The following is a 70,684-nucleotide window of genomic DNA, read 5'->3' on the forward strand; positions in this document are numbered from 1 at the left end:
CGTACTAATCTGTGTACCAATACTAATTTATTCATACTTAAAATTTAAATTAACACTGTTTTTAATAAAATCTATTTTTTGACCAATCACATTACATTGATGTACAGATTAATGCACAATTGTACTTGCAACTATATTTTTCCAAATTTAAATATATCGTGCTTCATTTGTTTTCCAAGAAGTGTTTTTGGTAGTAGTGCATGTATTAGAGCACTCACATTGTGTTATGTAAAATGCATATATATTTTCTTCTAAAAGTGTTAATATTTGTCCAAAATGAATGTCCAACGGACTATGTATCCCATATGTATCTCCCATTTGTGTAAAGTAAACTTGCTACATGTAGTGATACTGTTCATCATCTTTTTCTTTTTTTAAATTATTATTTCTCTTTCTATTCTCATTTGCCTTTATTCTATCCTGTTTTCACTTCATACCCTAGTTTCTCATTGTATAACCAAGAATCTATTAAGAATATTCTCATAATATATTCATATATTTTTTCATCTTTTGATTTTATTTATAGTTTTTGTTTGGCTTATATTATTTTGCATGTATAGGATGAAATTATATCATTTTGTATATGAGGAGATATTGCAAATATCAAAATATAGAAAGATATTGAAAACTCATTAATAGTTAGAGGAAATATTTGAAAGAAAAAAAAAATTAAAAAAAAATATTTATATGATATAAAGGAAAAATAGATAAGTTAATGTATGGTTATTATAAAAATCAATATATAAAATTGAAAAATTGAGTTTGTGTGATGTATTTTAAAGGAGAAATGTTATTATGCCTCCTGAAGTATACCGCTAGACACAACAAGAAAAACGGATATTTGTAACTAATTTTTTTAAAACGAAATGGACTCTTTGAGACAAAAATTGACTTATTTTAGTTGGATATAATCATTTGATTGGATATAACTGGTCGCAAATAAGCAGTTTTCTTATAGTGAGAGTTGCCCCATTGATATGTCACCATCATGTAGTACCACGTGACTTATTGAAAAAATAAAAATAAAAACAAAAAAATTGTAGACAGAATTTAAGATTTCAAACTTTCAGCCTTCATTTTTTTGTGTTTTCAAACTCTATTTTGTTTTGAATATATATATATATATATATATTTTTTAATAAGCCATGGGGTACCAAGTGATCATTCTACCACATCAATGGGGCAACTCCAGCTATATACTTTAAGCGGAAAAATAGCAATACTCATCTTAAAGTACAAGATATAAAAGAAACGAGTGGAAGTGTTCTAAAAACACTCTCAATCGATTAGTCAAATGTTAAATCCATCTCCTATTTAGCTATAAGATCCCAAAATACTGTTACAATGGATTAGTCTGAATCCAAATATTTTGACTTTAGCTACAATAAATATCAAAATTATTTCCAAATTTTAACTTCATCAAATGTTTATTTTATCAATTATTTCTCTTTCTTTATCTTTCACTTGATCCTTCTACTCAACTTCAATCATTGTTTTCATGGAAAATTCACCGCATATAACTCAAATAAAATAAATTATAAAATGGTAAAAAGTGATAAAATAAAACAATATATAGTTAAAAAATATTAAATATTTTATTATTATATCATGAATAAATAGATATATAAATCTCATGAATAAGTGTTGTAAGATGCTTTTATATTGTAGCAAGGAGTGTTTGGTAATTTTATTGGAAAAGTTCTTTGGTGGGAAAAAATGAAAATAAATAATTAAACTTTGAACCAAAAAATGGGGATTGTTGATGCTCGGTGGTCGGAGACTACCCGGCCTCCACAATGGGCATGGCGGTGCGACACAAAAGGGAGGCCGGGTTTGAAATTTTTTCAGTTCCATTTTAGCTGACATGGTGCATGCCATTCAAGATGGGGGGAGTAATCCAAAAGCTATTGAAACACGACCCTCGGTGGCAAAAGCTAGACAATACAACAAGAAAAAGTTTAATTGTAAGCACACTTGTGCGTTAATATATGCACTAATTATTGTGATTGATCAAAAAGTAGATTTTATTAAAAACAGTACTAATTTAATTTTTAAGTATAGAAGAATCAGTATTGATACGTAGATTAGTACGCGACTTTACTTGCAAATAGTAAAACTCATACAACAATAAATGGAGCATGCATGACATGATTTTTTTTTTTATTATGACATTATCTATTAAAATAGCTCATGCGCTATAAGAAAATGCTTCTCTTTTTACTAGTTATTTATTATTAAAATTATTGGATTTTTTTTTTTTTTAGGTTAAGATGAGCCTCTTATCGTAGCAAATAACTCATCATAAATACTTATTTTTTTTACTATATTATGATATAAAAATGATTTACGTAACATTACATTAATCAACTTAAAATAAAGATGTGTTACCGCTACGAATGGCATTTCACGCGCACACATAAAGAGAGTACAAAAACAAAACAAAGAAATCTACGTGGGAAAGGAATGGGATGTAATTTTCAGCTTTAGGACGAATGGAATTTCTAGTGGGTAGTCAAGACAACGCGGACCTTTATGAAAAAGCAATGCCAAAAAGTTGACAAAACCATCAAGTTTAGAACCAGTAAATCACATTCTTTTCTGTTTTTATATACATAATCTTCTATGTTAGCTTGAGTTGCTTGCACACGCGAGACCTAATTTATTATTAACTCCTTTTTTTAATAGAGTTTAATTATTTATTTACCTTTGCTTAGCAAGCATGGCTAGCTACCACATTGCATCCATGATTTCCACCCAATTATTCCTTAAAGATCATAGATCAAGTGAATAAAGTAACAAAGAATAAAGCAATAAAGAAAAGAAGGAAACCCTAAACAACCCCCATTAATTTGTTTGTCTTGACCCTTCCACTTTGATTTTTATTTTTATAAGGGTTGGGGTTCGAACGTAGATTTTTTATTTAGAGAACCGTGTAAAATTGTTAAAAGCTACAAATTGAAAACAGAAAATTTAGAAGAGATAATTGAATAATTCTCATTATGATAAGAAAATTCGTATTTCAATACACTATACAATCATTGTATTTATGACATAAAGACTATACAATAGCTACTACCTTGCCAGTTATTTATATCTATTCATCTCATTCTTTAACTAATTTAACTATTGACCAGTTATAGATGAAACCCCTTGTTTGGCTTCTCGGGATTTTAACTTCAATCTCTCTATATGGCTTTGTATATTCCAACAAACCGGATTATATGCCATCATATAATAGACATAGCTATGACCTCTATTCCAATCAGGGTTATAAAAAAGAAACCATGTTGTTTCTTGGTGAGCTTGGACTCAACTTTAAACCTTAATTACTTCACAATTTAAGTCTTGGTTATTCTCGCGACTACATAACTATTTAACAACCATATCTGATCAAGTTAAATTTAAAAAATAAATAAATTATTTTGTACATATTCTTAAATGAAAAATCTTATTCAATTTAAATAACTTAGATTCTCTCATGACTTCACGCTGCTACATTGATTTACTAGCATTTTGATATTTTGATCATTACATTTCAATGTCAATGACGATAACTATGGTACTAGGGAATGACTATCATTTAAGAGTGATTTGGTTTCAATGTTGATATAAAGTGGTCTATGAAGTTGGCTCGAAAAAGTGCCATATGCCCTAAAAAGAGACCTTTCATCGTGTTTTGCTTAAGGGAGGGAAAGTATGGTCTGCTTTAGAAATAAGAAGTGTTTTATTTCATTTCATCTTATTATTATAATTTTTTTAAATTCTCACACAAAATATAATAAACAATTTAATTTTTTTAATTACTAAAAAAATTTTAACTTTTATCCAATTCATTTCACCTCAACTCACTATCTAAACTGCACCTAAGAAGAATAAATGTTATTATTTAGGGTTAAATGTTAAAATAGTTCTTCTAATTTGTCTTGTTAGTAAATTAATCCTCAAACTCTAATTTAAGTTTTTTACTCATTGTATTTTTAATACTTTGATTACATTATTTGTTAGGAAAAATATAGTTGCAAGCACAATTGTTAACTAATTTGCGCACCAATGTGATGTGATTGGTCAAAAAGTAGATTTTATTGAAAACAGTATTAATTTAAATTTTAAGTATGAATAAATCAGTATTGATACACAAATTAGTGCGCGACTGTGCTTGTATGTAACAAAACTTTATTTGTTAAGTATCACCACATCAACGTCAATAACTGAGTGTCGGGTAACATTTAAAAAAGCAAAAAATTCCACAAATAAAGAAAAAGAAAGACTATAGCAGCGTTTGGGAACACAAACTATTTTATCTAATCGCAAATTCTTTTTTATAATTTTCTTCTTAAATATCACTTAAATATAAAATATTTTTCAATTTTAAAATTTCAATCTTTTCATCTAATCATTATTTAATTATTATAATTTTTTCAAACTTCTAACAAAATACAAAAAAAAAAATCAAATTGCAAAACAATAATAATATTAAAAAATAATATTTAAATAGTTTTTTAACTTTATAATATTTTTATTTTTCAAAATTTAATAAAATATCTTAATTCAAATTATTTTATTATTATTCACAGAATTCTTATCTATTCTCATTATCTAAATGCTGTCGTAAGCGTCTACTAAGATCTACTAGGATCATATGATTTAAGTCATGCTTGGGACAATTCAAGTAGTCAATAATGCCATAAATACCATCCTAACTCGAGTCCTACAACTCACACCTTTGTGGCTAACCAAATATATTTTCCATATATCGTCTCAATTCAAAAGCGCTTGATTTAGCATAAATCATATGCAAATCATGGAAATATACAAATAAATAAAATAAATAAAAAAGTCCTACCCCATAATTTGAATTGGACCCATTACATATTTATCTTTTTTTTTTTTTATAAATTATTGGATAGTTTGTAGATATAGGCCTCGTTTAGATGTTGAGATGATTTCAGATGATCTGAATTAATATCTAAATAGTAATATTTTGTAGATCTTATTAAAATGAAAAATTCTAAACATAAACCCATACACCATACACCACCCATTTTTTTTATTTTTTTATTTTTTCCTTTTATCAAATGTTTGGTATATGAATAAAGAATAGAAAAATTGAATTATTTTAAAAAGAAGAAATCCATAAAAAAAAATTTAAAAATTTTAAAAAATAAAAAAAGTGAGGTGTGTGGTGTATGAGGTTTATGAGTAGCAAAGCTTGTCTAAAATCTAAATAGGTTGAGCTTGACTCTTGAATATATAAAATGGATTGATATGCATTTAACATTATTTTTATATGAAATTGAAAGAAGAATATGATTTCAAGCTCCCAACATACCTTAATATTTTCCCAACAAAAAAGAAAAAAACATTATAGTTTTTCTCGCTTTAAACAACTCCCTTACCTCAAAATACACGAGTCCAATAACGGGATGTTTTATATTTTGAACAAATCCCAGTCGTCCATCTTCATCTAATTCACACCGTAGCCAATGAAACCACGCCACGTATTCTCTCACCTCATACACGCCATTCGATCCCCTTCCATTGGACATGTGGACCCTAACTGTCGTCCGAGCTTGGGACCAACTGTTCAACTTCTTGTCCCTCTTAACGGCCTCGCATTGATGGACACTGTTTTCCCGTTATGTTAACGGCAAAATCAGACGTCGTCTAGTCGCCTCTGTATAAATATCCGAGCCCCCGTGTTCTCCCCCTCTCTCGTCTGTCGAACCGAAACGAAATGTCCGAGAGCTACTAGCTCCCCTGTCCGAGACTTTCCCTTCTTGAACATTTGGGATTTCAACCCGATTTATCGCCGGCGTTTTGTCCCGGCGAAGATTTAGCAGATCGGAGTGGGGATTCTTTTCTCTTTGATTCGATTTTTTTTTTTTTTTGGTTTTTGAGTTGAGATTCTTCAGCGAAATTTCGGGGAATCTGATAGCAGCGAAAGGAAGGAGAGATTGAGAGTTTTTAGTAACTCTTTTCTCTTTTTTTTTTTTTTTTCCTTCTCTTATGTGGCGTTTGGAGCCAGAGAGAATCAAAACAAGCCTACAAAAGTGATAATTCTATCGGTTCGTATCGCGAAGAGCATCACTAGGTAAGACAGCTCAGATTTTCCTTTTTTTATATTCTTTTTGTCAAACTTTTCTCAGCAACCAAGCAGAATGTTACTTTTTGAGGATTTCTGATTTGCTTGTTCTTTATACCACTAGCATCCTTCATCCATTCAATCATGGTTTGCATTTCCATGTTGTAAGTTTGAACTCTGTTTTGCAGGAGAGAGAGAGAGAGAGAGAGAGAGAGAGAGAGAGAGAGAGAGAGAGAGAGAGAGAGAGAGAGAGAGAGAGAGAGAGAGAGAGAGAGAGATTGATTTGGAAGGGCTTACTGGTGATTGAGACTTGGAGGTGGAGGGCGCTGAAGGGAAAGAGAGAAAAGAGGAGAAACAGTAGTTTGGTTGGCTTTGGGTAAGTGAAGTCGTTTTCGTATGGTAATGGTGCAATTTAATACAATGGACAAATTGTCCGCTAACGTGATCCTTAGTTTCTCATGTCTCTTTGTCCTCTCATCCTTAGCTTTCATTCCTCGACCACCCCAGAAAGTGAGAAAAAAAACACAAACACAAACAGAGTCTAGAGTGATGCGAGAACCTCTGTTTTCTTTTTTCTGAATACATTCGTTTCTAAGTTACTTTTGTTTTGGGGGAAGAGACGCCCCGGGGGGGGCCGGCGGGGGGTGATTCTTGAAGAACGAGGAGGATGGATGTGATTTACAAGAACGAAAGAAAAGAAAGAAATAAAAAAAAAAAAAAAATTGGGTTTTGTCAGAAATTACGGCTTGCAAAATCTTTGATTCTTTTCATTCGGGGGCTGTTGTGCATTAAAGCATGCACATAAACCAGAGTTGGTCGCTATAATGAGATCACTTTCAAAATGGCTTATGCCCACAATTGTTTCTTTCTTGTTCAATTATTGACTCATAACTCACTTTCTTGGTCTTCTCTGATCCCGAGCCTCTCTTTTCTTTTGCTTCGCTTTACTCTTCCCCTCCGGGACCAACCTGTTTTCTTGAAAATCCAACGGAGAAACGAGGAAAAAGAAGAAAAAGAACACTTCTGTTCTCTCTGTAGAGAAGACATCACCACTTTCTATCGGTTTGCATTGTTTTAAGCTTGATGTTTGGCTGATAAGCAGCACAGTGGTTTTAGCACGACAATTGGTTTGGCTTCCTACAGCAATCAGAGGAGAGGTCGTGGGTGAAATTCAACCCCGGAAAAATTAGACCCAACATGGGCAACACAGTGATTTAAAATAAAGATAACTTTATTTAATTTCCCATGAAAGAGAAACGGTCCAAATTTGACCAGATATTATAATAAAGTCATGATTTGTTCACTCTGCTCCTATTAAGCCATATTCACTCTCACGTTTGACTACCACTATTTCATTTATATACTCTCTCTCTGTTTTGTTTTTAATGCAGTACTTGAATGTTCTGTGTTTGCGCAGGGGTGAGGAGGTAAAGAGGAGGGAGAGGGGAGAAAATGTTTACATGCATAGCGTGCACGAAGCCGGAAGATGGCGAGGAAGAAAGCGGAGGAGCGCGCGGCAGTGGCACGCCAAGTACGAAAGAAGCCGTCAAAAGCCTGACTGCGCAGGTTCCTAATCCCACACCCTCACTCACTCACTCACTCATTCACTGATCACTCTCTTTTCTCTCGTGGATTAACGTTTCTTTCTACCTCTGTGTCGCTGTTTTGCTTCGTCCTCAATCTATCTTTGCTTTTTCAGTGTCTTTTTCCATATTTGTGAAAACAAACAAAATCATGCATCGTGGGGACCATTGTTTGGCATCTTTCACGCCTACACACTTACGGGAAGACAGAGAGAGCGAGAGAGAGAGAGAGAGAGAGTTGTACAAACGTACTGTTGTTGTTTTGCTCTTAACAATTTTATATTTTAGCTGCTACGCTTGCGTGAGAATGCACTGTAGAATCTGCTTTGTCCAGCTTTTATTCGATTTCCGTCACGTGCGACAGTCCCTTTTTTTTTTTTTTTTCCTTTTGGGTTTTGCTTCGGATATTATCAAGTTCATTCAATCTTAATTCGATCCCTTTTCTTTTTGGTTTTCCAATGAATGAGTTTCATGGAATTGGTAGTCGTCTCTTATTCATGAACCGCACCATTTTTGGTCTAGGGGAGGTTAGAATGGCCACGTTTGTACGTGACCCACCTTATATTCTTATAGAATAAGAAAAGACAGTATATGAACAGAATCCCCTTATTCAGGGGTCGCTTAGGTGAGGTCCTGAGGATACCCACATGTGCTTACTTTTGGTAACTTCTGTGGTGATCTTATGTTAGTGGATTCTCAATTCATTCCTTCTTCCCCTTATCTTTTCTTTTTATTTTCCCCGTTAGGAGACATGGGTGTTCCTTATTGTTTGATTTCATTTTATGTTGTCCTCACTTCAGTTTTAGAAATCGTCATACTAACCAAGAATGAAGATGCACTAACAAGTTTTGGACCCTAGAAAAGCTTTGTGCAGTGGATAAAATGGCACTGTTTAGCTTAAGTATGTGAGCCTAAATATGTAGAAGGACAGGATTAGTTGGGGGCTAGCTGTTTTTGTCTGGGAGCACTTTCTATTAATTAATACGAGGGTTTTGTTTTGTTTGTTTTTCCTTTGCTTGCTTGACCTCGATTTCAACCTCCAAGTAACCGTAGTTGTGCCGGCTGGAAGATATACCATTCGGTTCAAAAACATTGACTTTTACACATAAATATGAGACTAGCCTTCGGTTTTCGTTTTGTTGGAGACTTCCTTCATTCCTTCCTGACTGTGGGTAATTGCAGAGAGAGAGAGATAGTGACTATTACAAGATTATAGATGGACCAGTCTTGGGGAAGGGGGGATCTGAGAAAAGACAAGTCACACATCAAGAAAAGACTGCCCAAAATATAAGTATCCTTTTTGTGTGACCCACCATAAAATTCTTTGTCGTTTCCACTGCATTTTAGAACTATAACTAGCCAATGACAGAAAAAAGGGCAACCATCTTAAAGAGAAATGTGAGTGACAACCCGACCAAGGCTCAGAGGCCTATCAGAAAAAAAGTGCATATTCATTTCAGATTGTGTTTAGACTATCATCAGCTTTGACCCTCTTCGCGCACTGGCCACGTTTGCTGACCAGCCGAGTCCCGTATATACAGACAACTGAGACAAGTTGCCATCGAATTATTTTCAGTTTCTACTTTCTTGATATTGTGGCGTTTACTTCTAGCAGGTTTACAATAGATACTAGAGAATGTTATCGTTGATTTAAATGTATGATTACATATAATTATAATTTTATTTTCTATTTTATTTATAATACTTATTTTGTTATTTTCTTTTAATTTAAATTTTAAATTTTAAATTTTAAATTTCATAATTTTCTGTATATCAATAATTAACATGTAGAGAAATAAGTTATTTTATAAATTTTTCTTAAATACATTTAGTATTTTTTTAATTATTTATATTATATTCTTAACACTCTCTCCTCAATAAATTGGTGCAATATGTAAAATATTTAATTAAATATAATAGAGTGTAGATTCAAAGTTCGAACTTAGAATCTCTATTATGATGTAATGGAAAATCACCACTTAATCCAATAACTTAAACTCATTAGAAGAAGTAAATTATTTGTATTATATTTTTAATATTTGGCCTTAAGACTTTTAGATTAATGGTTAAGTTTTTACCGATTGGTATCAGCTTATAAGACTATATCATTATTTATTTTGAGATTTTATAAAACAGTTAAAAATCATATATCTAAACTCGACTAAATTAACATTTGGTCTTAGGACTTTTAGATTTTAATAATCAAGTTTTTACCGGTTGGTATCAGCTCATAAGACTATATGATTATTTATTTTGTGATTTTATCAACAGTTAAAAATTAAATATATATTCAGATTAATAGATATGGTGATTTTTACAAGCATATATATATATAATGTGTTAATAAACTAATTTGTAATTAATTTTCAAAAGCACAATATACTGAAAGCTTGACTGCTACAAGTGGACAAGAGTTACAATGATATTCAGTATTAAAAAAATAGAAGTGTGATAGATTTTATAAAAGCAAACACACAAACTGACATGTTGGAAGACAAAAATTACTGCATATAGAATAAAAGCTGCATGAAATCACTCATGCTGACTGTAAAATCTTTTCCTGGCACTATTTTGTAGGCTGAATTTTGCTCTTTCATTGAATAGAACACGTCTAGCTTAGCACCCAGAGTAGAAGCCATGGCTTTTGTTTCTTATGTTTGCATGCATACCATTATATTCTTAATTTTTATCTTTCTATCGAAGTATGGCCCCATGAAAAACCATAAGGAAATAAAGAAATAGCATTGAGGTTAAACAATTAAAAGGAGCCGGTGTTGTTGGCCCGACTGGCATTTATCATCATTATTATGAGGGAAAGGGACAGGGTTTCCATCCCGTTTAATGGGGTACATGTGAGGGGAGAAGATGATTACTGCCAAGTTACTTTAATGCATGGACAACTGGCTTCACATTTATGGATCTTTTTGCCTGAACCATGTACGTCACAATAGCTTTAGAAGTAACACTTTGCAGTACTCTCAGTTCTAGGCTGGATCCCTTGTAGATTCGTAAAACATTTTACTTGTACAGGGGTTCGTTTCTATACCAGATATCTAGAATCTGATAGTGGATAAAGGGCCATTTCTTTTGTTTTTATTTTCTGGGTGCGTGGATAAAGGATCGTTTCAATAGCATTAATTCATCTTGCAAGGTTCAAAATCTTTCCAGCCAGTGTTGTCTATTGATTGAACTTTGCTACTTGCATGAAACCTCTATTTTAGCACGACTCTAAATATTCAAGTTAAAGGAATTATGTGATCTTATTTATTACTTCTTGTCAATGATATATGTTATTCTTTATCATAGATTTTGTTAATCTCTAATCATATCGGCCCATATGACTCATTATGAGTTATTTTTCATGTAAGTGGTTGATCTAGAAACCATTTATAATGCGGCACATAAATAGTTGTGATTAAGGATGGAAAATTCAATACTGAGTAGCATTGTTATTTTCAAAACTTACCTGTATGACTTATATTTTCTAATCCTTGATTTCCTAGTTTTTTTTCAAATAAAAACTGTCCACGTTGGAAGACCAAGCCCATAAATTGAGATTTCATTCTATCCTAGCCTCTAGGCTTTTATTTTTATCAAGAAATTATTTGTGTGAGGATCGTAATCATAGTCTTTCCTATTCTTCTATATACATGAACATCCAAATGATGCAGGCTTGCATTATTGTATTTACGCCACATTTAGTGTAAGTAGTCTACTTCATAATTATATCTCAGAAGTCTGTTATCAGTCTTAAAGGAAAGCTTAGCTCGTTTGGGTCATGATACATGCTTTTAAGTTTTTTCTCCATCTACTAATGCCGTTCCTCACCATGTGGAATCTTTTTCAAGAATGGCTTAAGTATTTGTAGAGTTGAGTGAATTTATTCTGAACGTAGTATAAATATCTGCAACTTGAATTTCCATTTCACGGAATTGTATTATATTCTTTTGGCATGTGCAATTTATAATTCTTATCTGATCCAATGCTCAGCATTTATTACTTTTGAGTTTTAATTATGTGATAATCAAGTTTTCCAATTCCTGCTAAGCACTTCATTAACCATGGATTTCATTAATGCGCAGATCAAGGATATGGCATTGAAATTTTCTGGTGCTTACCGGCAATGCAAGCCCTGCACAGGCTCCAGCAGCTACAAGAAAGGCCAGCGGCATTACCCAGACTTTGATACCATTTCAGAAGGGGTTCCATACCCCTACCTTGGAGGTGCAAGTGCAAGTTCAACACCCGCATGGGACTTCACAAGTCACCACCATAATACAAGATCTGATTCAAGATTTACTGGGGCATTGAGAGGTGACCAGACTCCTGGAGGAATGTCAGTATCCGCTCAGTCTTGTGATGTGGTGCTAGAGGATGAAGATGAGCCCAAGGAGTGGATGGCACAGGTGGAACCGGGTGTTCACATTACTTTCGTGTCCCTTCCTAATGGCGGAAATGATCTTAAACGAATACGCTTCAGGTATGATGAAGGTTACTTCCAGCATCAGCAATTTAATCCTAGTTGAGTTCCAGGAAAAAAAATTAAAAAAAAGAAAAAAAAAAGGACAAGACAGAGAGAAGGCCAAATTCTATTTTCTTATCTTTTCCCCCCTTGATTTGAGTTGAAAATTGTTCATGCCTTGAGATGTCTAAAGATGCCTTGGAAATCAACCTCTAAAGGACATAAACATTGACTTATTTTTCAGCCTTAACATGCCCTGCCAGCAAAGGTCCAAAGTCTTGTAGCTTTCATAGGTTGGATCTAGTTGTCGCATTGATTAGTCATGTCTCCATGCTGTATGATGTATGAGGTAGTTTGCCTGATCACTGGGGCCACTTTGAAGCCATTATTAATATAACAGGAAGTGGACCTTTAGGACCCTAAGTTTCTTCAAATAGCTTCAGATTTTGGTCACTGGAACTTGATTACTTTGCACGGTCAGAAATTGATTCCTTGGCATTTAATTTTCAAGCCGAGAGATGTTCAATAAATGGCAAGCTCAAAGATGGTGGGGAGAGAATTATGACCGGATCATGGAGCTCTACAACGTCCAGAGATTCAACAGACAAGCTCTTCACACTCCCCCTAGGTCTGAGGATGAGGTAAAAACTTCTTATGTCAGCACTTCTCTTGTCTTTTTACTTGATGAGCATATTGGAATTAACCAGCGGGCTACTAACTTCTAAATCTAGACTTGTCCAGTCATGTCGGTTCCATCATCCAGAGTGAAAAACATTTATTTTCCTCTATTCATGAAAAAACCTTAAATATGCAAACATTATTTCTCCTTAATTGGGAACGTAGACGATCCTCTAGCTAGGACAAATACATCAATTCGTGGATATATGACAAGAATGTTATGGTTCGGGCACATAACCTTCTGTAGCCCATTTGATTCAATGAGATCCTTGCAAACCTTAAAAAAAAATAGATGATTTGATTCAAACGAAATCCTCGATTGGTGCCAGAGGTTTTGTTTGTGTTCATTCTCATTTACAACACATGGAAAGATACATGCAAACTTGGGACCTTTCAAAGTGTTTGTGTTGATGATGCAATTTTAAACTCGTAAAGATCATCTTATGTCTCTTTTTCTTTTTCACTGTTTCTAATGACACGATCAAAATGAAGCATTTGGGTGTACACATTATTTGTTTTCCTTAACAAACTCAAGAAATAGTGACCTCGACACAACTTTATTATTATCATTTTTCGTTTTGTTTGTCTAGCCTTGGATTTGCTTGAAATAAGCTGAAAAAATTGGGCACAATGTCTTGAAACATATGTATCTCTATCCGTGTTCAAGATAAATAATGAGTTCACATTCTCCAATTTATTAAAATGTTTGTTTCTCCAGTTGTACTCATGATAGCTGATTTGTACTCATTGCTAACGGATTCTTTTACTCTTAAGCAGCAGAGGGATTCTTCATTCACAAGGATTGGATCAGCCAGGGAAAGCCCTATGGCTTCATCGTTGAACAGGGAGTGGACACCAAGGAGCCACTATAGACCCTCTGGCAAAGGTTATTACCCCTCTGACCCTATGGATCAAGGTGGTGGCCACCATTACAATGTAGGGTCATCCATGGAAGCATCACGGATGACAACCTCATCTAGGGACGAGGCTTCAGTTTCAATAAGCAATGCCAGTGAACTGGAGACAGAATGGGTAGAGGAAGATGACCCTGGGGTGTACATTACCATCAGACAGTCAGCTGATGGCACTAGGGAGCTGCGGCGTGTCAGGTTCAGGTAAACAAGTTAATTTTGCATCTACATCGTATTCCTTGTTGGGGTTGCACCATTAGGTGGCAAACAAACCGGAGGAAGGAAAGGGTTATGAACTTAAGGGACTCGGGGAGCTTTAACTGTTAAGCTCCAAATCTAACTTCTTTTTCTTATATTCCTAATTTGTCTAAAACAGCATTTTTAACAATTTTCAGAAACCACTTGAAATGGTATTTGAATGAGTAGATTTTTCATGATTTTAAAACAATATTCTTAGGATTTAAAAAATGGATTTGATTTTGTTTCTTGGGTTTGGAATTTCGAATGTCGCCGGATGTGAGCTTTTTAAGTCAAGATTTTGACAAATTTCATTTGTATTTGCACAGCCGAGAAAGGTTTGGGGAGGATCACGCAAAGCTGTGGTGGGAAGAGAACAAAGACAGAATACAAGCTCAGTACCTTTAAAGAATTGATTTAAACGACATACATTAATTACCACAGATAAGATACAAGAAGTTAGGGTGCATATGGATGTCTCAAACAGGTGGAATCATCAAACTTTATTTCTTAGAAAATATCAGTCTGAATCTACACGTTGTAATGGAGCCTTTATAACGAATCGGAGTTAGCCACCACAAGTGATGGTTATAAACTGAATTACTGTTACTTCATCACACAAAAGGTTTGTGCTCTATCATTAGCTTGTGGTGATGGCTCTGTCTTGAGTAAAGGCTCGTTCCAGTGAGATGTCCAGATGGATCCTTTTTTGCCCTTGTCTTTGTTTTTATGATTATTATCACTATTTATTTAGTGAAATTTTTTTGGGCCTCTTTTTCCCCGTTTAAGACTTTGTTTTTAAGTCTTTGGGCATCATGGGATTATCCGGCTCCCCCACTTACATACTAGAGTTTGCTATTTGTTACTAATGTTCTACAAATGGAATTGAAATCATTCCCTGTCATACATGGAGCTGGTTTTTTCAGCTGATTCTATTCTTTTGGAAGATGCTTTTTATTCAACTAGCTTGGGGATAGATTGTTGGGGCTTTTTATTCTTTTGGGTGGCAAACCTTGGTTCTGTATATCTTCTGGCACTTTAGCTAGGTGTTGGAAGTGGGGCTCAGGTTGGTATTTGATATTGTCTGCAAAAAGTCAGCTTTGATTTATGTATTTACAGATTCAAAACCCATCAAATTTACTTCATGGTTTGAATGAAAATAATAATGATGATAATGATGACAGGAAGAAGAGGAGGGGGCAGCGTAAATTAAGGAGAGAGAGTGAGAGATAAATACTCTAGTTTTTCCCAGATCTACCCCAAAGTGACTGCCAAAAAACAGGCCAGTTCTTCTGAGCCTCATTCCAACCCAAGAGTGAACCTTCCCTCATTGGATCCCAACTGGAGGATACAATCCCATAACTCACCCCTAAAAGAGCAGACCCAAAGAAGAAGAATGACACGATGAAGGGTACCCATGTGGGCACATCAATCTCGAGTCCAACTTTAAGATGGTAAAAGAATGGGAAGAATAGAAGCCCTATGAAAAGTGGTATCCCTACTGAGAAACCCATCCTACTGATCGTTCTGTTGGTCACTACCTCTGGTATTACCCCTTGATCTTCATCTTCCTCGTCCTATTCTTCTCCCTTGTTTTCGTTGTCTTTGTTTGGCTTCTTGGCCTTCTTGGTTTTCCTTGGAGATGGTCCAAAGCCTCGGGGACCTCTCAAGGTTGAAGACAGTAATGTAGGCTGAGGTAAGTGAGTATGGTTTTGGTATAGTTTTGTTGCAGAAATTGGGAATTGCGTCTTAACATGTCTTTCCAAACAGTATATGTTCATGGGGAGGGTGCAAAACTTTCGATCAATCTGCAAGCCAACTCGTATAAGAACTGAACTCATGGTTGAGAAATTCTATGCCAAAGAGGTTTTTGTTTTACCAAAAGGAATTAGATTTAACAGATTATCATACTCTTGCCTAGAAACCGATCCTATCTAAAGTAGATAATTTCTGTATCTTATGCATCCAATATACAATTAAGGAAGACCCTATTAATTTCCATTTACCAGTTGAGACTCATTGAGAGAGAGAGAGAGAGAGAGAGAGAGAGAGAGAGAGAGAGATTATACCTTTTGGGATGATATTGGATTGGCCGAGGGAGTTAAAGACAGCTTGAATGGCGATGGAGTAGCCCCTTTTTTCAGCCATTCGCTCTGTCTCTCTCTCTCTTATATCTTTGTTTCCTGTGCTCTTGACGGGAGATTTCCAAAAACGAAATAATGGAAAGAGAAGGAGCTCAACGAGAGATATTTCAGTGTCGATTCTTTAACAAAGTGCTCTTAATTTAATTTGCATGAGACAAGGCGTTAAAATATTATTTGAAAAATACGAAGCATGCAAAGAATGTCGAGCACACGTAATAGTGTTACCTCTGACTTTGTGTTACACGTATGTTAAGGATTATCATACCTATGTGTGATAGCAATTCTCTCTCTTTTTTTATTTATTTTTTATTTTTTTATTATATATATTTAATACAAGGTGAGAGTCGAATCGAAGTTTTTTATTTGGAAAAGTGAGTCATATGTGATCACTCGATTAAACTCTTGGCATAGCGATTCTTATTTGATAGCATATTTGAATGCCTTTACATTATTAACATATTTGAACTAGGGTTGTACATCAAACCGAAAAATCGGCCTACACGGACGGAGACCGACCGTTGGAGGTCGGAACTGGCCGAAATCGACGAAGAACTGGTCGGCGGTCGAGTTAAATGTATTGGAACCGACGTCGACCGGTTCGGTTGGCGGTTCGACTCAAGGAAAACTGTTGAACCGGTCGATGTCTGTTATAACCTTTATTTATTTTTTTACCTATAAAGAAACGACGTCATTTTCACTTTAATGAATGAAACGACGTCGTTTAAGACCCTTGAATGAAAAAAAATTTTAGTGGAACGGTGCCGTTTGGCTTAAGCCAAACGATATCATTCCAAAATGGCATTATATGACCTCACCCCCTTCCTTCTTCTCCGTCTTCTTCTTCAAGCTCCGGTTTCTTCTGTTTCAGACCTTCGTAGCACACCCATGGCAAAATCGCTGACGCTGCTCTTCCGTCCCAGACGATGCCGATGGCAGACCGAAGACCGCGCGACGCTAGTCAAGACCAATGGAATCGGTTTTCTCTCCCACAGTCGATCGATTTCTGCCGATTGTACGGGACGTTCTCCCACGTCGGTGGGGTTTCGGTTTGGCGCCGAAACTGACGCCGACGCATCGGTTTACACCCCTAATTTGAACGCCTTTATAACATATTATTGAATCCAAGATTTCAAATTTTGTGTAACTATATATCTACACATGAATTTTAATGATAACAAATGAATTCAAAGAATAAATGAGTCTCATCAAAGAATAAAAGAGTCTCAAACTTAAGTTGTATACACAATAGAGTCAATCACATCAAGAAAATAAGTATGAGCAAGAAGGAAACAAGTTCACATTAAAGTCAGAGTAATGTTGTAAATCTCTTAAAAATTCAAAATTAGGATTAAGGCTCAAAATTAATATTTTATCATAAAACATTAAAATACATTTTTCACATGTGCATGAATATTTTGAAAATTAAATTTAAAAATTTTTAAAAATGATTGATTGTCATATTTCATATGTGCATTACATGATTAAAGGTTTGAATTTTGAAAATATTAAAAATAATTGATTGTCATCTTTTACATGTGCATGTTTTATTTGAATATTTTCAAAAGTGATTGATGTTTTTTTTGACTTATGCAAAAGATAGATGATTTTGTTTGAAAAAATTTAAAAATAAAGTGTACTCCTTTTGTCATATGCAAAAAGTAAAAAGATTAGATTTGAAAATTTTAAAAAGTAAAGTGTGCTCATTTTCTCATATGCAAAAAATAAAAGATTAGGTTTGAAATATTTGAAAAGTAAAGTGTGCTCCTTTTGTCATATGCCAAAATTAAAAGATTAGATTTGAAGTTTTTGAAAAATGAATGATGTTGTCTTTGACAATTGAAAAAAAAGAACATTTTATTTGAATTTTTTGAAAAAGTGAATAATGTTGTTTTTGACATGTGAATCTTTTTAAATTTGAATATGAAGTCACATACGCCTATAAATAGATCATTTGAGAGTTTCACATTTACAACACCAAGAGCATACAACATTCATTCAAAATTTTCATTCTCTCTTCTCTAAGCATTGAGCCTTAATCCTTATTCATTTTTAAAGATATAGTTTGTGCTGTATTGTTCTTATTTTACTCATTGAAAAGTGTTTTCTGATAACCTACCCACTATCAGCTCTTGTATCAGTAAAATGGTGTGTATAACCTTTGTGTGTATAGAAAGTGTTCTACACATGAAATAGTTGAATCATCACGTGTAAGGTAATTGCAAGTATAGAGGGTGTTCTACATGGATCTTTTGTAGCGGTGTTGTTCAAATATGTAATAGGTTTCTATCTCCACCTGAAGGAAGTTGAATAATGAATTTGGGAATTCTCAAGAGGTAACTTGAGGCGAGGACATAGACAGTGTAGCCGAACCTGGTTAAGATATTGAATTTGCTTCTCTCTTACCCTTACTCTTTATATTTATTGATATTTCGTATTTTGTTTATATTTTATATTGTATATTTGATTTATAATTGTTATTTTTTTAATACAACTCAATTCACCCTCCTCTTGTGTTAGTCATCTGGGTAACACATATATCGTATGATTTGATTTGAAAGATAAATAAAAAGTTTGAATCTTATAAATCAAATAATATCATATGGATGATGTATGGTATAAAGACCTCTAAATACACCACTCTTTTATAAAAAAGAAATACTACTTATCATTCACACACCACACACACATTTTTACACATCAATTTGTGTGAAATGTGTGTGGTGTAAATACCTCTAAATAACTACTCTTTTGTGGTGATAACATATTGATGTGTAAGTATGTGTTTTAAAATAGAATGATGTTGGTGTTTGGTATGAGAATAATAAATAGCATTTCTCTTTTATAAAATAATAGTGTTATTTAGAGGTATTTACACCGCATTATTTATATGATATGATTTAATTTGTAAGATTCAAACTTTTAAAATTTATCTTCTAAATTAAATCAAGCAACATGGATGGTATATTTTATTGTAAAGACCTTCAAATATAATTATTCTTTAAAAAACCCATAAATTGACCTACTTTTAGATGTAACTTTATATCTACTTTACAATAAAAACATATTTACAGTATAATGTACCACATTAAGTATCGTTAATGTGATCCCTTTGTGATTAAAACATATTTATCTTAACAAATATGCTTTACACACCTAGAATCCTTTTTCCCTCTTTTGAATAAACTAGTAAGGGCACGTGGTGCCTAGTTGATATTTTTCCTACTTCTCATCACTCTAACATTCTCGAGTTTAGCAATGAACATACAAAATTTCATCTCTATTTTAACACTTTCTTCATGTTTAGAAAAAAACATTACACATTATCTACAAAATATCCATAACTATAACATAGAACTTCCACAAACATATTTAGAACTACATATAAATATTTGTACTTATATATTACAATAACATAAGCTTCTAGAAAAAGGTCTAAAACAATCATTCTACTTTTTCTAACACGACGTTGACAAATAATATATTAAGCTTATTTTGGCACAACTTACCAGATTCATTCATGTGCGTGTCCAAAATTATCATTCATTTATTGTCCCAGATTTTCAAAACTATCATCCATTTATTGTCCCAGATTTTGTTCATGAAATGATAAAAATATATAAAGAGGTAATATATTAAATTTTTTAATCGTATTTAAATTTATAGATTTTACTAAATATATGGTATATAAATTATGAGTAGAATAATCCAATTAATTTAAAAAGAATCAAAATAAATAGAGATAATTATAATGTGTAATATGTGAAGATAATATTTATAAGCATAAATTTTATAAAAACAAATTATAAAATGATTAGTTTGATTTGATTCAATATATTTATTTTATAATAACAAGTGTTTTAGAATTTGATATATCAGATAAATTTATTGCAGTTTGTAAGTTTTGTTTTATAAGATATCCATGTAGATTCAATATTTCTCTTTTATTTTTATTAGTATTGGATATTTGGAAATAAAATTTTAACTTAATTTGAAAATGCAATGATATTCTATAAGGAACTTTTCCTAAAAAAAGCAACGAATTGGATCAAGTCGGTGGGTTTGGTCCAGTTCTAAACCAGTTGATACCCATTTTATTTTTAATAAAATTCGTCAAAATCAATTTGATTCTGATTTTTCTTTTCTAACACTAAACCAACTTGTTTATATATATTTTAAGAATAATGCTACTCATCATCCCAACTCTTATCATCATCTTATCATTTCATAATATCACATTAGATAATTAGAGACTATTTATTATATTTTATTTATGAACTTATCATCTAATGTCATATCATGAGATTATAAGAAGATGACTAGAATTGAGATGTTGAATAGATTTTTTCATATTTTAATTTTTTACATTATATAAAATATTTTTTATATGATTTTTTTTTATATTATATATAATTTTTTAGAGGATATAATTTATATATATAAAATAATTTTGTATTATATACTAAATTATTTATTAATATAATATTAAATTTTAAAATCTTTGATAATCTATAATATTAGTAGTTATATTCCTTTCAAAAAAAAAATATTAGTAGTTATATTAATCAAATCGCTTAGATCTATTCATTACGTTGGAAAAAGTTAAATATCTACGTCCACTAAAATATAATGGAAAATGGAAATCGTGTTTGCCATTCGGTCCAAACGCAACTAAAGACGTTCATTCACTGCACATGACTCTCTCTTTCTAATTTCCTTCCTTTTTTTTTTATTTTTTATCCTTTTCTCTTGAAAATCAAGAACATTCTAGCTACCCTGTTAAGGTGACTACGATTTTAAAAACCTAAACAATAGGGGCAAATATAGAAAGTAAAAAAATGAAAGGCTATTTTGGAAAAAGAAATAAATTTACAAATATATACAGTCACGGTGGAAACAAAACAATTAGACTATTTGATAATAAATAATGTTATATACAATCGTAGAATATGTAAATATCGTACAATATTTTGAAAAAAGAGTGAAATTTACAATTAAAAAGTTAGATATTATTTTCTCGCCTAGAGATTTTCATGTTAAAGAACAGAATTTATTGCGGTTCAGCTTATAGAATTACTATTTTTTTTAACTGGATATTTAAAAAATGTGCAATATTTAAATTTAAATTAAAAATACATATACTTATTGCATGACCTTTGACCCTTATCAAATTTCTAAACTAAGTTAGACCTTATTTATTTTAAATAATGCTTTTATTTTATCTTAATTCTTTGGTATTTTCAGTCACGTGACATATTTTAAGTAATTGCTATTATGTAATTGATAACATAAGTCATGTGAAATATACGCAACATTGCAAAATATAATAAATTTAAAATTTAAAAGTAACATTTTTATTTATTTATGAGAAGTGTTACGTATATATAAATATGTATATAAAAATAAATTTATAAATTGATTTATTAATTTTATTGTATAATAAAAATAATTTTAAGACTATACGAAAAATGCCAAATTAAAAAGTAATAGAAAATTGAACAATCCGCATGCGTGACACCTAATGCCGGCGCCGCCACCTGTGTGAGTGCTAATCCAAACACCTGAAGGCGGTCAGCACCCACCCAATTTATATTCTTTCTTTATTTTTTCCACGAATACTATTTCTGTCCTGATCTGTTTTAAGTAATTTAATTAAAGCCTATGAGGATTGGAGGGTATACGATGCCACCTACCCACCCACCAACCGACCGAATCAAAATCACACATTATTTTCTCCTCCCAATTCTTTATTTTGTTAATTTTTCATTCAATTACATAATTTTTTTAATAATTCATTTTTAATTGAATTATATCACTCTATTAAAAATACCTTTTATTTAATATAAATTTACAAAATAATTGTAAGTAAGTCATTCTCCATCTATTATATATTGGTCATTGACAAAATCTTAAGGATAACACAAAAACAAGAATTACCCTTTTTTAATTATTTTTGTGAATTTGTGATTAAATAAATAAAGAAACAGGATGAGGTATGGGAAGATGATAAATAAATAAACCTGCAACGGGTGACAAACAAGCGGGCGGGGCATCTTGACCGTTGGAAGAAAGAGAGAAAAATAAATCTGACCGTAGAAAATCGAAGCCAGGAGAGCTATAAAAGTTAGGTATAACGAAGCGTGATATTTATATCTTCGTGGGCACGAAAGTCGGAGGCAAGGAAGGCGCATAACACTCTTTGGGGTAGAGATAGAGAGACAGAGAGAGAGACGGAAGCTCTGGATTCAAATTCTTCTCCTCCCTGGCGACGGTGCTTTTGCCGCTTGGCTTTCAGGTGCGTTGTGGTCGGATCGAATCGAATCAAATCGAATCTGATGTATTTGGTTGATTTTAATTTGGGAGGAAAATAGGGAGCTTTTCGATTTGGGGTTTCTTTGGGTTGTCCCGAATTCTTATGCTTGTATTGTGGTTTATTTGTTTGCTTTGTTGGTAAGTTCCGAATTGGGTTTAATCCATAGAGATTTGTGCGAATTAAATTGAGAGTTTGGTGTTTTGTGGCATTTTTTTTTATGTGGCTGAAACGGATAGCTTTCCGTTGTTACAACTTTAATTTCATCAAATTTAGAAATTTCGTGGTTTTCACCGCTGAGGGTTACGGTTTCCTTGCGGTATTTTATCAAGGATTTTGGATTTGTTTCGGATCTGGATTTAGGGTTTATTCACTTGATTTTAACTTGTTGGTAATCGAGATTTTTTGTGATAAGTATGTAATTGAGATTTTTACCGCGATTGATAGTTTTATTGTCTTTATTGGTTGTACAAAGAAATCGTCAGTACATTTTTATTTTTGTCGTTATACCATTAGCTGCGATTGCTAATTTGATATGCATGATGTTTATCAATTCTTCTCTCTCGTGGGTTAAGAACTTTGAGGGATGTGCTTCATTTTTTTAGCATTTCGTATTTTGGATTTATTTGTCCACATTGGGTCGTATTTCCTTACTATTTTCTCGTCCATGTTTAAGCCCTTGTTTAATCTTTTGAAGAATTTCACTTGTGGTTTTCTATAAAATTTGTGTTTGAAGTATTTGTTTTAATCCTTTTATTATTGCACTGTGTTAGATCCCCGGTATTTTTGTTTTCTTTCACGTGCCATGTTCAGAATATATTTCGATGGGTCAGTTGTAAGAGTGAACAACAGATAAACTATCATTACTTTAAAAAGCATGATGGTGGGTTAACGTGTTTGGTAGATACTATAGCTTTGAACAAATAAATATACTTCTCTTGTTTTACCTGAATATATGACTAGTTTAGATTTAGAACTTGCTCTCCCGTATCTTCTGAGAGACTGTTCACCTGCTGATATTAATTAGGTTAATACATTTCTGGATGATTATTTGCGCTGAGCTTGATACTTATAAAAATAAAATAAAAATTGTGCTGACCTTGAATGCTGCAATTTTTTTTCAGGTTCTGCCAGGCTCGGGTTCAAAGGGCTTTATTATCTTTCCTAAGATATGGAGCAAGTGTGCTTCTGGTCAAAATGCTACCAGTTTAGGGTGTTCTCATTCCAGGAAGTGCTTGACTGGAGGTTTTTTGTCGTTGGAGATTTTCTTCTGGTTTCCTTTGTTAATTGCACTTAGTGGTCTACTCGTAAATGATCATTTCAGAAGGCGTAATGCAAGTATTTTTGGAGATAGATGTTGGACCTTTAGTGCAATTGTATAAGTAAGATCTCTCTCTCTCTCTCTCTCTCTCTCTCTCTCTCTCTCTCTCTCTCCTGGCTGAATTCTTGATCTATTTTCTAATAAATAATTTTGTTTCTAGTGCATTTCTGATACAACATCCAGTCAAAAGTTTTGGGAAAACATCGTCAGGGGTACGACATTTTGTCAGTTATCTTTCTGTGATTACATTTATTTATACTCTAAGCCATTTTACTATTTCTAACTGTGCTCCTCCTCTATTTAAACAGGGCTGAACTCTGCCTATAACACTTTGGAGGTTGCTTACCATAGTTGACATTTAGATGAGCATTTCTGTTGACTCTGTGCAGACTGCTTAGTTCTTAGTTGTTTCATTGTTGCTCCAAATGGGTACCATTTTGTGTGAAAAGATCCAAGTTATTTGAAGATTCTGCTAAAAATTCTACATGGTATAGATGAGGTGGCTATCTCTAAGTTCTGAACGCTTGGGTAACCCTGTCTTGAGCTAGGGGATCCTTTCTGTTCACTAGATCAATCATTTCCTGTCGGTTCCTTGATTGGTTTCAATATGATATCCGGTACTCATCCTACCTTACTGTTCATCCCGTGTTACTGCCTTGAAGCTGTGGGTTCATTAGTAAATAAGTCTGTGCAGCCCATCCATCAAAAGATTTCTGGTCTTGCCCTAGTGGATGCTATTGCTGAAGATTAATGCTGGATTCGGCTGGACCAGCAAGGGAGTTGCTAATGTCATATGGAAATTTTCTTCTGAAGACAACTACTATTTTATCTTTTGCGAGTTCTTATAGTTTTCCTGAATAAAGAAAGAGCTGCTTTTGTTCCAAAAAAATGGAGAGGTGAGTTAGTCTATTGTGCGGCTTGCTTTATTGTGTTTGTTTATTCTTGTTTTTGTCATAATTTATTGGTCTATTATAGGTTTAACCTAATCAAGGAAGTTGGTGATGGAACATTTGGGTGTGTCTGGAGAGCTATTAATAAGCAGACTGGTGAAGTTGTAAGTTTTATTTAAGTTCCATTGCCTCTAGAATTGACCTATACAGTTTTGAGTATTTTTTTAAAGTCACTTCTGTGTATCATCCATTCATCATTTTAAGAGGTGATTTTTATTTTTATTTTATAATTTTTAATTCACCTTTACAAACTTGAGCATTCTTGCCTTTAATGCACATTTGTTTCTAATAAAAATTCTTCGATTTTAACAGGTTGCAATCAAAAAAATGAAGAAAAGGTATTATTCATGGGAGGAGTGTGTAAATCTGAGAGAAGTGAAGGTAATGTGATCTGCCATTTCTGAATTTTCAATTTCTGGCGTTGCTATATATTGTAAATAACTTAAAAATTTATTCTTATGACAGTCATTACGGAAAATGAATCATCCAAATATTGTGAAGCTTAAGGAAGTCATTAGAGAAAATGATATCTTGTACTTCGTGTTTGAGTACATGGTAGGTGGTATTTCTGTTGCCTTGGCAATTAATTGCTATAAATGCTAGCGTTATAATTAATTATTTTTATTTTTAAATAACATTTTTGTTTCAGGAATGCAACCTATACCAACTCATGAAGGATAGGGAAAAGCTTTTTTCTGAAGCTGGAGTCAGAAATTGGTGTTTTCAAGTTTTTCAAGCTCTTGCTTACATCCACCAGCGTGGATATTTTCATCGTGACCTTAAGCCAGGTAATTGACAATCTTGGTGGAACTTTACTGATTAAAGAGAAACCGAAGTGCCTTATGAATTTTCCGAGGACAAAGATATACTGTTGGATTTATGCAAAAGAATCATGCCTTGTACAATAGCTGCAGAGAGCCTGCTGATTTGTCAATGGGTATGCTGCTAGTTTCTTTTTGTTGTAGTTTACAACTAATACCTGCAAACAACTTTGCAGAGAATTTGTTGGTTACAAAGGACAAAATCAAGATTGCTGATTTTGGTCTTGCTCGTGAAATTAACTCACAACCACCATATACTGAGTATGTCTCAACGCGCTGGTAGGTTTTTTCCTTTTTTCTTGTTACCCTTCTTTCTTATTTGTGAACCTCTGCATGTATGATTGGAGTTGAATTTGTACTTCGTTATAGGCTTCTAATATGTGACCATTGCCAGGTATCGAGCCCCTGAAGTACTGCTTCAGTCATACCTGTATAGTTCTAAAGTTGGTAAGTGTTTGGGTGGAATAACTTGTAGTTAACTTTTATGGTTGCCTGCAATTCTATTCATATGGTACTTATGAATTGTTGTATCTCTCTGGCATCTAGATATGTGGGCAATGGGTGCTATAATGGCTGAGTTGTTCACTCTCCGTCCTCTTTTCCCGGGTATTAGGTACATGTATTTCTTTTCTGAATATTGAGTACCTTTTTCATCTGTTGCTTATTGCATGAGCTTGGCAGCATATGAGAATTTCATATGCAGTTTTCTCCCTTTTCTTCTGCATTCTCTTTTTTATATGCCTATTTTATCCTTTCCTTTTTCTCATCCGTTGGAAAGTTGTTAAAACTGTTACTTTGAGGATCTGGTTTTAATTTTGATATGTATTTTGGTAGGGATCTGCTAATTGGATTGTCCATAATTGGTGCTTATATGTATTTTTGCAGTGAAGCCGATGAGATATACAAAATATGCAGTGTTATAGGAAGTCCAACCAAGGATACATGGGCTGATGGACTTCATCTGGCAAGAGACATCAACTACCAGTTCCCCAGGGTAAGTTTTGCTTTTCTTTTTAGTTGCATGTATTTTCTTTGCATGTGCTGTAGGAGGTACTTGACTCTTGAAAATTTTTGTCGGCGTGCTTTAAACTCTGAAAAGATTTTGCATTTATCAGCTGTGATATATTTTGAGTGCTTTTCCCGTGTACTTGGGCTATACCTATTTGTATCAATAAAGTCCTTGTTTACTGATCAACAAAAAAAATTTGAGGGCTAGGTTTGGTCTTGCTAGCCTTTTAAAAGAAAAAAAAAAAAAAATTATGGTTTGAATGAAAGAAATAAATGGAGAGAAGCTTTACCTGCTCTGAGGATAATGGTTTTTGTCACTATGCCTTTATTACTTCATGGATTGTAAAATGTGTGAAAAATGCCTTAACTAGGTGACAAAGTCGTTCCATTATTCACTTTCTATATGAGCAGTTTCATCTGATGTTAATTATTCCACAAAGTGCATGGTTTTTGAGTTTGTAATCTAGGCAGTCCATTCTTTGCTTACCATGCTAACAGCTAATTTGGCGATACTTCAAAAAGTAAACTTTTTTACTGACATTTGTAATTCCGACATTGCAGTTTGCTGGTGTCCATCTCTCTGCATTGATCCCATCTGCAAGCAATGATGCTATCAGCCTTATTACAGTAAGTAACGCCATGTAAAAAGCAATTTGAACCGGCTTTCTTTCTTTTCAACCAATATGGTGTATTTCTCTCTTTCTTGGCCACTATTTTAAGATGATTGTATTTTTTTTTAATTGTTAAAAAATAGGGAATTTAAAAAATTGTATTCTCCTTCTGTTATTATAGTTCTACAGAAGTTGCAATCTATACTTAAACCTTCTGTTTTCATTTTTTCTTGTCTCACTTTTTCTCTCCGTCAATAAACATTAGTCACTTTGTTCCTGGGATCCCTTCAAGAGGCCAACAGCTGCTGAGGCCCTTCAGCATCCTTTTTTCCAGGTTTTGGCTTATATTTGTGAATGTCTGGTGATATTTACTTTGAATTGAGTGCGATATGTTAAGTAATGTTGTTATTCCATGAATTCTAAAGCCTAACTCCTTTTGATATGGCAGAGTTGCTTTTATGTTCCACCATACCTTCGCTCTAGGGAAGTTGTTGTTGGAACACCACCTTCGGGTTTGTCTACTACTTGGACTGCAATTAGTTCATTGTTTGATGGTTTTTGGATTGCTTTACCTATAATATGCAGGACCCTAATTCGGTTTCCTGGTTGCAGTTGGAACCAGGGGAGCATTTGAGCAACAATCTGGTAGGAGACAATCTGGGCCTTTACCTAGCTCAAAGCTGACTAGCAATTATCCTTCTCCTAAGTTAAATGCTTCTTTAAGCACAGGTGGTTACTTACATAGTTTTGCATTTAAATCATCTTTCTTTGACTTTGTGCCTGATCTGTCGTAAGATGTTCAGTGGATAGTTGTGTTGCATAAGATGAGGTTACGAGAAGAAATAGTCTGCTTTTAACTTAATGCCGATTTTCATTTTACTAAAGAATAAAACTTCTACAAGCAACATGCAGAAAAAAAAGACATAAGTTGTACATATCAGGATGGGTGCCCTAGTGGGTTAGGGTAAATTTTATTTATGAATGCATAACTAGACAATTCGTGAAATGCTATATGAAGACTTGGCATGAATTTGCAAGGAATTTGTATGTCTTTGCCACAGTCCGACTTTGAACATATGTATGTTTGGATGTAAGAATTTGCTGAGTTCTTTCTGAAGTTTTTTACTTATCAGAAACGTTTTTTGGTGAAATTTTAGTTTTTTTTTTTTTTTTGAGGTTTTATGAAAGTGACGTGACCCACTGAAAATATTTTTGGATTGAGAAAGTTCTGCAGATATATTTTTATTGGGGTTTGAAAAGGGGACGGAAAAATTTGTGAGTTTTCTTTTTCAAGTTTTAGTTTTGTTTTTTTTTTTATAGAAATTGAGGTTAGATGTTTTGATAAAAAAAAATATTGTTGAGATTGTTTTGGTGAATGAGTGTGTGGATTAAGAGTGAAAAAATGCTTAGAGATTTTTTTGAAGACACTGTTGCTAACCATAATCATAATGAGCTACGTATAAGACTCTTTGAGTCTTCTTTTGCTTCAACACCTAATGGCACGGTGTGCTATTTACCATACTTTTATAGCTTTTAATCTGATGCAAATATTATAGCAAGATAGCTTCCGAGGACTCAAATGCATTACTGTTAGTCTTTTTAGAGCACCGAGTTAAGGATCGAAATTGTAATGCTTCAAACATGATACAAAAAGGTGGTGGTTGGGATCCTTGGGAGGTAGAAGTTATTGTGGATTGTAATGATTCACAGAGGCTTCAGTTATAACCTTGATTAATTCTTTTGGAGTATATAAGCCCAGATGAGGCATGGGCTTCCCTTGGGTCATCACAAAAATTGTCTTGTTGGTCAATCAATCAATGTCGGAAGGCTTTTGGTGTATACTTTGTATGTGTCAAGTGAGCCTAACTTGCAATGCTCCCAAGAACCACTGTTTATACAGTGACCATATGTGATTTGTATAATGCAAATTTTATGTTTTCTTATTTGTTCTATTCTTATCTGTCATTTTTTTAATTTGTTTAGAGATAGTTTGAGGAGAACAAATTAGGTTTCATTGTGTGTTGAATTATGAGTTTTTTTTATTAAATAACATATGGTGTGCAAAGCAAGGTGCCAAATAAAGTGCCATATTCTCATGCTATCCTAAATGGTGTTACAGGTGTGCAGCGCAAGCTGGATTTGGTTAATCAGGTAGGTGCTGGAAGTCTTGTTTAACATTGTAGTTTGTGTGTGTGTATTTGCAAAATATATTAGTTTTTTTCTTTTATTTTTTTTATTTTTATTTTTTACACTTGGACGAAACATTATTTTTGCTTAATGTCTTTTTGATGAATTTTTAAACTTTATATTTCACATGAAATTTACTTATTAAAAAAAAAAAAAAAAAGATATTTCACATGAAATTTGATTGCATGCAATTTTTTCTAAACCATTTTTCTTGGAAGTTAAATTGTACTGTGATGATTAAGATTTGTGGAAAGTGTCACTTGGTTGCAGTTTTTTCAGAATGAGTCAAGTAGCTTTGAGACTTTTGAGTGCATTTACTAGCTGTATTTTTAAGAAGATTGCCTGGTATAATGTTTTAATGGTATTACCAACACGGTACTGCCAAAGACAATTGTGCTTCACCCCGGCCCTTTCAAATGTCTTTTCATGTTTCAAATAAATTTCTTGAGGTTGCATTTCAGTTTTTGCTTCTTTTTTCGTAAAAAGAATGGCTAGTTACCCCAAATCTCTTGTTTCTTTTCCTTTGTCTTTTGGGGGTGAAGGATGCAAGTAAAGATGATAAATATCTGAAGAGATCTATAAAGCAGCCAAGATATCAGCCGCCAGGAAGGAATATTCCAAGTAAGTTTCTCGTCTCTTACGTTTTGTTGTTGTTAAAATACATTCTTTGTTTCTTTATTCCATCTTCCGCCTGTTATTAGTTTATATATAATTTCAAGTTAGAAGTACTATACCATGTTTTGTGTTATTTTTGTCTGACTAGAAAATACAGCCTCAATTTTTTTGAAAAAATCTATTTATCATCCTCTCATCATCCCATGATGTAGCATTGGATGATAGGTTCACAAGTAAAATATAATAAAGTCTCTAATCATCTAATGCCACATCATGGGATGATGAGTAGCATTACTCTTTTTCTTTTTCTTTTATTTTTATTATTATTATTTTTTATGTTGAGTAAATATGGTCCTAACTTATTAGATACTGCAAAGCAGATTACTGCTCTAAATTTGTTGCAAAAGAGGGGATGAGATCTGGTGTTTTGTTTCTATTGCTTTTTTTAAATGTATTTTTTAACGGGATATGCTTTCATTTTTTTTTCAATTTTTTTGGCCTTGGGAACATACATACTTATCGAATATGATTTTTTCAACTAACTTTGAGTACTGTTTGTTGATAAGATTCCATGAACAAGATGATGACTGCACGGGAAGTCTTGGATTCGACTGAGAAGTTGGCAAACATGAGTCTTGGTCCTCAAAGGCAGTATGTGGGGAAGCCACGACCACCTCCCATGAAGGCTGGAGTCCAATGGTTTTCTGGATCAGGTGATATGTTTCTGAAGCCTGCTAATCAAGAGTTTCAGCCTCCTTCCACATATACGAGAAAAGTTGCTGGATGAATAAGATTTGCTCGCAGATGGATATGTTCCATTATATGCATAATGTGCTGTTAGTTGTGGTGTCTGTAGAGTCACTGGATGTGTCCGAGTCTTTTATTATATTTATAATTAAAAAAAATAAAAAACAAACCTATGAAGCTGTGTTTGTTTGAAATATTGGTCCTTTGTGCTACTGATAGATATGCTATGCTCTGTGTAGGAAAATGTTTGTAGCTTGGTTTGTTAACCTGGTTGGTTCTTTTGATGATTGATCATTTTTCTAATGCGTGTTTACCGCCTGAGCTTCAAGGAAATGCGTTTTCCGATTAGCTGCTGACTTGGACATTTTTTTTCCTGAATAGTGTTAAATATATAAGTTCAGGAGGGGGATGAATTTAGAATTTAGAATGAAGGAAAGCATAGCGTGGCACTCGAGCAAAGGCATCTGACCTGTTTGCTTCTTGTGAAAGCTAAGCTAAGCAATACGCTCTCTTTCCAACAAAAATGTTGAAAAAGGATCTTGAATTTGGATAAAAGATAACAAAAACATAAAATTAAAGAGCCAACAGAGAGAAGATGGAAATTGGTTTTGGTGATCAAAGTTGTTGGCAGCCGAGATTCATTACCTCCTCCTTTTAGAGTCATCGCTTCGAGTTCGAATTATTCAACCAAACACCAGAAGTCGAGGGCACGAACAAACAAACAGAGCAGTAATAACAAAACTCATCCTAGTAAGTAACATCTGGGGATGGTCACAGACAGACGGAGAAGCGTAAAATCACAGGATCCTGTGAGGATGTTTACTTGAGTTTCAACCCCCTGCATATCTTCAGTGTCGGCAACCGAGTTTGCTAACATAAATAGAGACAACAATACACAAGAAAGAACTCATAAAAACTTCAGAGAAAGGAAAAAGAGAATCATATACGGTACATGTTGGTGCCTTCAAGAATATACATACATATATATATATATATATATTTTATATAAGGCCCTTTAAATAAATAAAATAATATTATTCGATAACTAATTTTCAGTTGAAGAATATGAATTCAAAGATTTTGAGCTTCTTTAGACTGAATTAATCTCTCTATGAGCGGGGTATCGAACTTGCTTGCTTCTCTTCGCTTCTATTCCCAGAATTATATTTGTACTTGACCCTCTAATAGATTCTCAGCCTGAGCTCCTGTTAGAGGAGTACCATAATTTTTTCTGGCAAATCAATATCTTCTCCTTCTCGATGCCATGCTCGGTGTCTTCTTTACGGCAACCCCATCTCATCTCCTTGGCAATCGATGCAACAGCATCCACAAAATAACTGGATTCCCGAATCATTGCATACCCATTGGGTCGCAGGATCCGATCCATCTCCAGGAGCACATGTTTCATATCACATCTGCTAGAGTATAAGCAACAGTCATAAGCAACATTGTGTAGTTCACAGTATTCTACTACTCATAATTTATCCTTAGATGAATCAAGTGTTGTTCTATGCATCAATTAATCAGGACTGTTTTAATTTGTTGCTCTCGTATATAAGCTACAGTGCATAAAAAGTAATATGTTAAATCTAAAAAAGAAAGTTCCTTCATGAGTTTCAACCAAAGTATTTCCTCCATAGGAGACTCACTAAGGTATTCAAATGATTTGCGATCACATCGAATTGTGGTAAAATTCGAACCAACAGTAAGCTGCCTTGCTGTTCAACAAGAAACATTTCCACTTCATGGGTCCAGGTGGGCCCACTTCACTGAATTCCAAGCAGCCCTAGGATTCCAAGCTTCAGTTATGATGTCCCATGCTATTTGTTTTTTCTTTGGTAAAGGTCAATCAAGTTGGTAGCCAGTGTTTCTATTAATGCCATTATTCAGATTTGAAAAGCCTGCTTGGGCACTCTAGTCAACAAGATAATTGTATTAACTTCAACATATATCAATTCTACTTTGCCCCATCAGGCAAGGTTTCTTTACAAACCCAAAACTGAAAAATTGTCATTATCTAAGAAATACCCACCTAGTTCTTTGTGATAAAAGTATTTGGTTAACGCCTTACCTGTGGCTTTCAGCAGTAAAGAGGCTATCAAGGTGAAGGAGATCATATGTTCGTGGATATGTTGAGAATGCTTCACACCTAGCAACCAGAAATTGAACACTCAACATCAAACACTATTCAGTATGATAATTAATACGTTACAAAGAAGGCACTTGGTATGCTTATCAATGCAGAGAGAAAGCTTGACAAATTCCAAAATTAATAAAAAAAATATTACCAATCATGATAAGTTCCAATGAGACCCCGGTCAAAGACCACAGCAAGTGTATCGGGAGCATAGGATGAGACCACATTCATGACCCACAGGGGATCATCAACTAAAGCCGCAGCAAAACCTCCATAAGCTGTATTCATGTCCATTACATTTCGTATCTTATTAGACCCAATGGCAGGGAGCAACTTTTTGTAGTGCTTCAATCGCACATTCCACTTACTGTCATCGTGCTTGAAAGCACTAGCACTCCCACGATGAATATCTGAAATCCGTTCAGGAGCAATATGCAACCGCTCAGGCCATTTAGGGATGGACGCCAATACAGATTTCTTATGCTTTGGATTTGGAACAACAAAACAAGGGCGAAGTGGAGTGTACCATGCTGAATCTGGCTCAATGCTATCATCACATTTAGGTGGGTAGGCATCTGGTTTTTCTAGCCGAATGTAGCAACTACTGTCTGAAGATTTCTGCCAAACAGCAATGTCATCTTTTTTGTTGTACAGTTTGAAGCACATAGAAGTTAGCAGCTTCTGCAACTTCTGGTAATCCGACCTCTGTTCTTTCACAGTTGTGTTCCATCCTCGCCAGCGACGTTCATAGTTAACAGGTGGGCCAGACAAGACCCAGAAACCTCCAGGACGAAGTATGCGCTGTATTTCAAGGAGGTAAATTCCACCTGAAAGCAGGAAATGTCCATTGTGGAAAGAAAGCAAGGTTAACACCACCCAAAGAAGAAAAAAGAAGCCATTTTTTTTCCCTAATACCTTGTGAATATTGTAAAAGGGAATTCCTAACACCTCTGTGGAGGAGGATTTAATACCACCACCTCCCATCTAAATTAGTGAAGAAAGAAGAAACTCAGACCACATGAAAAGCAACTCAGAAATTCCTAAACAATCTGCCTTATGAACTGTTGGTGCACAAAAATAAACCCTGGCGATTAGCAAATGTTAGAAAATTACAGAAAATTAAATTGCACTCTTAACTGAATATACAGTATGATCAGAAAGAGCGACATGTCATTTGCCAGTAAAAGAGGTAAAATATGAATAATTGCTGATCTAGTAGATAGAGCACATAAAGCACTCTAATTAGATCATATGACAAGCATTCTCACCCAAAGTTCCAAAAAGGAAAAACCAAGCACAAATAGGAACTTGTATGTGGCTACTCAATTGTCTATTTTGGACTCGATTAAGTTTTTTAGATTTTTAAACACAAATTGCCAGAAATTTTTCACAGTATGAGAGAAGAATTACCAAACTCTGTCCATGGGATAAGGCATCTTGAGCAATGAGCCATATCAAATGACTTTGAGGGGAACGGAAGTCGTTGTGTAGAAATGATGCCAAGGATTGCCGGAATTCCACGTTCCAGTGCAAACTGGACTTGAGCTTCATGATTATCTCTTGGGGCAAGAGAAACTGTTAGAATCCCACTATCTAACAAATCACCACCCCAGCTTGCAACCTGAAATTTTAGTCAATTACACAAATTAATTGGCCTAGCTTTTGCGGCGTAAAAAATATTTCTGACTTCCACTACTTCTCATTGGGAATCTACAGTACCGCAAACAGGTGAACATGTCTCGAATATGGATAAAACATATATCAACAAATATATATATATACATACAAATGAATGACAAAAGGATGAGCACTACGTCATGATGAACAGTGAAGGTAAGCACATTTACCCCCTTAAAAATCAAATTTACTTTCAATAAGATGAATTCCATGAACAAATGAGAAGATCAATGTGTCACTCACCCCGCACCCAGTGTCAATGGCAGTTCGAATAGTTCCATCTTTCATCTCTGGGATCAGATCTTGCATCAGATCAACATATGCACCAACACCTGTAGGGAACATAGTACCCCCACCAGGAAAGAGGAACTTATCCCCTTCTTTCCTGAGCCAATTCTGATTTGATTTCTTATTGTTAATCCAATTATAGGGTACATTTCTGTAAGGTCCACATGATTAATTCAATGAAGCACCATAATTAGATATCTGAACCATGCGACTTAAAGTTAGAAAGGCACTTTAAATTAATAATAAAAAGACCTTATACCTGTACCAACACTCATCCCTGCTCTTTGGCCATTTAATTGGCGGCTTATACCCATCGGGGGGTGGAATCAAGCATTCCTTCCTTTCAAATAATGGAGGACAGTGGCGTTCCATGAAACTAAGCCGATGAACACTGTACTTCTTCCACCTCTGTACAAATAAACTTGAATCAGAAGTAAGGGAATTTAATACTATAAAGCCTTGTCCTAAATCCCAAAAGGACTACAGCATAAGAACATGAAAATTAACAATACCCTTGGATCTGTGCACGGAGTGTAGTCTTGATAATCACTGCTGCATTCAGGAAACTCAACGTGTTTCTTTTGAAGAGGAGTAACTATCGATACCTTGGGAGATTGGACATCACTTACAACATTCTTAGTGTCAAACCTGCTCTTCTCAGAACAAAATATCCCACCAAGATAAAAGGAACATCCACATAGCACCAAAAACATGATTGACATGGGGACAAGCCTCAAACTTTTGTCCCCTTGGGGAGCTGGTTTTCCATCTTTATGCTTCATGATCCTTGAAGTCGTCAACTATCTGCACAGATGCAAAGGAAAAAGTTGTAAGTAATTAAAGACTGAATATTTTTTCTAAGACTTTTTGACAATGCTAATAATCCACCTCCCCCAACTCAGTAAATATTGGTCATTCAGCAAAATATAAAACAGAGGCATTCCTGGTTTTTGTATCCTTATTATTAAAGAAATCAGAAACATTCCTCAATTCCCAAATTATATATTTTCTATCCGCACTTGGAAGTCAAAGGAAATGACGAACACTTAGTACTTTGCAAGAGCCAATAAAAACACACGCAGAAAATGAAAGAAAGGAAGAAAAAACATGCTACAACTTCACGTAAAAAGTGTGTATTAATGAGTTCGACTGAGCAAGACCCATCTACAACGTGGAAAGCAAAAGGCAAGATGTTTACTTTGGTGAGAAGTTAAAGTCCTTAGAAGAGTGTAGCACTCAGATCGATGCAAGTCATGAAACAGGATTCAATTTTCAAGGAAAGATCCAGTTTATGCATGCAAATTGTCCTCAATCACCCCGAAGAAGAGATTGCCAAGAAAAAAAAATAGGAGAGAGATTTAGGTGGACATTTAAGAAAAAAACAAACTCTCAACATAATCAACGAAAACCTCGGAAGGATTATCCAATTGTCAATACTCAATACCAATATCTAAAACGACTTGGTTAGGCTGAAACTACCAGATCTTAACAGCAACTACCGATGTTATTACTTCGCAATATTTCAGCTTTACATTTCTATCATGATATTGGGTCCCAACCTAACAAACGCAGCCGACCTCTCGCTCTATATCGACCACCCTCTTAAGTATAAAAAGTCGAAAAGAAGCACTGGATTTTACCCCAGACCATGGAAAAGCAAAAAGAAAATAAAATAGAAAGTGAATCATGTAGTTTAATAATTTCTTGAAACATTAGAAAGTTTCCATGATTTTATCGTCACTGCTTGCCAATCAGCTGCTTTTCTTTGGAATCATCAATGGCTGTATGACCTCAAGAAAGGAACATGAGATAAAAATAAAAATAAAAATAAAAATAAAAGTAGTAAAAAAGCAAAAGCACAGTCCCATTGCATATCGATCAAAGTATAGCATAAAAATCATCAATATGTTGCTGAAACAGAGCGAGACAGCGCAGAAGCCGCATGGAATTTAGTCTAGATGAGAACAAAGCAACTAAGTAGACTTTATGTCTAGAAAATGTTTTCTTTTCCAAAATACCCGTCCAGTAATTATCAAGACTAAAGCATGTATACGATTCAGAATTAGGAAATCGAAAGAGAAAAATAGGGTCTGCAGCGAAAATGCAGATCCACTAAGCAATTGAAAGAAAACCCATGAAGGAGGCATGCATTTATGTCCTAAAGACAACCATCTACATCTGAAATGAAAACGGAGAAAGACGGATAGAAGGTAATTAGAGTATCAATTGGATGATATTATCTGAGGAGTTCTGAAAGAGAACGAAGAAAAGCAAGAAACAAATTACAAAAGAACACTGAGGGAAGTAGGGAACAGTAGCACAGTACAAATTGAGGGAGATGATGACGAGAGACATGATCGGCGAGTATGTACCTCTATCTATCTCTCTCTTTCTATCTGTGTACTCTCTTTTTACTTTGCTTCCAAAATCCAAAGAGTGAGCAGTGGCTGTCCGGAACACGAACCCACCCCCCCCCCCCCCCCCCCCCCCCCTCCCTCCCTCCTCTCTCCTCTCTCTCTCTCTCTCTCTCTCTCTCTCTCTCTCTCTCTCTCCGCGTGAACAAGAGAGAAGAGCCTTGAATACAGGATAATGCAATAACTTTACTGGGATATCTAGCAGAGAACAGCCTTAAATAACTAGTACCTCCTTGCCTTCAGCGTTACAGTCCCCCAATAGATTCTCTTTTACTTGATTAATATCTTTTCGGTTCTCTCCGCTGATAAAACAAGAAAAAGCGTAAAATACTGTACAAATCTCCCTCTCACACTCACTTCAAAGTTTTGTCCTTTTTTTTTTATCCTTTCCTTCTGGGTGAATCTACATCGATTCACGTAAAAGTACATTCTGAATGGTTTTTCAGGGATTCTACTGTTCTAACCTTGTTTGCTCAAGCGACTCAAGCCTTCTGTTGCCATAATTCTCTCTTTACGAGCATCTCATTGATTATACAAATGGAAAATCATAATTTACATAATATTACATAATTTTATATTTAGTTATTTTATTCAAAACATATTAAATTATCCATTTGTTAATTAAAATAATAATAATATATTTTTAAAAATTATAATTAACATATCATTAGTATAGACAAACTATAATTAAGTATCAGAACCATATGAGCTTCAAAAAAAAATTTGTTTTTTAAAGAATGGGTGAAAAAAATCAATTAATAGCAGATTAATGTAAAACAAATTCATGCAAGAAGTTTAACAAGAGGGACAACAACACTCCTAGTGCAAAGTGACAAAAAGAGATAGAAGGAGCATTAATTTATGCTCTATTAGCCCAACTTCTCGTTTTATTTGCATTTGTATAATCTAATATTAGTGCTAATTAGTATTTAATATTAATGGGAAGAAAAATATCTTAACTGCAAATAAATTATATAAAAATAAACTTACAAAGTGACGTAATTTAATGTTATATCTCATTTGATAAAATTATTTTTACAGTAAAGTAAATCAAATAGATCATATGAATCCACGTCAACTTATAAATTTATTTTTGTTTAACACGACTTTTGTGTCTGAAACACTTTTTAGTGAGAATACTAGTGAACCATGCACGACAATGCACCCAAGTTGAAGATGTTACAAGTCAAAGGTGCCATGAGTGAAACTTAAAAGAGTCAAGATGCAGCTCATGAAATGGTGGTTGAATTGATGAAAGGGCATGGATTCTAATTTGTCTTGGACATGGCTTTCGGACTCGTCAATAGTGCCATGCACTTAATTTCCTGACTTTAATCAAGAGGAACACACTCACAACAAATTTATATATCATAACTCATTGCAACATGGATGGTGTCCCATCTTTTTCTTTTTTGTTTTTTCTAACGACTCGTTTGGATATCTGGAGTATCTTAGAATTTTATAAATGATAATAAAAATGTCTAATTTAAGATATTTTATTGAGTTTTAAAAAACAAGAAAGAAAAATTAGAATAAAAATATTATAAAATTAAAAAAATTATTTGAATATAATTTTTATTTTCAAGTTTATAAAAGTTGTATTGATTTTTATATTTTAGTTTGAAATTTGTAAAAGTTGCATTAGTTTTTGTGTTTAGATAATGATTAGATAATACTTAGATGAAAATGTTGAATATTTGAAATTAAAAAATATTTTATATCTGAACGATATTTTTAACTGAAATTATGAAATTGAAATTATGAAAAGTTTTGAGGATTCTAGAAATTCTTGTTATGCCACTTGTTCCTAGGGAATTGGTAGATGTCTATAGAATAATTAATATTAGATAAACTTCTAAAGTGCCTACAAAATCCATTTTACCATTGTAAATACCAACAAGGATTTGGAAGTTTGGATCCCAATTTTAAATTGGATAACAATCAGTATTTGATATAAGAATAGCGTTATTCCTTACCTCGAATTAATTTAAGCTCAAGGAAATTTTAAGTTTATATTCTGTGTTTTTATTTTATTTTAATTTTTATGAGATTTTTTTATAACTGAAATACGTTTTTTTTTTTCAAAACGTGTGAATGAATAATAGCATATGTACAAAACAAGCAAACAAGAAGAAAAATAAAAAAATTAAACAGACATTTGCAGAAGTTTGGATCGTTCTATTGCGCCTAGCTGTCAACGTGACATGCATTATTTGTCACATTCCTCTGCCAAACTTATATATATATTACTCATTACAAAAACACAATCGTACAGGAGATCAGCCAAATGCACATAAACCATGCACTACATGTACGCGCAGTCTCCCCCCATAAAGACAAACATATGACTGTGAACGTCGCTAAAGTTGATCCCCGGCAATAAATAATGAGATATATATTTTTATAAAAATTGAATAAAATATTATTATAATATAATTTTTTTATATTAATTTTATTTTAAAATTTAAAAAAAAATAAATTATTTATTATATTTATATAAAAATTTTAAAAAATTAATATTTATATAAAATGAGATAAGATTGTTTGATTTTTATTAACCAAACCAGCCATAAAAAGAATGTTATAATTGATGCAATCATATTATATCAATTTGAGAGTCTACGAGTTTATTTTTGTGAATAAATAATTCTTCTATAAAAAATGTTTTAATTATAAAGATATTTTATAAAAATAAATATATAAATTAACATGATTTGATGTTATATATTAAATTATAAAATTATTTTTATTATAAAATAAAACTAACGTATTATATAAAATCATGTTAATTTATAATTTAAAAAAAAACTTTTTATAGGTGTAAGAATTCTCTTACTATATATATATATATATTATATGTAGAATGAGAATGCAGAGGACAACTCGAGATTTATTTATCAAATTATGAATTAAGATTTTCTATAAATTTTCTAATTTAAATATTTGTAAATTTAGAAAGCCATATATATGGTGGGTAAAAGTTAAAACTCACTATAAAATACTGTCTAAAAACAATATAAATTGAAAAATTGAAATAAAGTGATATATATATATATATATATATAGAAAATTCTAAACATAAACCAGCACATCACACACACCATAGAATTCAATTAATTTAAAAAAAATAAATTAATTAATTAAAAAAATATGATGTGTAATGTACAAGGATGATAATAATGCCCATATATATATACATGTATTATCTTAAGAGTAATGCTACTCGTCTCTTTTTTCATCATTTTTCATCATTTTATAATGTAATATTACATTATTATAGATTATTTTTTATTTTTTATTTATAAATATGTTATTTAATACCACATCATAATATAATGAGAAAAAAATAATGAATAGATTTTTTTTTTTACCTGTCTCTATCGGAAGGCAAAATAAAAGAATGTCACTACAAGAAAAATGAGTTTTTGTGACTAATTTATTACAACAAAAAGACTATTCACAACCAATTTAAATGGAAATTGAAAATAAAAGATCATTTGGATTGAGAAACACTCTCAACTCATCTCATCTTATTATCACAACTTTTTTAAATTATAACAACTTTTTTAAATTTTCACATAAAATATAATAAATAATTCAATTTTTTCAAATCTCAAAATAATAATAATATTAAAAAATAATATTCTAATAATATTTTTTTTTAAATTTTAATTTTTATCAAAAATAAATTCATCTAATCTCATTTTACTATCTAAACAATCTCTAATATTGCATATGGTACACACGTGTCATGAAGACAGAGACTTTTATGGCGGTGCTGCTGCCGACGATCCGATAGGAGTAATGGAGGGTGGCGGTGAGGCACAGAGACGTCGACAAAAGGCTTTAATCGTTTTTCCAACACTTTTTCCTCTGCCACTCATTTCTTCTACAATTTTGGTGTTAAATAATTAAAATTTAAAAAATTATAATTTTTGAAAAAAAAGAAACACGATTTTTCATGTAGAAAACTGTACGGAAAAACTATATAATTCCGATTTATTTGTACGATATATATATAAAAGAATAAAAATAAAAACAATTGGTAGAACAAACTAAAAGAAGCAAGGCAACAAAAACATTTATTGGGATTCTCAGAATTGGACCACAAACATATGAACGAAGGGAGGTTCCCTTTAATTGTTTTTGTATTTTTGTTACATGTATTTTTATAATATTTTAAAAACAAAATTTATAATATTATTAAAGGATTCTTACTTAATTATTAAGTAAAAAATAATAATAATAATAAATAAAAAGTCACAACAGTGGCTCCCACCACCAGCATTTTCCATCAATGAAATGCATCGCAATTTTTCTTTTTCTTTTTTTAGTTCTTTTACTCAATCACATAAGAAAAAAAATATAAAGATAAAAAAATACAAAGCGGATGTGTAGTATAGATTTTTTTTTTTTAACTTTTTTAAGATTTGCTTTTAAATTAATTGGCTGTACAAGAAGATGATAATTATTTGGATAGTTTTAAGGTTTGTAATTATGCACTTCCTTTAATAAATAGACAGATTTTTAATTCGTATGAAAAAATTTATTTTTTAATGATAGATTTTAATTTTTTAAAAATAATTAAGTTTATAAGAATCCGTACTTTAAAACTGTAACTAACATTATTTAAAATATCTTATTATTTAAAAAATAATAGTTCCATAAAAAATTAATAAATTTATAAGTGAAATATGATAAATGATCTTCAATTATCTAATATTATATTATAAAATAATAAGAAAATAAATGATGAGTAATATTCTCATAAAAAAATTGAAGAGAGGCACTTTGCAACAGCCCCGTTGCTGTTGGGGGGAAAACTAGCCCACCAATGAGCTTGCTCCACATAAGATAAAGAAATCTAGATAAAGTAGAATGGAAAATAGGTAATTAAACCCTCTAATAGAAAAACTCAGCAACTCACCACTGGACCCTTCCTTCCCTTTCAAATCTGCCAAAAATCCACTGCACCGAAAAATTAATCATTCCCCTCCAATCTGATTTTTCCTCCAAAATCTTGTGAAAATCCTGCTCTCGCTGCCACTATTGGTTTAATTTTATCTCTTTATTTATCTCTTTTGTTTGGAGAATATCTCTTTTGAACTTTATCAAAGACTGAAAAAACTGGGTTAGCTGTGGGGTCTATGAAAAAATAGGTCGTGCGTGCACTCTCTAGGATGTGCTTTGTCGCCGATCTATGTTAGCTCCGTCGCAGGGTGGAGTTTGGGTAGCAAAGTGAAAATGCGATACACAGAGAGGGAGTTTGTGTAGGAATAAAATTTGATGTATGCAAGTGCGTAAAGAGCCCTCTAATACGCTGACATGGTGGGATGGGATTGGTGGGCTTGTTATAGCTTCGAACCAGACGAGCTAGTCACTAGATTTTCTGAACATGGAAATTACCAAAAAATTATCATGGCCAACATTGATAATATATACATATTTAATCATTAAAATAGTTGAAAAATAGACTTAATCCTGACAATTAGATCCTAACTAATTAAGAGTTCACAATATTGTAATTTTTTTATAGTTTAGATTTGATAATTTCATATCCAATTTTTGTAATTTAGGATCCAGATGATATTACAAAAGTAATGGGAAAGTGTAATTATCTTTTATTTGATATTTTTTATTCAGTATTTTTAAAAAAGGAGAATATATATATATATATATTTATAAATATAGGTCAAATTGGATGGTGTAAGCATTTTTGGAATTTAGTATACAACAGTGTCTAACGTATAATAATAATGTAAAGGAAGAAAAAAGAGCTTTCAAGACCATGACCTCTTTTAACACAATGAACATGGACATTGTATGATGGAGACCCCATTCTTTCCTCTTTCTAACATCATCTATTCCTTCAAAAAAAAAGAAAAAAGAGTTTTTCTACATACAAATAAAGTTACGTACTAATCTGCGTATCAATACTGATTCTTTCATACTTAAAAGTTAAATTAATATTATTTTTAATAAAATCTATTTTTTGATTAATCACAATAAATTAATGTATATATTAATACACAAGTGTGCATTCAACTAAACTTTCTAAAAAAAAAAAAAAACACAACAACAACATCTATTGGCCCCCATGGACGCCATAACCAACTGGGCTTGCTGGGCCATAACTTACTGGCAATCAGTTTCTTTTGTCCACTTGAAATAGACGGATTAAGATTGCTTATCTGCTCGACATATGATAGACATTCGTGTCCTTGACGCATCTTTCTTTTTATCTATTAAAAAAAATTCTTTTAAAAAAAATAAATAAATTCTCATGCAATCATTTATGTTGTGGGGCTTGGCTTTTGACTTTGATTCTCGAGTTGGGTGAATAATTTCATTCGTCTTAGAGGCTGCAATCCCTTAGCTTGTATTGCTTTACCATTTGTGCACATGCAATCATCAAACAACCCATAGATCTAGATAATCTATTAAATACAAACATGTTTTCAATGGATCTCTCTGTTTTTACATACTCTAATAGAACATATTTAAAGTTTTTTCCAATCTAAACATTCTTTTGACGCGTAGTACTACTTTAATAATACGCAAAAAAATATTATTTAAAAAAAATTATTTTATTTTCAAGTCGATTGATATAGTACATTATTTACATCACTTAAATGGTTCGAATTGCTTAGTAAGATTTAAATTTTAAAATTTATTTTTTTAATCAAACTATGTCATATAAGCATCTTATTAGGTATACTTTATGCACTAGCTTCATAATAAAATATTTCTTTGATAAGTTGGTTGGTTTTTCAAAAGTAGTTTGATGACCACTAATGTTAAGGACCTCTTATAATTACATTTTATATTTAATGAAATTCACACAAATTTTGTGTTCTGACATGGTACCAGATCTCTAAAGACTAATTGTCCATGGCTTCCTCACCTGATTCCTCCTCTTCCTCCTCTTCACCCACCTTCCTCACTCAAATTTCTCCCATACCATCACCGACCCTCGATAACTACTTACTATGGAAAGTCCAATTGGCTCCTTATCTTCAAGGCCAACGTCTATATAAATATGTTGATGGCTCTTGTCCTCCACCAAAACCAGAGCTTGATGATAATATCCAAACCCAGCTCATGACCTTTGGCTACAATAAGACCAACTAGTTATGTTCGCCCTTATTTCTTCTCTTCCTGAACCCATCATGGCCCAAGTTGTTGGTTGTACCACTACAAGAGCCATATGGTTCTCCCTTGAATCCATTTATGCCTTCGTCTACCAAGTTCGGCTTATCTAAGTTCAACTTCAGTTAGTGTCCCTTAAGAAATGCCCAGACACCATCTCAACTTATTTTTGCAAAGTCAAGAGTCTAGCCGACACCATGGCAATAGCTGGTCGTCCCCTACCTCTCGCTGAGTTTGTTCCTTACCTGCTTGCTATGCTAGGCCCCGATTATAATGCTCTGGTTTCTTTTGTAACTACTCGGCTTGAACCCATTTCTCCTAAAGAGCTGCTTGGGCATTTACTAACACATGAAGCAAGGTTGCTTCACCACTCTGACATGAGTACACCTCCTGCAGAAGCATCTGCAAATTTTACTATAAAATACTCCTCTGGTTCATGTGGTTGAGGGCCTCGTTGTGGCCGTAACTCTTATTACAGTCACAATGGTGGTCGTTTTAATTCCAACATTGTGGTAATTATTCATGTAACAATGCTACCAATTCCTTTTCTCCTACTGACCAACGTTTGGTTGTCAGGTCTACAATAGACAAGGCCACTCAGCTCTCACTTGTCTTCACCGATTTAACCAAGCATACACTACTACTTCACCCATCATTGCCAACTTCTCCTTATCAAATTATCCTTTGGATGCTAACTGGTATGCTGACACTGCTGCCATGAATCATATAACAAGTGATCTAGGTAATCTTAACTTATATGTTATTGAGTACTGTGGTGACGAGCAGCTTCGTGTAGGCGATGGTTCCACAGTGCCTATCTCACACTCCAGTTTAGCCTTTTTCCCTTCCTCTTCATCTCAATTTTTACTTATTAAAATTTTTTGTGTTTCTTCTTTCCAAAAGAACTTAATCTCAGTCCGTCAATTCTGTATCGATAATGATGGTTTTTTTCAATTTTTTGCTAACTCTTTTTCTGTTAAGGGCAAATAGAGGAAGCTTCTTCTTCAAGAGACAACAAGTAATGGCCTATATTCCATTCCACAAATGACTCCATCACCTTCTGCATTTTTCAGTCATCTCTACATTCCTTTGTGGCACACTAGGCCCAAGCATCCCTCAATCAAGCTTGTCCAATCCATCCTACAGCAACATAAAATCCCTTATGAGCATACTTTAATTCCACTTTGTAATGCTTATGCTAAGGCAAAGCATCATAAATTTCATGCTTATACAAGGCTTAATAAATCTACTGCTCCTTTTCAGCTCATATTTTCAAATTTATTGGATCCTTCCCCACATGTGTCCAATGATAATTACCGATTTTTATATTACATTTGTTGATGACTTTTCTCAATACACTTGGTTGCTTCATCTAAAATCTAAGTCTCAAGTCTTTGACACATTTTTTAAATTTAAAACTAATGTTGAACTTCAATTTAACACCAAAATAATGTAATTCCAATCATTGTTTTTTTTTGGGGGGGGGGGGTTGGCTTGGGAGGAGGGAAGGGGGGAGAATTTAGGCCATTTTCAAACTACTTGATTTCATATAGAATTACTCATAGAATAATTACATGTGCTCATACCCACACTCAAAATGGCATTGTTGAAAGTAAGCACCATCATATAGTTGACACGGGCTTAGCAATCCTCGCACATTCCTCTATCCCACTTCATTTTTGGCCCCATGCATTTTCATAGGCAATTTATTTAATAAATATGCTGCCTTCAGCTACATTACAAAATACTTTTCCATATTTTTTTTACTTCACAAAGCCCATCCTAATGATTCTTCCCTACTAGTTTTTGGCTCTGAGTGTTGACCTTTAACCACTCCATACAATCCACATAAGTTTGCCTTCTATACCTTGCCATGTGTCTTCTTGGGCTTAAGCCCAACTCACATTGGCTTTATCTACCATCATAACTCCACAAGCCTAACTTTTATCTCAAAAGATGTCTGGTTCAACGAGTCCAATTTTCCTTGTTCAGGCATTCCCAAGCCCACACCCTCACCTCAGCCCACTCAAATTATACTCCCTCACTTTGAGTCCAACCCAACATCCACTGTTACTTCGTTTTCTTCCTCTATCCTTGGTCTCCCTCCGTCTTCACCAACCTTTCTCTCATCACCATCACAGAGCACGCCTTCACCACCATCTCAACAACATGCACATCCAATGGTTACCTGTTCACAGACAAACTCTCTTCACCTAAGCAAGTTTCACGACGGCACTACAAAATGGCCCTTACCCCAAGATTTTGTCACTGATTTCACCTGTGTTCCTGAGACTCCAGCTAACTACACCATTGTTAATCAGTACCTCAAGTGGCGTGATGCCATGGCAAAGGAGTTTCATACTCACCTTGCTAACCAAACTTGGGCTTTAGTACCTGCTTCCCAAGCCCTGAACACCATAACTTGTAAATGGGTATTCTGAACTAAGAGGCTTGCTAACGGCTTTATTAAACATCTCAAAGCCCATTTAGTTGCAAAGGACTTTTCCCGGTAGTCTGAGATGATCGATTCTAAAAAGAATTTTAGCCCTGTGGTCAAGGCTACAACAGATCGCACTGTGCTTACAATTGTTGTTTCTCAACATTGGTCTATTCGGCAATATGATGTGCATACTGCCTTTCTACATAGACCAATTCATTAAACGGTTTTAATGTCTCAGTCACCTGGATTCTCAAACCCCCAATACCCTTCTCATGTTTGCAAATTGAACAAAGCAATTTATGGGCTTCGGTAGTCACCCCGTGCATGGTATTCGTGCCTAAGCTCTCAACTAATCGATCTCGACTTTCTTATTTCTACGGAAAACCCCTCACTCTTCATCTATAAATATGCAAGTGTTACCACTTTTGTCTTGGTCTATGTTGATCACCTATTGGTCACGGGCTCCTCTATGAAGTGCATTTTTTAGCTTATTTCAGCTCTGCGTAGTGACTTTCCCATTATAGACTTGGGTAACTTGCATTATTTTCTGGGTGTTAAGGCTACCTAGAACTCTAAAGGTCTTTCCCAGCTAGCTATCACAGATTTGTTACACCGCACAAACATAAAGGGTGCCAAACCTATTAAGTCTCCCATGTCCACTTCAAACAAGCTGAGTGCCTTCGCTGGGCACCTCTTTGAAGACCCTACCTTTTATTGCAGCACAATCGGCTCATTTCGTTATAGGCAAAGTATGTCAGTTTATGCATACCCCTCAAGTGCCTCCATTGGCAAGCCGTGAAGAATATTTGTGGGTATCTCAAACATACCTCCACTGTTGGTCTACAAATTTCACCTTAAATCACTGCTCAAATCACTGCATGGTCCAACTCTAATAGGGTGAGGTGCCCAGATGATAGGAGATCTACAAATGGTTACTGCATCTTCATTGGCTCCAACCTTGTCTCATGGTCTTCCAAGAAACAACCTACAATTGCGAGATCATCAACCGAGACAGAATTTGAGGTTGTTGCAAACATTACGGCTGAAGTGGTCTAGCTTCAACATCTTTGTCGTGATCTTGGTTTAACTCTAAACTGCGCACCACTCTTTTACTATGACAACATGGGAGCAACTTCATCTAATCCCATATTTCATGCACGAACCAAACACCTCGAAATTGATTTTCATTTCGTATGAAACTGAGTTCAAAACAAATCTTTATGCGTTGCTTTCATTTCTGGTAAGGACCAGCTCGAAGACTTGCTTACCAAACCTCTCTCATCAGCTCAATTTACATTACTTGTTCAAGTCTTCATCTTCAAACTTTCATGCTCGACTTGAGGGAGATGTTAAGGACAAAGATGCCACTGCAAATACCTTTAGCCAACAAGCATCACAGTAGAAGAATGTGAGTAGCTCCACTTAACAAACTCTGCAAAGCATGCATTGCATGCGTCATGCCTCACTGCCTTTATAAAAACCAACCGTAGCATTAGAAGATTCTCAATTCTTTGTGGCCTAAACTCTATAAAATGATCTCTTGTAATTACATTTTATATTTAATGAAAATTACACAAATTTTGTGTTCTAACAATTAATAATAGGTAAATGATTTATATAGTTCTAAACTATGTAAATCTTGCTTGCTTGCTTCATTTAAAAAAGTAGAAAAAATATGGATTCCATATGAAAAAATTAAGTTTTTCTTAATCAACTCACTTTCTCAAAGAGGGTATATAGTATTTATATACAAATAAGATTGTATCTAGTATTATTTTTAATAATAAATAATAAAGAATGCTTGACATAACTAAGGCCACGTTTGGATAATAAAAATGTTTCATCTCACCATTACAACTATCACAAATTTTCACATAAAATATAATAAACAATTCAATTTTTTCAAATCTTAAATTAATAATAATATTAAAAAATAATATTTTATTCAATTTACAACATTCATCTCAATTCACTGTTAAAATGGCACATAGAAAAATCAAGTTTTATTAAAAATATATATATATATATATAGTTATTGTCATTTTCAATATCACATTTTTTATTATAATCTTTTTGTATTTCTTTATATCAAATAATTGTATCAACGCCTTTATTAAAAATAATTGTGGGGGCTTCTCCGATCTTAGCTTAATTTAGACCGGCAATAGCAAGTGAGCTACGTGACATTTACCGGCTGAGCACGTCATTTTGGGCAGACGAAACGTCCACAAATAATCCCCTACAGTGCGCGCGCATCTGTGGCCTCCACACGACAGTACGACTTTCCAGATTCTGGTTGGGATTTTTCGGTCGATTCTCAGGTAAGTTTCGTTTTCATTCATTAGATCTCCGATTCCTTTTTCAAGAAATAGGCTTTTGAATTGTGACGTTGATTCGATTCTTAACACACTTTAATTCCCTGCTTTTTGAAACTCTTACGCAGACATTTTTCTTGTGAATTCTTGTAGATGCTTGATTTTTGCTTTGATTTTACATGCACATGCAGGAGGCTTCTATTTCCTATTTCGTAATGTATTTTCTTTATTTTGTTATCCTATTAATTCTGTATTGCAAAGTTAAATCGTGGTACCATGCTTTCATTCTTTTGAGGTTTTTGTATAATTCGAAATATTATATGCACGTAAATATGAAATTGAAATAGGGTTGTGAAATGGTAACAAATTCCTCCTATCGAAAGGTCTGGCTCCTTCTCTTGGTCATAAATATTGCTTATTGCTAGCTAATTATTACCTTATGACAAGTCCTCTAGCCAAAAGGTCTGGCTCCTGCTCTTAGTCATAAAAATTGCTGATTGCTAGTGAATAATTGCCGACTTCATACTCATTATTTGAGGGCATTTCTTTTCCTGTATATACTCTAGGGTTTGTTTCCATGACGGCTTGGTGTCGCGAACGTTTTAGGTTTTAGTAGTCATGAGTTACTATAGTGATTGGCACTCTCTCATGCTATATAATTCTACAAACTTATGTTGTTCAAAGTGACCTTAACAAGTGATTTCTAATTTTTTGTATATTGACAAGTTAAAATCTGATGCAAGAGATGCCCAACCTCTCTCGTGAAGTGATGAATAATAATTTGTAAGTGAGTTAATGAGAGAGTTGCACTGATCTGTGTTGTTGACATGCCATTGGAACCCATTAGTTGGAAAAAATTATTTGCAACTTAATTCATTTACAAAAATCATGTGGTTGGAGAAATACATAAACGATTTAAATTCATCTCGTGTGTTTGAATTCCAACGAACCAACTTGAATGAATTGATTTTGGACTCACGTGAGTTGGACAAAAAATGACCATATTGCATCAAATTTGCTAAAACTCGTATTTTATCTCCATTTAAATCTAGTCACTTTTTACTAAATCCCAAAAACTTCCCTACTTCATTAAATATATCAAAGGAATTCCATTTCTGTGTGTGTGTATTCCAAAAAATATATATTGAATTGCAAAACTAATTCAATTCATGTCGTTAACAAATTTGATTCCAACCAACCAATTCAATTTCTTGTAGTTAACAAATTAAATTGTGACTTTGAATTGTTCATTTCTTCAAAATTGAATTGAATCGAATCAAATGCAATTATGCCATGGACTAGTTTGAAGACTCTAAACAGGATAATTTTTGTGATAATTGTGTGGCATCATCTAGTACTCACTCAATGATAAGGAACCGTGGATATTTGAAAAACCTAAAGTTCATAAAAGCCATTGGTTGACAGAAAAATACAGGGTGTGGGTGCTTTCGGTCTTCATGCTGGTTATGTTCTCTCTTCGTGGTTTTTACTGCATATATTGAAGTCAAGATGGTGAGATAATGCAGTAAATTAGGACAGATCAACTTTTAGAACAGCTGTACTACTTTAATATTGAGGGTGGTAATTGCAATATAATTCATAAATTTTAGAAATAGTTAATTGCAAAATCGTTAATTGAATTTTCACAAGTCAAGGCCTCAGTTTTTTAACTTCCGAAAAATTGATACCTGAACTTTAAAAAATGTGCAGTTAGATATCTCCGTCAATCTTCCATTAGAAAATTAAGGGAGGATTGCAATGTGGCACCATGATGCCATTTGTCAGCCAATCAAAGACTGACACATGGCCTCCCGTTAGTTTTTTAATGGGAGATTGACGGAGGTACCTAATTGTGAGCTTCTTGAAGCTCATGTATCAATTTTGCCAAAGTTGAAAACTGACTCAAATTATAAAAACATGAAAACCCTAGTATTGATTTTGTGATTAACCCATGTTATAATGGTAAGTTGTTAACCATATTATTTGTTTTGTCGATTTGTTAATGTGAGTGTTATCATTAACATGTTCTGTTATTTATATAGCATGGAATTTGTGTCAATTTTGTACCCAAACGTGCAAATCTTTGTTGTTTCTAAAGTGTGATTTTACTATGATTATTATCAACCGCAGAAATTAATTTTCTCTAACTACAGTTGCTATTCTTTTTTACACATTTCATGCTCTTTGCAGGGAAATTGCTTTGAAAAGAGGAATAGATGGATTTTTTTCTTAATGGAATGAATGATGAGGCATCTGAATGCCCCTTTAGTGAGAAGGAGATTCAAAAATGTCCATTTTTGAGGAATATCAACAAACCCACTTGCTTTTCCTTCTCTTCAGTGAATATCCTTGCTCCTGTGAGTTTGATCTCTTTTCCTTTTATGCCACTTTGCCATTTTTATTAAGTTTCTTATTAACCTTGACTACTAGATGCTGATGTGTCAATGGGATTAAATATTGAAGTTGATTGTGTTCTATTTTCTTCAGGGCTGGGGAGCCAAAGGCCCAATATTTGAAGATGGTCCCAATTTTGATATGGCATTTAGGCTCTTTCATGGGAAGGATGGGGTTGTCCCACTCTTGGGGAGATCTAACATTCATGGTGAGATTCCAGAACCTGAGCCTGCACCTCAGTTCAACCCTTTAGCAGCAAAAGCAGCCTCAATAAGTTTGTCGGCATTTCGTTTTGGAGGACCATTCAGCTTTGGTAACTTCTCTGAGAAACGAAAGCAGCAGAAGAAGTCTGAGCCATCCCACAAAAGGGAACCCCCTTCTGAGGTAGATTAATATCCTTTTGCATGCCATTTTATTCTGAGAAATGGAGTGTTTTGGGGAAAAGAACAACTGTACAAAATGGCATTTGTAATCAAGGTGGGTGCCTGCTTCTGTGTGAGGATGATAAAATCTGTTATGGGTTCCTAGATTTCAGGTTCAAAAATTAATTTATAATTTTATATCGAACACTGATTTTCTTTTTAATGTTGTAATAGGAAATATGATATAAATATGCTTCTTGGAATCATGTCCCTTGCTCTGAGATTCAAATAAAAAATTTACTTGTTGTGAACCTGACCAACTGCTTTTTGTTTCTGATCAACCATGCAGAAAGGAAATTTATCAAACCACGAGGCACTGGGAAATGAGTGGTTGAAAACAGGAAACTGCCCAATTGCCAAGTCCTACAGAGCAGTCAGCCATGTTCTTCCACTTGTGGCAACAGCACTTCGGCCACCACCTGGCATGAAGCTTAAATGCCCTCCAGCAGTAGTTGCTGCAAGGGCAGCCCTGGCCAGGACCGCCCTTGTTAAAACATTGCGCCCTCAGCCACTACCTGAAAAAATGCTAGTAATAGCTGTCTTAGGCATGGCTGCTAATGTGCCCTTGGGTGTATGGAGGGAGCATACTCAGAAGTTCTCACTATCTTGGTTTGTAGCAGTGCATGCGGCTGTGCCATTCATAGCCATGCTCAGGAAGTCTGTAATGATGCCCAAAACAGCTATGGCATTGACAATTGCAGCTTCTATCCTGGGGCAGGTTATTGGCTCAAGAGCTGAGCGGCTCCGGCTTAAAGGAGTGGCTGAGAGGGGAAGCGTTACAGCTCAAATAGAAACTGCAAATGAAGTCATGGGTTATGATTCCAGCCAGGTTGATGGCATCACAGGTGGTCATTGTGGTTCAGAAGGACTCGAGTACAGCACACTTCCTGTCAAAAATGATAGGCCAAGTTCTTCATCAGCAAGTATGTGTTTCTGATTGTTACTTCGTGAGCTGGGTTTTGAATAAAATAAAGTGTGTTCAGTATTGCTGCCATGCAATGGAAGAAATGGAGATTGGAACGTTAAAGATTTACCCTTTAGTAATACATGCTATTTAACTATGATATATTGTGCTTGTGTGATATGGTGAGTGGTAATCTATATCTGTATGTTCACCCAAATATCATTAAGAGAAGTGGTTTGACTTATCATAAATAAAAATATGAAATTTAATAGATGCGGTTTGCCTTGTAAGAAATAACCATATGAAATGCGTATGAAGTCTTTTTCTTCACAAAAATGGTGTAGGCCGAAGATTATAGGCCTTTTAAATCCGCCGTAGCTCTGCGTTATATCTCTGAGTCAGATCTGTCTCGCTGGGCATAATTTTTAAGCAGCTTTCCCCTTTTTTAAGGTTGAAATAGGCGAATTTTCTTAAAACAGTTATTGCGATAGTTGGGTTGTTTCTTACAGTGAGGTTCCTACCAGATTGGATGCATGATTAACTCGGATGTGAAATGATACGCCTACAATCATTTTTATAACCTTTTATACGACTGTTTGAAATGAGAAGTATCTTTTGATAAAATAATTTATAAAAATAATATCAATTTTTATAAATACCCTTATTTTGAAATATAAACTATGGTCATATAAAATGTGAGGGTAATTGCTCAATTTGAATTGCCATGAATGGATCGCTTTCCTCTCCCCAGGTAGCTTGCTTCCTTTTAACCTTGTCGGGTGTAGCCCTTTAGGGTTTTGAAACGAATAACGGAAATTTTAAACTGGGTTTGGATGCCCAATTCTTCTTATATAATTATTATAATTTTTTCAAATTTTCATACAATATATAATAAATAATTCAACATTTTCAAATCTCAAAATAATAAATTAAAAAATAATATTTTAAAATTATTTTATTCAACTTTTATCTCGATTTATTATCCAAACCTCTACCACTCATATATATGGTCTAATTGACATTTCAATGTCCTAAGTGAATAAAAAAAATAGATGATTTTGACTCCCAGATTCAAGCCAAATTTAAAAGAAAATACTTTAACTACAAAAAAAATTACACAAAAATAAACTCACAAATTAATATCGATTAATGTAATACATCAAATTGTAAAATTACTTTTATTATAAAATAGATTTAACATATTCTAATAAACCGTTATTTGTAAATTTATTTTGTATGATCTCTATGTGTGTAACAGTTATCTATTTAAAAAGGTTTAATACACAAGCAATTCAAAAGCACAAGCACTTATGATAACAATTATCCTATCCAAGTACAAGGAATTGTTGGAGGATTGGAAGAAATATAGAATAAGGCAGGCATCACCTATGTCCCTGGAAAAAAGAGGATCATTTTAACATAATCTTAATTACAATACTATTACGTCAACCAAACTGATTTCGGACAAGAATTCAGTAACCTTGGAGATCGCCAGCATCAAAGAAGAGCCACGTAGAAACAATGACTGGCCTAACGGCATTTGCAACAATTTGAAACTAAAAGCTCAAATATGAGAGAAATATATTACAGAAACAAGAAAGATGACTCCCATTCCTTGGCTGCGTTTCACTACCAAAAAATAGTAACTCAAAAAGCTGGAACCCACAGCCATGCTTACAATGTGCCTTAATTCTCAGCCTCGATAAACACCTAGGCATGCCAACCACATCTGCACTCGATCGATCCACCAAACCCCAAGAGCATCAAAATGCAACGTCTCATATTATCCAACAACATGATACCCAGGAAAACATCCACTATTCTGTACAAACGTCTGATATCTCAAATTTAAAGGCGACTTTAAAAGCCACCAAATTGTTGCTTTGAAGCTCCACCATATCTACCAGTTATAACACCACTGCTTCCATAAGCTGGAGGTACAGTGCTCAACCCTGGACAATCTCTTGCCCAATGCCCAGGTTGATGGCATTTGAAGCATTCGCCTGAGGAGCTGCCAACACCTGGCTCAGAGGAAACTCTACTAGGATAGTTCCCTCCTAATGCAGGACTACTCATGATACTGGGGCAATTTGTGGAGCTATGACCAGTACCCCCACAACTGTTACAGAATGGATATGAACCAGGAGTGCCAATTGCAGCAGCAATAGAACTATTATACTGGTTCCCATACCGACCAGCTTGGTGTGATGGTACTCTGAAGTCTTTGCCAGCATTGCTACTGTTCCCAGTATAGTTCATTGATGGAGTTGGTTGCCTATTTCCAATATTCCCAACTACAGTACCACTCATTCCAGGGTTAGGAGAGATACTTTCTGTATTTGAAGCAAAAGAACTATAGTTCCCTGCTTTAAGCTTTTCCATTAAATCCAAAACAAATCTGGATTCAGATGCAAAATCTACCTTTTCTGCTTTGACCACTGTTGACTTTACTCGTTGTTCATCACTGTATGTCTCCTCCTTTACTTTCAACTTGAATATATATTTTGTAAATAGAACCTTACGAATTATTTCTCCAAATTTATCATCATCTTGCTCTTCATACTTCAAATAATACAAACTTTTTGCAGGCATACCCATTATCTCCTCACCACATTCCTGAAATGCAGTTACCCATGTTAAGCCTGTATGGTCTTGTATCTGGAACTGAAGTATATACCTGTAATCACACTCCTCGATGGACTGATCGCACCTATCACACCGCCATTTCCCATCCCCATTATTTGTAACCTTTTTGTTGCATTGTCGATCACCAATCATGATAGGACATGCTGTGTAACAAAAATTGTCAACCTTTACAAATGAAATGGTTGCACTGACAGTGATCCAATCTGGCTTCTCAGATGTCCCGAGCCTCTCATCTTTGATTTGAGATATTGTCTTGCGACTATCTGTCTTACCCACACTTGTTTCCCTGGAAATAGAGACCGATGGGATGCTCCTTCCTTCCTTGTCAAACCAATCTTTCAGCCTGTGAGCCTCAGGAAAATTGGGGTCTATAAATAGTTGACTGGTAGAGATGGTCCCCACTGCCTTCCCATTGAAGTCATTAACTCTACCAGATTTAACAGCCAGAATGGGGAAAACGCCTGAATCACACATGTTCTGCAGTCTCTGTCCTTCTGCATTTACAAGGTTTCCCCACAGAGTCAACTCAACGCTTCGGCCAGACATGTCCTTCAAGTGTAGGATTCTCCTCTGAGTTTCAGTACCATTTTTTCTCATTATTGAAGCAGGGGGACTGATAGAAGACACAATACCAATTACATCCACAATGCTGTTGCTGTCCATGCCTTCAATATCACTTATGGGACGGAAGTGAAACTGCTGCTGTGGAATTGTGCTTGTGGTATCATCTTCAAAGCAAGGCTGTATTATTGAAATGCTCTCTAAAAAAATTTCATGATCATTTTGGAGGTGGTTGAAAGCCTTTTGAGCAGGTCTTAAACTTCCCTTGGAAATCAGATAGACCTTACCAGCTTCAATCTGGTTGTAGAATTGATCAGCCACAGCATTAAAGCAAGTTGCCCTAATTTCCCCACCATCAGAATCAAGAAGATCAAAAGAGAATACTTTACCATCACCACGGGGATTATTGTAGTGCCTAAGTTCTCCTTTTGCTGTAACTCTAGCCTTAATTGTCCACCTGCCCTGGTATGGATTCAGAGCAGCAATGGGAATTATCCTAGGGGGAGCTTCATTTCTAGCTACTGGTCCTCTGTTAGTGTACATTGGAGGTGGTGGTTGATATCCAGACTGAGGTTGACGAACAGAGGTATTTAGAGGTGGCCACAAAGCTTCTGGCTTGGGGTTACGGAAAATTGTGTTCTGACCACTATATGACCCATTTAAGGATGCTGATCCCGGAAACCCAGTACTACTCTCCACTTTAGGGTACATGGAAGGTGCATTAGATGCAGCATATCTTCCTGAATCGGAATTTGTTGGATAAGTATTGCCATGTGATTGGTTTATTCTAGGATGCTCCATGGATGCCTCAGCCATGTTTGGTTTACTAGCCTGACCAGCGGGTGAACTGCTGGCAAAAGATGAGAGATTCCCAGTTTGCATCCCTGGTTGAGCTATGGAGGACTGTACAGCAACATTTCTTGGAGCTGATACAGGTTCTCCAATTAGATCCATTTTTTCCAGTATCAAATCCAAATCAACAATGATTATAATCCTGCTTGCAATAATAAAGTCAATATGTCATCACCAAAAGCATGCCATGATAAGAGAGCAAAAACAAATCAGGAATAAATGACTCGGAAGAAAAACTCATAAAACTGAGACTTCTTTTATAGGCAAGTACCACTCACACACCGTGTAAACTGCTGACATCCCCCTGAGGATCAATGGGATAGGATATATTACCTGGCCCAAAGACCATTTAATGCAAAAGTACTTCTGAACTAAAAATCTTATAGAAGAAAAAGTGCACCTCACAACTTAAAATGAGACAGAAATTTCAAGTAAGACTGGACTCAACCATATACCAACATATCAAAAATTTCCAATTGGACCTAAACACTAAGGTGTGTTAGTATCTCAACACTTCTCAACATATTCCACTACTATTTATTACTTTATTATTACTTTTCACATACTTTTTACTACTATTTATTACTTTTTACTACTATTCAATATTCTATTATTACTTTTCACTTACTTTTTCACTACTATTCACAACATACCTCAACACTTCTCAACACCCAACCTAAGTTTCTAATTTTCAACACATCTAAAGATGCTACAGGCTAACAAATTTGATCATCACCCACCAAAAATGCACCGCTCGTGGTGGCACCTATGGTGGGACCCATTGATGGGGCCTTACTTGGAACATTCTCTCTTTTCCTTAAATATATGTGCATTGAAGTGCTGTTTCCATCAATCAACACACAGGAGCATGCTCAAATCGAACATGTTACAGAGGAAAAATTATTAGGATATCATAGGATATGGACAGGTGACACTTCCAACCTATCATGGGATATCATGTCATTAAAAATGAATAGTTACACCAATTTTAATGTCATGGCATATTGTGATAGGTTGGGAGTACCAAGTCATCTGTACTCCAGGACTACCTAGTAATTTTCCATCACAGAAACATAATATAGAAGCAGCAAATTCAGAATAAAAAGAAAGTCAGGGAAAAATTCAAGGACCTTGCCAAAGAAACCTTAATTTACATAATTGAAGACAAGGAAAAAAATTAGTGAAATAAACTAATAGCCCAAGATCTTTTTCTTTTTTGTGATAAGTACTAAGAAACTTTATTCCCAAGAATAGGGAAAGCCCAAGTACAAGGGTCGTATACAAAGGAAAAACCTACATCTTTCTAATAACAAAAGAAAATCTAAAACAAGTTCTGAAAGTTATCATCTTCCATTTCAAGAGTTTAGCCCACAAACACAAAGTACTAAAGAAAAAATCCCTAAGTTCTACCATCGAACGTTCTTTGTCTTTGAAACATCTTCCATTCCTTTCAAGCCATAAACACCACATGAGACGTGAAGGAATCATCTTCCAAATATCAGCAGCATACTTTCTTCCCTTTAATCCATACCACAGTGCCAATAGATCCACCACTTCCTTAGGCATCACCCACAGTAAACCTGTCCAATTAAAAACCACATTCCACAAAAACATGGCCACTTCACAGTGAAGAAATAGATGATTAACAGATTCTCCAACCTTCTTGCACATGACACACCAATCAGCTATGTACGTACCTCTCCTCCTAAAATTATCAGTTGTCAAAACTATGCCAAGGGATACCACCCAACTGGAAAAAGCCACCTTGGAAGAAACCTTCGCTCTCCAAATATTTTTCCAAGGGAACTCAGAGCTCCTGTGACAGGTTAATATAAGAAGAAACCGAGAATTTAGAATCACCTGCATGAACCCATAGCAAGTTGTCCTCCTTCCTAGCATCACCTTTGAACAATAAATTCTTTCCAAAAAAGCAGTAATATCATCTACTTCCCAATCATTGACATCCCTAATAAAGTTAACATTCCACTGAATATTATTATCAATGCATGGGAAAGAAAGTTCCACAGCTGCAGTTTGATCCCTTGCAATCCTAAAAAGAGAGGGAAAATCCGACTTACCCGTAGAATCCCCACACCAAATGTCATGCCAAAAAAGAATCCTCTTCCCATCTCCCACCTTCAATTTAATATGATTAGAGAAATCCCCCGAACCTTTTCTAATGAACCCCCACAAACTCACCCCATACACACCTCCAATATCTTTTGAGCACCAACCTCCCCACAAACTTCCATATTTTACATCAATAACATTTTTCCATAAGGCATTTATTTCCAAGTGATATCTCCAAAGCCATTTCCCAAGTAGTGCTCTATTAAACAATCTCGAGTTTTTTTATACCCAACCCACCACAAGCACTTGGGTGAAAAACCTTTTTCCAAATGGAACTTTTAAATCTTCTCAATCACCCTATCCCAAATAGTAACTGATTTATGTGAAGCCCCCAGTGGAAGATCAAGATATCACATAGGAAGTGAGAAAGTTCTGCAACCCAATATATTGGCCAAGTCTGAAATATTCTGAATGGTACCCACAGTAAGACATAAGTATTTTTTTCCTCTAAAGTGCATGCAAGACATAAGTATTTTTTTCATCAGTGAAGAAATTTATTAATGAGAAAAGTAGGCATAGCCCAAGTACACGGGAAATATACAAGAGCAACACCTATGCTGCAAGACATACGTATTTCATATACTATAAGTGGAAATAAGCTAAGCACATACAGCATAGGGATCTGAGTGAATAAATTAGTATATATTTTTGACATCTAGTTCAAAGAAGATATTTGGCAGTGTAGCATGTTTAAGCTGATAATAAAATGAGCAAATGTGGGCTTCCAGTCACTTGTGGTTTGAATTGGGCCACAGCATGTAGGCTCTATGCATGATAGACACCAAAAAAAACCATGAGTTTTTTTGTGCAAGTTTTTTCGTGCATGATTCATGTTTTCTTAGGTATGCCCATTTTTCTCTTGTTTAATTCTTTTTTTCTTATCTTGTAACTTACATAAAAAGTTTTACTTTTAGGTTTTGCACACTTCAACATTTTTAAACTTAGAAATGATTGGTCTACAAAGAGATCTCACAACAATAAATTTACAAACCGATGTAGTTTGATGTGATACAATAGATTGTAAAACTCCTATTGTAAAGTAAATATGGCGTCTCAAATCAAATCATGTCAGTTTGTAAGTTTACTTTTATAATTTCTCTTTATAGAACTAGCACTTCTCTTTTAGAAAAAATCAGCATAACTCCTAGTACTTGCCAAGGCCCAAAACAACAAAAAACTATTGACCACCAATGCATATATAACAAGAAACAAAAAGTTGACCATATATATTTTGAACCGTAAAAATGTTGACCAAGTAACACCCTAATACACTTCAGATGAAATTATGCAACCACATTACACAAGCTATACAATAATACATGTGCCATCATTACATTCACTTTTCCATAAAGAAAACCTTCCAGGCCTATAAGAGCATTAGTAGTGAAGCTACTCTTTAGCCAAAATTTGACTAGAAAATTTACTTTTCCTAGTTTAGCTAGCCACTTTCAACAACATCAAATAACAAACTCTCCAAACCTATCCCTATTCATTTTAAATATTTATTTCCATTCTTCCCTTACAATTTTTATTCTTATGGTAGTTGGAAAGTTTATTTAAGATAATCATATTAAAAAAACACATACACATAAAAAACATGATTATTTCTAACAAACATATTTTTAATTCAACATAACTATATATAAACGTACATTGCTCGGAACTCGGTTGAATGGAAAGAAACGCATACATACTACACACAATAAGTGGAGGTTTGGATAGTGAATTGAGATGAGACAAGATGAAAGTTGAAAGTTGAATAAAATATTGTTATAATATAATTTTTAAATATTATTTTTGTTTTGAGATTTGAAAAGAATAAATTGTTTATTGTATTTTATTTTGAAGTTTGGAAAAATTATAATGATGAGATGTGATGAGTTAAGAGGCTTTTTGTATCCAAACCTACCCTAAGAGTTAACAACATAACATATGGTACTTGGTAAACAGACATGAACTAATTGTAATGTGATACCTCTCCCATTATTTTGCTTTTTTCTAATAACAACAGAACATATAGAACCTAGAGAGCTCCAGATCTACCAAGGATAGCATAGTGAAAGACACAAAAGAGATAAAATAAGCAAAGAAATTGAATGGCCACCAAATTTGGCTCAACAGATTTGGCCTCTGAAAATATCTCTAGCAATTTATACTGTTCATTTAACTAGTTCATTGTATGATGCTGCTTAAGGGAATTGGATAACACATAGCCAAGCAGTTGGTTTGCCAAGCCGACTACAAATGCACTAATACGCTCACTCCAAATACAAGCAGTTCCACCACACTGTCACGCCTCATGGTCATGACGAAACATGACTTGCTTAAAGATAGAGCTACTAAAACAAAACAAAAAATTATACATACAACAATTAAAGAAAAACAGTATCGGGTCCTTCACAATTTTTTTTTTAAAAAAAACGACCTTTTCAACAAGTAAATTGATTCAATAATTGGTATCAGAGAATGTTGAAAGATATGCTTGTTCAAACATGCATACTCATTTTATCCCAACAGGCCATCAAATCACCAAACCATAACTTAAAGCGCATATGTATTTCCCAAACCTCAAAAGCAAATATCCATCAAGAACAATTGAAGCAATTTCAATAATATTCTGTCTTAATTTCCACATTTTCTCCAACAACACGGTCTGTATAAACAAGCAAAGCCAAACCCAGAAATCTTGAACAAAATCAAGCTATTTCAGCCAAGAACCGACAATTCCCCCGAATAAAATTAACAAAAACAGAAGCACTTGACGGAAGAGAGTCTTACATGCGGTTCTGGACGACGTTACAGACGAACTGAGTCAACTGGACGACAGAGCCCTTCTGCAACTTCCCTTCCTTGACGAGAGCATTCATCTGCGTGGCCAGCATCCCTTGCTGATGGTGAGACCCATCGGAGAGTAAGACCCTAAACCTCTCGGTATGCTGCTGTGCCTGAGTGCTCACCTGCTTCACGTCGATCACCTGGAGCACCGGCTTCACCTCTTCCGCCTTCATCTCCCCGCGGCACATCATCATTATCGCACCTTCAGTCAGATTTATCGCCATTTAAGGAAATAGATTGTGGCGTTTGAACAAAGGGAAAGAGGGAAAGTGAGGGAAAATCTGGTTGAATCGGACAGAAAGTAGAAAAGTTTCGGTGAGAGTGAGAACGAGAGAGTAACCCTAGGAAGGAAGAAGCGCCATCTTTTGAGAGGGAAACCGCACTGTTTTTCGATTTTCGGGGGGGGTGGGGCGGGGGAAATGTCGAACATGTCCCAAACTTACGATACACGCTAACCGTCCGCGTGTCTTTCTTTTTCCACCCCACGTGTATTTCAGCAGCTTGAGTTTGTTCGGTGGGATGAGGTAAAATAATTTTAAATAAAAATTAAATAAAATATTATTAAAATATTATTTTTTAATAATATTATTATTTTAAAAAATAAAATTATTTATTATATTTTATATATAAATTTAATAAATTATAATAATGAGATAAGATTAAATATTTTTACAATCCAAATAAAGTCTGGAGCATTAGCAATGATTTCTTCATCTTCATATGTAAAATTATAATTTTTGAAGATTAATTTTGAATATGAAGAAAAATTCCTGCATTGAATTATGTATTTTTTGACCAAATAATAATAAAATATTTTTTTTTTCCTAAAATTCCTAAACTGAGGGTGGTACGTTCCTCATTTATTCTCTTTTTCCATATTTCTATTTTTCTTGTGTTATTTATGCCTATACATGAGTTTTCCTTCCAGAAGCTGTTGTTCCCAACATTAACGTTACTACAATCATGTACCCAGAAATTAAATAATCTTAATGTTACTACAATCATGTACCCAGAAATTAAATAATCATGTATCCTCCCTAACTTTACTATAAGAAAACGAGACCATTTCACGAGAAAGATGTCCTGAACGGAACTTGAGAAATATTACTATATTCATCTTCCTACACAAAATTGGCGTGTAGTCACCAATCTGCTTTGTAGATGACAGAATCTATCATATATATTCAGTAATACAGAGAAATCCACACATACTCTATGTGTGGTCTAATTTCATACAAATTCACAACTTAGACAATTATATTCCATACAAATTTAATGTTTGCAAAATATATGCCATACAAATTAGACATCCAAGTCCAATAAATTCAATCTACCATATATATTCAGCAACATAGAAAATTCCACACATACTCTATGTGACTTCTAATTTCATACAAATTCACAAGTTGGACAATTCTACTCATTCAATTCAGTGTTTGCAAAATATGTTCCATACAAATTCAACTTCCAACCAAAAGAACCTCCATACAAATTTAAATGTCCAGTGTATCAAAATCAACTTAATAGAAAATCCACAAAGTTGATTTTAATACAACTTGACAGCTCCACTGCAGCTCCATGGCAGCACCACTCAGCTCCACTGCTGCTCCATGGCAGCTCCACTGCAGCTCCATGGCAGCACCACTCAGCTCCACAGCAGCTCCACATCAACAACCATCAGCTCCACAGCAGCTCTCAACAGTTTCCAACGCAAATTCATAGCAACCAGTAGTACAAAAAAATGATAGAATTTGGTGCAACCAGCATTGCAACCAGACCCAAAATAATGTCACCACAGTATTTACAATTTCAAAATACTTTTGGTGCAACCAGCAGTACAAACAGACCCAAAATAATGTCACCACAGTATTTTCCCGTTGGGGTTGTATTGCTTGGACATCAACACTTGCACTGCCCATAGGGGGATTGTTAATATCAGTTTCACCACTTTCCAATAGTGTGGTGAGGAAGGGATCATCATCAATTAAACAATTCATCATTCAACAAAATATTGAAGGATAAAGTGTTACTAAAACAGCACATTGGAAAAATATGTATGCAATGCCATATGGGAGATTATAAAACAAAATATATGGCTACTGCATGCTGAATGCCATACAAAAACATGGCATAGTTGCTAATACTTTTTTATTAAATGTCCAGAAAACAAGGCAGTACACAAACAAAACAATAATAAAACCAATAAAACACAAGTATTATGGTTTAAGGAGATATTGTTATCTTTTCTATCTTTCTGAATGTTGTAACTCAGATCACCTATTATAATCTATTATACTGCAGTAATTTTGTTTTACTTTCCTACATTTTTCAACAACTAAAATGTACCTTCAGTGTGTATGTTTCTATGATAATTTGTATTATCTATGGAAATGTGACATGGACTTTAGGTTGCTGCAGTATACATTGCTAAATATGAATTCTGCTAGCCGATTGATATGGAATGCAGTTAAGGATGCTAGTATGACCTTGTAACACTTTCTGGTGAGCTACCATAAACCTTTTAAGGCATAATTAATTCTTTATTTATCAAAAACATGGTTGTGTTGCTGATACTTTTTTATTAAATGTCCAGAAAACAAGGCAGTACACAAACAAAACAATAATAAAACCAATAAAACACAGGTATTATGGTTTAAGGAGATCTTGTTATCTTTTCTATTTTTCTGAATGTTGTAACTCAGATCACCTATTATAATCTATTATACTGCAGTAATTTTGTTTTACTTTCCTACATTTTTCAACAACTAAAATGTACCTTCAGTGTGTATGTTTCTATGATAATTTGTATTATCTATGGAAATGTGACATGGACTTTAGGTTGCTGCAGTATACATTGCTAAATATGAATTCTGCTAGCCGATTGATATGGAATGCAGTTAAGGATGCTAGTATGACCCTGTAACACTTTCTGGTGAGCTACCATGAACCTTTTAAGGCATAATTAATTCTCTATTTATCAAAAAAAATTAATTCTTCGGTCTGAAATTTGCAATCACCTTCTAGTGTAGCATGAACCCACGCAAAGAAGAGTTATTGCAGTTTTTATATTAAATTCATAACTTACATATCTTGGGTCTGAAGGTGGGAATTACACTTTCTTTTTCCTTTATTGATAAGTAGGTGGGGATAACACATTCTTATGGAAACAGCAGACGGGTGGAGGACAGCAAGTCATTGGGTGAACTTAGCTTCCAGGTAAAATAAAATAGATGTATCCATATACAATTATGCATTGAATATATTTTTAAGTTCAATATGCAGTTAATTCATGGAACGCATTTTTCAAGCTGCATGAGCTACTTTTTCATTCCCAGAAGCCTTCTAACATATTGATAACGATAGGGACAGAACACTCTTAATTCATGTACAAGGTTGGGGAGTCAAATGCATGTACAAGATCAGGAGAAATCAAAAAAACCGATGAACCAACCCAGTTTTCTCTATCTATCTCTATTCTCAATTCAATATTAGGGGCAATCACATAAAAAAAAAACCTAAAAAAATTCTAATTAGGCCAAATAACACACAAAAAAATTATGCAACCAAATCCACAAATGGGTTACACGAAATCACCTTTTGGGCAAGAGAAGAGGCTGCCGTTGATGAAGAAACCACCAGAAAATTGTGGGCGTCCAAGAGAGAAAACAGAGCAACGAGAGAGAGGGGTGAAATGGGTGTCGAAGAGAAGAAGAGAGAGCTGTTCGGATGGAAAGAGAAGAAGAGAAAAAGAGGGAGCCGTTGGGGGATGGAGAGAAAAGAGAAAAGAGAAGAAGAGAGATGGAGGCGTTCGGGGATGGAGAAAGAAGAGGAGAAGAGAGAGAGAGGAGAAAAAAGAAAAGAGAGAAAAAGAAAGAAAAGAGAGAGTCGTTCGGGATGGAGAGAGAAAAAATAATAAAAATATTGTTTGAAGAATGAAAATATGTTCTTCATGTTTAAATAAATACTGTAGCTAGTTATTTATAATTTTAGAGATGAATAAACCAATGCGGATGATTTTAAAGGCATATTCTTTAAATTTAAAAATAAAAATGAAGATGATGAAGTCATTGCTGATGCTCTAAGTATTGTTGTTTGTCCTTGGATAATACTCTTTTATTTTATTAATAAATAAATTAATAAAAAAAATGATTGAATTAACAAAAAGGTAATGATAATAATATACTATCTTACAACCTATTTTATAGCTAACCGACGTCATGTTGTCACTTCATTAAAACTATTAAAGTTTTTACAATTTTAGTTTTTCATCAATTTTAAATTTTATGAATCAGCCCTTTAGTTTATAAAAGTCATGAAAATATTGTGTATAATGTATATATCATTATCATAAATATTTTAGTCACAAATATATTTCATAAAAATAAATTTACAAAATAATCTGATTTAATGTAATATATTATATTATAAAACTATTTTTATTATAAAATAAATTTAATATATTGTACAAAGTCATATTAATTTATAAATTTATTTTTGTGAAATCTTTTTGAATCTATGATACTTCTTATTAATTATTCATACATTTATAAAAACTAACAATTTATGTTAGTAAGGCAGGATGCACAAGTGATTATTGGCAACTTTGTTAATTGCTCGTGAATGAAGAGAAGACGTAAAAATATTAAAAAATAATAGCAAATAGATATTGAAATTTGCAAACAATGAAGCTATTGTTAATTTGTCTCTTGGATAAATATTACCTCCTACTCACGAATTAAGTTATGCAAAAGAGAATTTAACAATAATATCCTAAGGATATAAATCTGTTTATATAGTATGTAGATTATAAATTCTGAACACTAATCTTAAAACGAACAAATATAATAACAACAATTGCAATGTTTTATTTGAATTTAAAAATAATGGTTTCTATTAGAAATGTATGAAATATCTGTCATTAAATTAAACACTTCACTTTGTTTGATTTGAAAATAATTATGTCACTTGTGCTTAATGCATCGCGTATGTGGTGTGACATTATTATTGTGTGTCTATTCTTATATTTATAAATTAATATGACTTGATATAGTATTAAATTATAAAATTATTTTTATTAAAAAAATGGATATATTGTATTATATAAAGTAATATCAATTTGTAAATGTATTTTTGAAGGGTCTTTTAGTAACTGTAACACTTTTCATTAATTATTCATACATTTATAAAAACTAACGATTTACGTTGGAGAGGCAGGATGCACACATGATGATTGACAACTTTGTTGATTGTTGGGAACGAAGAAGAGACGTAAAAATTATTATAAAATAATAAGCAATGTTACGTATAGTCTCAATTTAAAAACTGCAACGTAAGTCTGGGGCAATTTTATATTTAAAATTTTTTAAAATTACAAAATATCCCTCATAAAATAATATTTTTTGTCATTTATCAAATGACCTACACATACAGTCCCTAAATGAAGACTACAAATAAAATTTCTCTAAAATAATAACAAATAGAGATTGAAAATTACAAATAATGAAGCGATTATTAATTTATCTCTTAGACAAATATTGACATCCACTCACGAATTGAGTTCTGCAAAAGAGAATTTGGTAATAATGTTGTCAGATTACAATTCTATTTATATAGTGTGCAGATTATAAATTCTGAATACTACTTTTAAAATAAACATATGTAATAATAGCAATTGCGATGTTTCATTTGAATTTAAACAAAATGATTTTTATTAGAAATGTGTGAAATAACTGTCATTGACCGTCATTAATAAATGTAAAAAAATTTAAAAAATACATCATTTCATTTGAATTAAAATAATTATGTCACTTGCTTTTAATGCGTCCCACGTGGTGTGACACTATTATTATGTGTGTACCCTTATATTTATAAACTAACATAGTTTGATGTAGTATATTAAATTATAAACTATTTTTTATTATGAATTAGATCTAATGCATTATATAAAGTCATATCAATTTGTAAATATATTTTTGTATAATTTTTTTGTAACTATAACACTTTTTATTAATTATTATGCATTTATAAAAACTAACTATTTACGTTGGCGAGACAGGATGCACATTTGATGATTGGTAACTTTGTTGATTGCTCGAGAACAAAGAGAAGACATAAAAACTATTAAAAAATAATAGTAAATACAAATTAAAAATTGCAAATAATGAAGCGATTGTTAATTTGTCTCTTAGATAAATATTGTCTCCCACTCGCTAATTAAGTTTTACAAAATAGAATCTAGCAATAATGTCCTCAATATAAAACTTATTTATATAGTGTGTAGATTGTAAATTCTAATCACTAATTTTTAAACGAACAGATGTAATAGCAGCAGTTGCAATATTTCATTTGAATTTAAACAAAATGATTTATATCATAAATATGTGAATAAACTGTAAAAATTTTTTTGTAAAAATACATCACTTCGTTTGAATTAAAAATAATTTCCACTTGCGTCTAATGCATCACTCTTGTGGTGTGACACTATTATTGTGTGTTTACTCTTATATTTACAAATTGACATGACTTGATGTAGTATATTAGACTGTAAAATTACTTTTATTATAAAATAGATCTAATATATTATATAAATCAGATTAATTTATAAATATAGTTTTTTGAAATCTTTTTGTAACTGTAACACTTCTCATTAATTATTTATTTATTTATAAAAACTAACGATTTACGTTGGCAAGGTAGGATGCGCACGTGAAGATTGGCAACTTTGTTGATTGCTCAAAAATGAAGAGGAGACGTAAAAACTCTTAAAAAATAATAGCAAACAAAGATTGAAAATTACAAACAATAAGGAGATTGTTAACTTGTCTCTTAGAAAAATATTGTCTCCTACTCATGAACTGAGTTTTGTAAAAAAGAATCTGACAATAATGTCTTTAAGATACAACTTTGTTCATATAGATGTAATAGCAACAATTGTAATGTTTCATTTGAATTTAAACAAAATGGTATATATTAGAAATGTGTGAAATAACTGTAAAAAATTTGAAAAAACACATCACTTTGTTTGAATTAATAATAATTATGTCACTTGCATTTAATGCATCACGCGTGCGGTGTAACACTATTATTATGTGTCTACCCTTATATTCCATTTTATATATTGTGAAACCCACTCATTTATAAACTATTAAAAATTTGCTTATCTCTTTAATGTGTGATTAATTTCAAAAAGTCACGTTGGAATGAAACTTTAAAAGAAATCAAAGTCAAATTAGAGGGAATATATGAAATACTCCCACAAACACACCAATAGTGTGTGAAAATTGCACATAAAAATATGAAGCCAGTGACAATTTTGGTAAAGAAAACTTTACTCCCACCAAGGGAGTCATTGATTTATTTATTTATTTTTATAGATTGTCTTTTTTTCCTTAATAGTTAATGAATTATTTTTTTAAAAATTTATTATTTTTATTTTTTTTAAATGTTTAAAAAATTTTAAAAAAATTTACACAATAGTAAAAAAATTTGATAGCTTTTACTTTGTGTCTGGCATCACCCATATTATATATATATATATATATATATATATATATATATATATATATATATATATTATAATAAAAAGTGGTATAACTAGCCTGATAATATAAAGAAAAAAATAAATAATAAAAGGCTGTAGAACCTACCATTTGCATATATAAAATATAGAATATGATAAAATAGATTTAATTGAAAATATAATACTTACAAAAAGATTAATTCTCAAAGAAGTTGAGAACAATTGATATGAAAAGAATCTTAGTTTACAATAGATGATATTTGGAGAGTAGGAAGAGCTAGAAAATGAATGGCTTCAAATGAGGAATTATGAATGACTTCCTTTACATACACACTCCCTTTTTATAGACACATGTGTAGTGAAGATCAATAATATGTGATGATTAACAATAGCATAGTAAATGCAGATAATAAACAAAGTCTATTGTCTTATTTACGTTGGTATGTTTTATCGTCATTTATTTACAGTACTTGATAATAATTTGCAGTATATACAAAGTCTTTTATCTTTTAATTAATTGCTATTGTTGGCTTACAATGGTAGATAATCATTTGTCTGATCTTGAAAAATAATATGATAGTAGACAATAATGAACACAGTTGTTTGTTTATTCTAAAAGAGATAATACTTATAACGGCTGAAAAGATAATGGTTCTGAAAATCTTATCATGTTGGATAATTGAGAGAGTAATAATCTTTTAAAATTAAATAATTTGATAATCATAATTTGAGAGTTCCAAATTAAATGGATCTTGAGAATCCATCCAATGTAGTGGATAATTTTGAGAATGAGAGACATGTTGGGAATGAGAGGCCTGTTGATAATTTTGAGAATGAGAGGCCTGATTAATTAGTGATGACACTGCTGCTAGCGATGCTACTTGATGTAATGAAGATAATCTGGATTGTTGTTGAGGATTTTTTTTCTCATCGTTATCTAAAACTTGTGATATTATTTCATCCAATTTTTTCAAATATTTTTTATAGGTAATTGATGTTAGTTGAGCTTGAAATCTACTTCGTTTGACTAACACCTCAGGAGTTTTGTTAATCTTTGAAAACGTTTTTATAACATGATTATAATTATATTTTTTTCACCATTTGATAGAAATTTGACAGGCCAAGAACATAATTTTTTGTAGAGATGGATGAGATTTGATAACATATTCCTACTTCATGATCCAATTAAATCTTATTTTAAAGAATAAAAGAAGAAATGATGGACAATATGATACGGAATGTATATAATAATTTTGTAATGTAAAAATTTGGAGACTTTCTTGGAGAGAAATGGGAAGAATGAGAAATTCTAGTCTAAACTAATCCCACCATAGCAG

At 33.5% G+C, this 70,684-nt stretch overlaps 6 protein-coding genes and 2 long non-coding RNA genes across 10 annotated transcripts; 3 read left to right on the forward strand and 5 right to left on the reverse strand.

Annotated features, from left to right (window-relative positions):
- The first annotated feature begins 5,724 nt into the window (after positions 1–5,724).
- LOC122281826 (protein BREVIS RADIX-like) lies at positions 5,725–14,734 on the forward strand. The gene is made up of 6 exons (XM_043093630.1): positions 5,725–6,091; positions 7,500–7,648; positions 11,748–12,145; positions 12,639–12,768; positions 13,583–13,920; positions 14,283–14,734. Exons 2-6 carry the CDS (start codon positions 7,535–7,537, stop codon positions 14,359–14,361), a joined length of 1,059 nt encoding a protein of 352 aa, XP_042949564.1. The 5' UTR covers positions 5,725–6,091; positions 7,500–7,534; the 3' UTR covers positions 14,362–14,734.
- Positions 10,440–16,225, reverse strand: LOC122281828. The gene is made up of 2 exons (XR_006230326.1): positions 16,023–16,225; positions 10,440–12,183 (listed from the first exon to the last, which is right to left on the reverse strand). It is a non-coding gene; the product is annotated as an uncharacterized LOC122281828 (long non-coding RNA).
- On the reverse strand, positions 14,990–16,023 carry LOC122281827 (protein PAM68, chloroplastic). Its single transcript, XM_043093631.1, is given in 1 exon segment — positions 14,990–16,023. A coding segment is annotated over 1 exon segment (603 nt). The 5' UTR covers positions 15,795–16,023; the 3' UTR covers positions 14,990–15,191.
- Positions 16,226–22,233: 6,008 nt separating the features above from the next.
- LOC122281825 (cyclin-dependent kinase F-4) lies at positions 22,234–30,967 on the forward strand. Its single transcript, XM_043093629.1, has 19 exons — positions 22,234–22,389; positions 23,529–23,786; positions 23,886–23,937; positions 24,034–24,621; positions 24,701–24,779; positions 24,988–25,056; positions 25,141–25,230; positions 25,325–25,463; positions 25,673–25,775; positions 25,891–25,943; positions 26,043–26,109; positions 26,382–26,490; positions 27,066–27,131; positions 27,381–27,449; positions 27,564–27,627; positions 27,728–27,844; positions 29,235–29,266; positions 29,845–29,923; positions 30,484–30,967. Exons 4-19 carry the CDS (start codon positions 24,614–24,616, stop codon positions 30,702–30,704), a joined length of 1,365 nt encoding a protein of 454 aa, XP_042949563.1. The 5' UTR covers positions 22,234–22,389; positions 23,529–23,786; positions 23,886–23,937; positions 24,034–24,613; the 3' UTR covers positions 30,705–30,967.
- A 614-nt stretch (positions 30,968–31,581) lies between these two features.
- On the reverse strand, positions 31,582–37,258 carry LOC122281824 (probable methyltransferase PMT21). Of its 2 annotated transcripts, none has more exons than XM_043093626.1 (8): positions 37,139–37,258; positions 35,279–35,570; positions 35,026–35,174; positions 34,722–34,917; positions 34,212–34,422; positions 32,953–33,628; positions 32,736–32,813; positions 31,582–32,079 (listed from the first exon to the last, which is right to left on the reverse strand). In XM_043093626.1, the coding sequence occupies exons 2-8, from the start codon at positions 35,546–35,548 to the stop codon at positions 31,857–31,859; spliced, it is 1,803 nt and encodes a 600-aa protein (XP_042949560.1). In that variant the 5' UTR covers positions 35,549–35,570; positions 37,139–37,258; the 3' UTR covers positions 31,582–31,856. The 2 variants fall into 2 exon arrangements, with proteins under 2 accessions (XP_042949560.1, XP_042949562.1); XM_043093628.1 differs by having other exon boundaries at positions 37,093–37,223.
- An 11,676-nt stretch (positions 37,259–48,934) lies between these two features.
- LOC122282114 lies at positions 48,935–53,075 on the forward strand. Of its 2 annotated transcripts, none has more exons than XM_043094070.1 (4): positions 48,935–49,090; positions 51,275–51,441; positions 51,572–51,862; positions 52,190–53,075. In XM_043094070.1, the coding sequence occupies exons 2-4, from the start codon at positions 51,301–51,303 to the stop codon at positions 52,835–52,837; spliced, it is 1,080 nt and encodes a 359-aa protein (XP_042950004.1). In that variant the 5' UTR covers positions 48,935–49,090; positions 51,275–51,300; the 3' UTR covers positions 52,838–53,075. The 2 variants fall into 2 exon arrangements, with proteins under 2 accessions (XP_042950004.1, XP_042950005.1); XM_043094071.1 differs by lacking the exon at positions 48,935–49,090 and adding an exon at positions 49,257–49,301.
- Positions 53,076–54,095: 1,020 nt separating this feature from the next.
- Positions 54,096–62,236, reverse strand: LOC122281548 (replication protein A 70 kDa DNA-binding subunit A). Its single transcript, XM_043093129.1, has 2 exons — positions 61,772–62,236; positions 54,096–57,005 (listed from the first exon to the last, which is right to left on the reverse strand). Exons 1-2 carry the CDS (start codon positions 62,050–62,052, stop codon positions 54,665–54,667), a joined length of 2,622 nt encoding a protein of 873 aa, XP_042949063.1. The 5' UTR covers positions 62,053–62,236; the 3' UTR covers positions 54,096–54,664.
- Positions 62,237–63,024: 788 nt separating this feature from the next.
- On the reverse strand, positions 63,025–65,649 carry LOC122282725. The gene is made up of 2 exons (XR_006230451.1): positions 65,423–65,649; positions 63,025–63,739 (listed from the first exon to the last, which is right to left on the reverse strand). It is a non-coding gene; the product is annotated as an uncharacterized LOC122282725 (long non-coding RNA).
- Between the last annotated feature and the right edge of the window lie 5,035 nt (positions 65,650–70,684).

The sequence above is a fragment of the Carya illinoinensis genome, chromosome 11 (assembly GCF_018687715.1).
Source record: "Carya illinoinensis cultivar Pawnee chromosome 11, C.illinoinensisPawnee_v1, whole genome shotgun sequence".
In the NCBI taxonomy this organism is placed as follows: domain Eukaryota; kingdom Viridiplantae; phylum Streptophyta; class Magnoliopsida; order Fagales; family Juglandaceae; genus Carya; species Carya illinoinensis.

Bases quoted from the DNA above. Each gene is read 5' to 3' on its own strand.
- LOC122281826 (XM_043093630.1), top strand. From the start codon at position 7,535: ATGTTTACATGCATAGCGTGCACGAAGCCGGAAGATGGCGAGGAAGAA. The intron at 12,146-12,638 runs GTATGATGAAGG...TTAATTTTCAAG, and splicing joins CTTAAACGAATACGCTTCAG to CCGAGAGATGTTCAATAAAT. The intron at 13,921-14,282 runs GTAAACAAGTTA...GTATTTGCACAG, and splicing joins CTGCGGCGTGTCAGGTTCAG to CCGAGAAAGGTTTGGGGAGG.
- LOC122281825 (XM_043093629.1), top strand. The intron at 25,776-25,890 runs GTAGGTTTTTTC...GACCATTGCCAG, and splicing joins GAGTATGTCTCAACGCGCTG to GTATCGAGCCCCTGAAGTAC. The intron at 26,491-27,065 runs GTAAGTTTTGCT...CCGACATTGCAG, and splicing joins TCAACTACCAGTTCCCCAGG to TTTGCTGGTGTCCATCTCTC.
- LOC122281824 (XM_043093626.1), bottom strand. From the start codon at position 35,548: ATGAAGCATAAAGATGGAAAACCAGCTCCCCAAGGGGACAAAAGTTTG. The intron at 35,175-35,278 runs GTATTGTTAATT...TTATTTGTACAG, and splicing joins CTCCGTGCACAGATCCAAGG to AGGTGGAAGAAGTACAGTGT. The intron at 33,629-34,211 runs GTAATTCTTCTC...TCCTGCTTTCAG, and splicing joins TATCCCATGGACAGAGTTTG to GTGGAATTTACCTCCTTGAA.
- LOC122282114 (XM_043094070.1), top strand. From the start codon at position 51,301: ATGGATTTTTTTCTTAATGGAATGAATGATGAGGCATCTGAATGCCCC. The intron at 51,442-51,571 runs GTGAGTTTGATC...TATTTTCTTCAG, and splicing joins CAGTGAATATCCTTGCTCCT to GGCTGGGGAGCCAAAGGCCC. The intron at 51,863-52,189 runs GTAGATTAATAT...TCAACCATGCAG, and splicing joins AAAGGGAACCCCCTTCTGAG to AAAGGAAATTTATCAAACCA.
- LOC122281548 (XM_043093129.1), bottom strand. From the start codon at position 62,052: ATGGCGATAAATCTGACTGAAGGTGCGATAATGATGATGTGCCGCGGG. The intron at 57,006-61,771 runs GTAAGACTCTCT...TATTGCAAGCAG, and splicing joins AACGTCGTCCAGAACCGCAT to GATTATAATCATTGTTGATT.